Below are 72,089 nucleotides of genomic sequence, written 5' to 3' on the forward strand. Positions count from 1 at the left end.
CCTGATGCTTTAACCTTTTTTTTTTTCCTGCGGTAAACCCATGCGTAAAAAGTTAAAAATACTGTGTGGTATTATTGTAACAAAATTTCACTATGTTTACGCATGGAAAGTCGTGAGAGATAATCGGCTTCGGATCGCCGCAACCAGCTGGACACTTATCATTTGTAGTGATTAGATGTGGACCGTCTACTACTAATAGCCGACGGCTAAGTTTAGGTCTTTATTATTTTTTAGAATAAGGTTAAATTTATTTTTATATTTATTAAAGATGTTTAATTTATTTTATTTTTAATTTAATTTAATTTATAAATTTTAATTTATATTTAAATTAATCTAATTAATAAAAATATTATTTTTTAATATTAAAATATAATATAAAATAATTTATTTAATATTTTAATTATACAAATTATAAAAATAATATTTTTTATCATTTTTAAAAATATTTAATTATTTTTTTCAAATAATATTAAAAAATGATTTTTATTAATATTAAAATATTATTTTTATATTGTATAATTAATTAATTAATTTGTTTATATATCATATAATTTATTTAAATAAATTATTTAATATTTAATTATTTTTTTAATATTAAAATATTATTTTTAATATTATATAATTAATTAAATAAAAATATTATTTTTATTATTAATATTATTAATTGGAATAGTAATAATTTTTAATTTTAATTAATTATATAAAAATATAAAAATATTTTTTTATATTTTTAATTTAATTAATAATATTGAATAATAAAAATAATAAAAATAATAACATTATTCATCCATAACTGCTTATTGATGGCTAAATACTTTAAAAGTTAATAAAAAAAATTCGAAGCATCTCTCATAAATCAAGAGGAAATCTTATCTTGGACAACCAATTTAATATACAATATTATAATAAAATTGTGTTAACACTTAACTAAAAATTAAATCGGGCAATGATAGTTAGCTAAAAATTTAATATACAATGTCATAATAGAATTGTGTTAACATTTGATGGGTTGTCCAATGATTTATTTTATTAGGTGCATTTGGGATCAACAGTAGATTCCTTCCTATGTAATTTGATTAAATCAAAGGTACCAACTAGTGATCTCGGGTCTCAGACCTAAAAGAATTGTGACCGTCGTATCCTAAAAGCCTTCATTTTTTTTATTAAAAAAAAAAACTGAAAATTAAACCTAAGGCATACAAATTAAACCTAAGGTTAATTAAAAATTGCCTTCTTGTTGGCTTCTCTTTATTGCCTTACTTATGCTATGACTTACCTTGACACTTATGCTTGCCTCCACTTCCTCACTATGAGTTAAAACCAACCATGATCAGTACATGGTTTGTTAGATTTGAGGCAATCATCTTTTAGCTCAAGGTGGCGCATTGCTTCCTCCATCATTTTGATGTTCTCATTGTGGGTCAGTGGTTGGGACAACACAACCTATTGCAGAGAGTGAAAAAACAATCAAGGAGTCATCTTCAATTTGAACCCCTAGTTATATTCTCACTTACAGAGTCGTGAATTCCACAATCCTAAATTTAAGGAACAAGTGAATTTTAATTATGGATGAAAATTAATAATTCATGCATAAACAACCCATAATTTCAAATTTGTATCATTGTTTAGAATATTATCATATTAAATATATTAATTCACAGCCTGAATATACTTAAATTATAAAGATATTATTAATATTCACTAATTGCTCTTATCAGTTAATTACATCATTGAAAAAAATAAAATAACGCTAAACTTTTCACATACAACACTGAGATTATTAGATAGGATTTTTGTTATTTAAATTTAATATATTATAAATTTAATATATAAAATATACGATCAAATTTACTTATTAAATATATAAATTTTATATATTTATATTTTAAATTTATAATAAATTAACTCTGAATAAAATTTTTTTATTACATCACGAAAATAAAACAATTGTGAGAGAAATTTTCATTAATAATTATATATAATTTATTTTTTTTATAGCTAACTATATAAGATTTATTCTTTTACTTTATAATTTTTTTTTAGTGAGAAAATACAAGAGTAATATTTTAGAATTTCCGGTTGCAACAGGGGTTGGGGGACCATCAGATGACGTCGTTTTGCCTTTCTACACAACAGGAATTTTGCTTTTTAATGGTTAAAAAAAAAAAAAAAATTCTCTGGTCCTTGCAGTGGATAATATTATAATAACATGAAAAAAAGAAGGATAAATTCACCAACTTGATTGGACCGTTCCATTGTTGCAGCCTTGCACGTTTCTTTTCCTTCTTTAATTTATTTTTTCCACGTTGAACATGAATAAATGATTTCAACGTCTTATTATTTTAAAATAAATGAATTATTTATTTTTTCAATATTTAAATAAATACATACACTTTCTACGAGCTCTTCTCTTACGAAATGATAATCAATTTATATTATAATTCCAAAGAATTAAAAGAAAATAAAATAATTTTGTCAATTTTACTATAAATTAAAAAAATATATAATTTGCATAGAAAATTTTTCTCAATATAAAGTAATTATTATATTATTGTTGAGGTGATTTTTTTTTTTAAATTCTGATCTCGAAAATATAAAGTCTCAGTGATGCGTTATGATCATTACAAAACATATACATATACTCTCGTATAATTTTATTTTCTTCAAACTTTTTCCCAATTTATATATATATATATTATAAAAAATATTTATTTAATATGTAACATATAATAAAATTATGTAAATTTAAAATTTTTAAATAATTTATAATTACATATAAAATGCATAAAATAAATCATATATGATAAAAATATTTAGATAAATAAATATATATTATTTAATAATTGATAATTAATATAATATTTTATGTTTGGAGTTTAATTATAAAATTAATATAAATAATAAAATGATTAGAATTTATAATATTATTTTTTAATTTTAAAATAGTATTTTATTAAAATTTAAAAATATTAAGGGGCATAATATTTTTTTAATATTATAATTTTATCCTAATTTAATAAATACTAAATACTTATAAAAAGAATTATAAATCAAATATAAAATTATTATTTTAATTTAATAAATTTATTTTTAAACATATACATAAATTGATATTTTGAATTAAAAAAGAGTCTAATTTTTATATGAATACAAATATCACATCATTTAATAAATTTTTATTTATTTAAATTAAACAATTTTTTTATTAAAATTTGATATTTACTTTTGAAAAAAATAATTATAAAAATTTAATTTAAAAATATATTATAAGTTAGTTGATAAAGTATTTTACTATAAATTAAATAATTCTTTATATATATTTTATTATTATTATTCTAATTAAAAATAATAACATACTTACATCAGTGTTTTTAATTTTATTAGCATTATTTTTTATTTTTATATAAAAAATTTAATTTTTAATTTAATATTTATTAATAATTTATTAGAATTAATATATTTATCAATATTATTTTTAAAATTTTTCTTCATATCACAATAAAATATAAAATTAAGTAAAATATTATATATAATATTGATACTTATTGATATGTGTGCATTGTTAATTTTATTTAGCAAAATTAGAAAATCGTATAAAAAATAATTACAAGTAAAAAAAATCAACATTACATAAAAATATACTAAATTAAATTATAAACTTTTAATAAGTATTGAAAAAAGTTTAAATTTTCTTAGGGCAATTATATATATTTAGTAAAAATTATAAAAACTAATTAATTTTAATAAATTTAATATTTTATTATTAAAAATATTTAACATGAAAATATATAGTTTATATATTTATAAAACTTATAACTATAAAATTATATTATAATAATAATTTTTTATAATAAAATTTATTTTTATAATTTCTTATTTTTATTGATATAATTTTATTTTTATTAATTTAATTTAAAAATTATATATATATTATAAAAATATTATATTATATAAAAATATTAAATTATGAATATATATAATAAACACGTGTATGTGTGTATATATATATATACACACATATACGTGTGTGTATGTGTGTATATATATATGTGTATATATATACACATACACATATATATACACATATATACACACACATATATATACATATATATGTGTATAAGTGTATATATATGTGTGTGTGTATATATATACACATATATATATACACACATACACACACGTATATATATATACACACATACACATATATGTGTGTGTATATATATACACATATATATATACACACATACACACACGTATATGTGTGTGTATATATATATATATATACACACATACACGTGTTTATTATATATATTTATAATTTAATATTTTTATATAATATAATATTATTATAATATATTAATTATTATTATGATAATAAAAAATTTTTATTTTTATAATATATATATAATTTTTAAATTAAATTAATAAAAATAAAATTATATCAATAAAAATAAGAAATTATAAAAATAAATTTTATTATAAACGAAAAAATGTGGCCACGCGGATCATAACCCATCTTATTTGACGGCAAATTCTTCAAGATTTGCAGGTCGCAACGATCACAAAGTCATATTAGGTTAATTTGTAAATTCACTTTTGAGTAAAAAATTTGACCGTTTCATTATTTGAAAAATGCAATTTTAAAAAGCCAGTCATAAGGCATAATCATATAGTGATAATTTGGATTAAAAAAAAATATCATTTAAATATATTTTACTCGTCATTTAATACTCTTCAAATATCATCCCTTTCAATAAAACAGTTCAAAATCACATTAAAATGTTGAAATACTATAAAAATAATCATAAAAATTTTTTAATATATTAATTTGATATAAAAAATAAACAAAAATTAATTTAAAAATATTTAATCATTAAAAAATTATGATATCAAAAGAGATGAAAATTACGCTGACACTACAAAAGCCTTGATCAGTAGGTTAAAGTCTTTATCCTCGTAACCCAAAATCGAAGATCAAGACGACAGCAACATCTAACAACTAAAACTAGCCAGAAATCCAAATTTCAATGCAAAGCTAGTTAAACACTTCACATGACTCGTTCACATGAGAACACGTCCATCCACGAGTCGTCATCAAATCAAAAGGGAAATTAGAGTGTACAGCCAGGGAAGCGATATGTGGTAAAGGCTCAATGCCATTTGCTTAATTAATGATTTTGCATGATTTGGTATGGCCAGCATTTGTCTGGTTTATGGGGAGGTGTCTTCTCTCTCTTTTCTTGGGTATATAAAATACTATCAACACTTCCAGACTAAGAGGAGATACAGATATTATCTTTTTCTTTTTTTTTACCATATTGAATTTCATTTTCTTATTAAATATATTAATTTCTCAAATAAATAAATAAATATATATATATATATATATATATATATATATATAACTGAAAATATTTTAAAATTTTATAATCAAATGCATTTTAAAAAATGACTTTAGACTTTTTAATTAGTTAATTCATAATAAGTCTGTTCGGTAATAATTTTTAAAATAGTATTTAATATTTTAATTATAGTTAAAATATTATCTTTTTATTTCGTGACATAATATTAAATTAGTATTTAGAAGTCGAGAGAATTATTCTTTCTAACTTTTAGAAGTTGAATATTTTATTTTAAATTACTATATAAATAATTAATTATTAATAATTAATATATAATAAATACTAATTAATTTTTAATAAAATAATTAATAATTACTAAAACAGCTAATATTGTCGGATCTTTTTTTTTCATAGTTTTTGTTGAGCCCAGTAACTAATTGGGCCCAGACCAACTGAAACGCGTTCCTTCTTCGTTAAACCTCTTCTTCAATAGAACAGAAACCCCAGACTACCCATTTGCTCAAAGGTGCTGCAGTTTTGTTCACCTAATCTCAGCTCTCCATCGACGAAGAATATGGAGTACCATAACAAGCTGGTCCTCGCTCCCATGGTTCGAGTCGTAAGTATCAAAAAGAAAAAAAGGAACAAGTATTCTGGTTTTAATTCTCCTCCACGGCATCTAAATTTCAATAATCGGTGTCGTTTTTTGCAGGGGACGTTGCCGTTTAGGTTACTAGCTGCTGAATACGGCGCTGATATTACATACGGGGAAGAGATTATTGATCATAAAATGGTCAAATGTGAACGCAAAGTAAACGGTACTAATTTTCGTTTTAATTCTCCACAATTTTACCTGTAACAGCAGCTAGGAGTTTTATTCCTTTGAAATTTTATTAATAAGCTGTTTTGTAACAATTAAGCATAGTTAATTGCGCGGTTTGTGTTAAGTGCCTATGTAATTAAAGTTATTGTTGATTCTCAGGGTTAGAATTGAAAAGTTGTGTTCATGATATGTACAAAGGATGTTTTGTAGTTGGATGGGGCTTCTGTTGCTTGTTAATTTTTTGAATTGAGAAATGTGGTGTACAATGAAGTTCAAAGAGTTGTCTTGGGAAGCATATTTGTTGGTGTTTGATCTGTAGCATTTGTTGTTTGAAAACAGCTAGCTAGTAGCTGCATCTCAGTTGGTTTTGTTGGCAGGGGATGCTAGAAATCAATTGTTTTATGAAATTGTTTATTTCAGGCCGCTCCAGGTTTAACTCAGGCTTTTATTACTTAATTTCAAGTCTGCTGTGCCCTGTCAACCAACCTAAGAAATCCTACTGCAATATATAGGCATGTTCTAATGTGACCTTCAGGGTGGCTACTAACTGAACAACAACAGTTAATTATTTTATTTTGTGATTTGAGCTGGGCAATACCTTTGGAGTAGGTAAAGGTCAGATATGATTAACTTGGCAAACATAGATTTTAGTAGTGAGGCTAAGCCAGGCTGGCTAATTAATTTTGACAAATCAGTGAAGTGCTTGGTTTTACAATCCAACCTACTGGCTGGATCCATCTTCTTGTTGAGACAGAGTTTGGCACTTAGGTAATAGCGTGATCCTGAATAGACAAGATGTCTAGAATTGAGAACATCTCAAAGTTTTTGCATTTTCAATTGCAAATTATAACAACCTTTTTTTTGCTGATGTTTCACACTATATTTGCTATTTGGAAATAATTTTTTTGGAACATGCACAAAAAATGAATTGGATCTTTTTAATATCCCAAATGCCCCTATTCTTTAAGAGAGTCAGAGTCATTACAGGCATTTATTTATTCTTATCGGATTAAATGCCTAACTTCTTCTCTCCCTGTACACTCATCTCTCTGTCTCCCCCCACACAACACCCCCCCCCCCCCCCCCTCCCCCCTCCCTTCTCTCTCTATGTGATGATCCAATATTCTGGCATTGAACCCTGTTTGGGCTGTTCATACAATGACCTGGTAACCATGGATCAATAATCTGATTTTGTAAAAAAGGGGGTTCCTATGGCCTTGTATGCAAATAATTTATGATCCATAGCCTCTTGCTTGTAAATTTTCATAAAGTGACACTTTGCAGTAATTTGGTATTGGCTCTTCCGTATTGATTGGATTTAGTTGTCATTTTATCGGAAACATTGATGTTAGGTTACCAGCTCCATATGCTGCAAAGTAATTTCAAGGAGGGATCATTGATCTTGAACCCATTGAATGCAACCACAGTTTAAATGGTAATTTCTGTTTCATGCTTAAGATCATTATGACAATTTGCTAGTGCTCTGTGCTTCTCGCATTTTGTAAATAATATTTGGGTTAAGCTTAAAAGAAAATCCCTTTTGTGGTCTGTACGCATGTATGAAGTTTTAGAATTTGTTCTTTAAAATTGCTGTACTAGCAAAGTATGCAATTTCGTTGACCATAGAATTTTGTGGGATTTGGAACTTAACAATGGATTTGGCACTGACTTTGTAGAATTAATTAATTTTTATTTTTCTGCTTATCCATTTTGTTCACCATATAGATAACCCATTTGGGTGATACACAAAAGTAACATTTATCATTAAATAGATCAGAACTATCTTATCTGAAAAGGGAAGATGGAAAAATTAGTGCAAAAGAGTGCCAGACCAAGCTTGACCAAGTTGAAGGTATGAAAAACCTTTTAAAAGTGAAATGGGACTAATAGCATGGGCTTGAGTTGTATCTGGATATGGATTAGGAAAGGTATCAGCAATAAAGATAAAGATCCACCTGAGCTCACTGTGATAAGGGAGATGGTTATTGAGGACTTGGATTGTGTCAGCTCATTTAAAATGATTATGAGAGATACAAAGTGAAGAAGCATGCCTAAGGTTATTGCAGATAGGACCATAACCAATGTCCATTATTGCAAAACAGAAATTACCATTATATAACTTATAAGTATAAAAATAAAACTTGATCAGCTGTATCCAAATGACTGCAAAGGAAAATTTCCTTCTTACCAAAGTGGTTTATTTGTTTGTTTAGGTTCATGGTTTTGACTCTAGGTTTCAGAGTTCGATTTTTCTTATCTAAACAAGCAAGAAATGCACAATTATTCTTTGTTTTCAGTAGCCTAGTCTTTTGCATTAAAAGAAAATAAAAAGAATTAACAAAATACTTTGCTTCTTTTGTATTTTGTCTTTCCTTCTTCTCGTGAAACTTCATACTTTATTTGGGGTATCTATCTCTTATTTGTCCACTTCTTTTCTATTATCAATTGGGGGAAGTTCATATTTACTTTTGCAGAATACGTTGGGTGTACTGATTTTGTGGAGAAAGGAACAGAAAATATTGTCTTCAGAACCTGCAATGAAGAAAGAAACCGGGTTGCATTCCAAATTGGCACTTCTGATGCTGTGAGGGCTCTAACTGCTGCTCAAATAGTGTAAGTACTAAATGTTTTATTTTCTATTGTATTACTTGCAAGGGAAATTTTTACAAGAATGAATATTGCTAGATCTGTTAGTACTAAAATCCTTGGAATATTGTAGCATCATTGACTCAGTTATGATTACTCAGTTCTTTTTCATCCTTTTTTCTTGCAGTCCTATGAGTAAGATCAAATTCCTGATTTGATGATGTCAGAAAGTTAAATATTCTGTTCATTTGGGGGAAATTTGTGTCATGCTTTGAGATGTAAACAAATATCTTGTTGGGTCTCATTTTAGGCTGAGAATAGGGGTTTGGAACTGATTGCTGGACTTTTCTTTGGCTAGTTTTTCTTAAAAGTAAGTTGGACTTCTTCAAGCCGAAAAGGAGGGATAATGAAAATTCTCAAGAAGTTTAACATTCATTTTATGATGGTCATTTCAAATACATCATCTATAAAATTGTATCATTAAGCAAAAAAGAAAATGGGTTGTGTGGAGGCATATTGATTAGAATTAGTGTCATGGCTTTATGGTCTTAAATAAGTGGAGGGTGTTGTCATATTCTTTGTAAAATGAAAGTCCTCCCAATCAAAGTTTAGATGACTGTAACCCAAAGCATATTATCACTGCTGTTAACCTTCCTCTGGTCTAGGTCTCCATCAATCAAAGTTCTGAACCGTGTACTCAGAACATTGAAACTCTTGGCTTATGTAACTAAAGGCAGTGTTAATGAGGTTAGTTATGAATGTTAACTCAAAAAAGTTCTTTTTTCTCAAAGAAAGTTCGTTTCTTTTTTTTTCTTTTTCTTTTATGTTTTATGAACAAAATAAAATCCTTGGTTTAGCAATGCCACTGTGGTTTGATTAGATTGGTTGTTTGCCAAACCAGAACTCATTGGACTGGATAGATTCCCTGTTTGCAACCTTGGTAAAGAAAAGGAACTCAAATCAAACAAGATTTATTTAGTATCTACAAGGTCAAACTGAGTTCTAATGCCTTAAAATCAGCAGAGTGATAGTGACTCTGGGTTATTGGTGCATTAAGAGCATGCTCAATCTAAAAATGTTTCCATTTAAATTCCATCAGCATGATGCTTTTCCCTGCAAATCTCTCTCTCTCTCTCTCTCTATGTATATTTTAAGTTGTAAGAAAATGTAAGGTGCTAAGCTGAAAGTAAGTAGGCATGGCCTAGATGCATGTAAATAGGAGAAGCATCATTACAAGGTTTTGAGCAAATGATTACATGATAGATGATTAGATGGATTTGCTACCTGCTTTAAACTTGCAGATAAATTGGTTATCTACAGTTTCCTTGTTTTGATGTTGCATTTTATTGGAGATTGGTGGGATCAGAATGGAGTGGCAAAAGTTCCTTTGCTTCTGATATGTGGGTCTGGGTTAATTTCCTGAGTAAATCCTAAAATTTGTGCAAGTCTTTGTCTTGAATATTTAGTAAATATTATTGAGAGGGTTTTCTTCTTTTAGGTGTAATGATGTTGCTGCAATAGATGTCAATATGGGTTGCCCTAAATCATTTTCCATAAGTGGGGGCATGGGTGCTGCACTGTTGAATAAACCAGAGCTCATTCACGATGTATGCAAAACATATCCTTGGAAAACTGCTGTTCTTCTTTTTCTATAGAATAGTTTCAGTTTATTCATTATTGTTTACCTTAAATATTTGGACTAGATTTTGACAACATTGAAGAGGAACTTGAGCTGTCCAGTGACATGTAAGATTCGACTTCTAAAGTCTTCCCAGGATACAGTGGAACTGGCGAGGCGAATTGAAAAAACTGGTGTTTCTGCTCTTGCTGTTCATGGAAGGTGATCTCTATTTCACATTTCTTTCCTTTCAGAATCTCTAAATTTTGATCATTTTTCTGCTGCATAGTTGTTCTAGTTTTGATGATTTTAATTGTTATGCTCTATCATGAATCAGGCCAATAATGTAATTTACTGGTGGAAAATTTGTAATGTTATTTTTCTGTTTGTCAAATTTAGGAAATCCTAAAATAGTTTCATGTGCTCTGACAATGCAGCTTATTTGAATGTCAAATTAAAAGCAAAAGTGTTCTGTTCTTTCATGAAATACATATTCCTTGCTTTAGCAAGAAGCTATTCCTAGTAGGTATCACAGGTTAAGAAAGTAAAGCATATTGCATATGAAGAATTTAGCCAAAAAATTGGTCTTCCAGTGTTGTTGATGATGCTTAATAGAGCTTAAAAGGCTAGTCTGATTATGAGATAAATTGAACTAAAAGCAGTGAGGAATAGTTTTATATCCTAGATGCTGCTGCAATTGTGGTTGCGGTTGTATTGCAGAAAAAATTGCACCAAGTCCTAGATTTGCAGGACTTTGATGAAATTTAATTGATGCAACTAATATAGCATTGCGAAATATTCAAACAAATCATAGTTCCAAACTAATTTGAGGTGTTTATGTAGACCTGTTTCTTCTACTCGACTCAATTTAGGCTGCATCTCTAGAAGGATCTAGAACCACTAACTCGTTTCACACTACTTCTCTTCACACCATCTTAGGTCTGCCTTTCCATTTTTTTTATCTTCCACCAATGTGCTCAAATCTTCTATACTGCTGCATTTGCTAGTCTATAATACACTTTGCCTAACTGTCTCAATCTATCATCTCTTAAAGTTAATCCTATGGTTGACAGCCTCTTTGCTTTCTCTTTCTCTTTATATGATGGAATCTAGATAATTAAAATGTGTGCATTGTGGGTCTATGTCATCTAAGCTAACCCCACTTTGATTGTTTCACCTTCCATTGCCAAAATTTAAATACATGTATTCCTTTATACTTAACCTGAAACCCTCGGACTGAGGTGCTCCATAACTCTTTATCTTCTTGTTGCCTCCAATCTAGATTTCATCTGTTAAAACTATGTCATCTTCAAATATGCATCAAGAGAAGGTAAAAATGTTATAGCCATAATTTCCATGATTTATCTGTCAAGTTCAAAACGCAAAACTCAAGTCTATGAAACCTTAATTTCGATCTAGTTTTGTCAGCTGGATCATGTATAGCTAGTACCAAGCCCAAAAAAAGGAGGAGAGTTCCAGTAGGTAACAATTAGCACAAACTTTTGTCCCATTTTATGATATTGATCCAAGTAGGTTCTAACCAAAAGTAAAATAAAATGAATAAAAAAAAAAAGCTTTTCATTCCACCACCAAAAGGCAGGTCATTATTCTGAAAACAATTTACATAAGAAAAAAGAAACTAAATTAAGTAGTAAACATTTTACTTGTATTGCAGAACTAGAACCCGTAAAAGCTTTACTGAACTAAAGTGAGCTATGATTAGCATTTAGCAAGTTTAACAAGTTGGATCATTGAAGTTTTAAGAGATGTATAAGATATTTTATTGTCTTTTGTATAAAACATAGTAGAGAAGCACAAATATATACAAATATACTTGAAGAATTATATAGTTATTATGGCTTAAAAAGCTCCATTATTGGCCATTTTCATCATGTAACAACCATAATAGCTGTTAGCTCTACTTTTTGTTTTTCTCCTGTTAAATAATGACGGTAAGGGCAACAGCCTACAAAATTCCTTTACACAACTGTTGTCTAAAACCCAGCCAAACTTACAAGGAAAGATTGACACATTAAGGAATTTGGTGTACTTGTACCCAGCATGAGTTTTCAAGTTGGATGAGTAAGCAAAACTTCCAGCCTTAGTTTTAGATGGAATTGGATGGCGGAGGAAGAAGAGCTGATGGAGGAGAGGCTGGTAATGTGAAACTATTCAAGTTTGATTGTGCTAAAACCACTGTTTCTTCTGGGAAATTAATGGAGCAAGAAAAGAGAATAAAGGCATGATTTGAATTATAAAAAAATTGGATCATGAGATTCATAACTTTGACAGCCATTGTGCTGCTGTATGACAAACTAAACCACTTAGCAGAAGACCTACTAGTGGAAATTAGCTTGAAGAAAAAACACTCAAAGTAGGTCTCAGCGGGTGACTGATTAATGAGATGTACTGTTGTAGGAGGTGAAAATGATAAATTTGTCGTAATTTAGTTTGTGATATATTGTTTCTCTCAAATTGTCTGATAAATGGTTGCACTTTTTGCTGTTGTCTAATTTGTAGACGAGTTGCAGATAGACCAAAGGATCCAGCCAAGTGGAGTGAGATTGCTGATGTTGTATCAGCATTATCTATTCCAGTCATTGCAAATGGAGATGTCTTTGATTATGGTGATTTCAAACGAATTAGAGCTGCAACAGGTAGCTAAATGACACTCCAATTTGTTATCATATGATGTTTAAGCATATGCTATATATGTGGCTCAGTTTGTGCAACTTTCTTAAAGATTATATTTTCATATGTTTATGATTGAATATGAGCTGAATCTTGATGGTCTGATTGCTTATCAGAATTTGGGCATTCTGATAAGTTGTCATTTGGTCACTTTCATGGGGACAGTTCTTGGTTGTTTATTGTACTTTGTTCCAATTATAATGCATTAAAAGGGATGTGAATTTTGGATCATGGGACTTGAAGATATGGTGGAAAAGGAGCATGGGGAGAAGGAAAAGACTGGAAGGATGAAAATTGAATGGAGATATGTTTACTTCATTTGATTGGAAAAAGATGGATAGGAAAAGGAATGAACATACTTCTACTACTCCTGGTCTTTTTCGAGCCCTCCAAAATGCATGGAATAGAAAGGAGAAGAGGGAAATGCCTTGATTTTTCTTTTTTCACATTTTCAAACAAAGCATGGAGTATGGTTTTCTTTTTTCCCCCTTCCTTTTCATCCAACCAAATGGAGGGAAGTGGAAACTTCCATCTCCCAATCTTTCCCTTCTCTCTTAGCCATTTTGTTCCTCCATAATTTTATGATCTCTGACCAAACACAACATTTATACTGGTTTTCTTTAAGTGTTTCAATTGATATTGATATCTGACATTTGTACTGGTTTTCTTGAAGGTGCCTCTTCTGTGATGGTTGCAAGAGGAGCTCTTTGGAATGCTTCAGTTTTCTCTCCTGAAGACAAAGTGCACTGGGAAAAGGTCAAAAGAGAATATGTCAGAAAGGTCAGCCACTGCCAGTGACTCTCTGAAATAAAATGGGGATACTTATCTTTTATTATATCCTTTCTGAAAGAAGCTGAAATTTCTTTTTGGGCATTCCTTACATTTTGGTCAGTATTGCTATGCATTGCTTCCTGTCATGCAGATTAAGTTTGCAATGAACCAGGAATCTGGGTGAGCTTATAAATTTTTGCAACTTTTGATTTCAGAGTATCTTATGGGAGAATGATGTTAAAAGCACAAAGCACACGTTGAAGGAAATGATTATGCATTATTCTTGCCTTGAACTCCCAGAGGGGAAGAGTGTGATCAAGTCAGAAAATTTGGCAGATATAGCGTAAGTTTGATTTAGATTGTGCATCTTCTTTCAGTTTAAACAGCCTGATGAAGTCAAGTATAGTTAGCCACTGAAGTTGAAATTTCATCTAGTAGTGTATGCCACCAAATCATTTATTTTTAGGGAACTGTGCAGGGATTTGTTGGGGGGCCAATGCTATATGAAAACTTGATGCTATAATAAAGCGACACTTTATATTTTTATGCACCATGTGGCTGGGTTCTGCTTGAGGATAACCAGCAGAATCCTTGTCCAGTATAGAAGCCTATACTAGCCTTGAAAATGCTACACTAGGGTAGATTTGATATTTTTTTTAAATCTCACACTATACAATTGCTGTCTTGCTTGCCTTCCATGGCTATGTTAATTTTGCCCCTGATACACAGATTGGTAGCCTACAGGATTCAATCTTTTGTCTTGTTCTATTGGGAGACTTAATGAAATAGGTCGCCTACTTCTCGCCGTAGTCTCCACTCCACACCTCTTAGCAACTCTTTATCCACGAGGGAGTTGTTGCTTGGGAATAGCCGTCACTTTTACTTAACTGTGGATCAAGATTTATCAATTAGATGCTAGTTATTATTGGATATATATATATTGCACTCTAGTTCTACCTCATGGTTAGTTCTTTGTACTTCTTCATGCTCTGTTTGATTGCCCAAGATTTTTATTTACTTATTTTTCAACTGATCAACTTGGGATAAAGTCTTAGTTGAGTTGAGTTGAGTATTTTTCAACTGATCAAGTGCTTGATTGTGCTCTATTGCTTTGAATTAACCATTCATATTGTTAGTATAAAATACCCCTGAACACACACACACACACACACACACACACACACTCAAACACACAGAGATTAGGAAATGAAGAGAGAAAAGCAAACACAAGGATTTTACATGGTCAGCAAGTTTGGCTACATCCATGGACGCCTTTTTGTGATAACTTAATCCTTGTGCACCCTGGATTCCTAATGCAAATAAGATTTACATAGTTACTCCTAATTACAGAGCTCCTCCCTTTTGCCAGAAGCTTTTAGCAAATGGTAAATTTCCCTCTAATGAATATGAGTCATAACTCAAGATATATAAAGTATGAGTTTGTTTTGATTTACATGGGAGTTTATAATAAGCTTAGATTAACTACTTGAACTTGCAGGCAACTTTATGGGGAGGAAAGGTACTATCAGTTTGTTAATGAAAATCGGTTCTCCGCCTATGGAAGCAGGGATGAACTTTTGTAGTACCAAAAATGAGTTTTACATGAAAAGAAGACTGCCTATTAGCTGTTCATACTCGTACACCTAATTGTAGCCACTGAAATTTTGCGGGTGTATACTAGCTCAGTCTGTCTGGAATTGTGAAATATGATAGCTGTTGAACATCAACTCGAAATGAGCAATGACTGCATAGAGTAGCTATTTTTCTACTATATTTGTAGGAATTCAGGTGTTATACCTTACTCAAATTATTCAAGATACTTTTTTTTTATATATATAAATAGGTTTATTGAAATTAAATCTGTAATTTTCTTATAGATATCATGAATTATTGTGAATATCGCACATGATAAAATGGCTAATAAACAAACAGATACTGAACTATTTCACGCTCTAAAAGAGCTAACACAAGTGAATCTAATCTAATCTGATCATATGGGCGCGCGTGTGCATCCATGCGTGCTTGTGTGAATTCTAAACTTATCTAAAAGAATTTAATTGAATTTTATATAATTATATTTATTTTTTTAAAAATAAATTTTTAATTAAAAAGCTTAAATTTTTAATTTGAAACATGATAATTAAAAAAATTATGAAATTGGGACAAAATCAGATTTAAAATGAAATCCATGGCAGAACTCTCTATTTTAATTAGAGGAATCTCTTTTTGATAAAGATAATTATAGGAATCTCTGAATACATAAAACAACTAAGAGAATAAATTTATGCAAGAATTTACCGTTTACCATTCAATTGTTTATTTGAAACTACCGTCAAGAAAAATAATTTTAATTAAATTTAATATATTTTAATTATAAAAATTTTAAAGTAATTAAATTATATTTAAAATAATTTTTTTTTTAAATTAATCAACAATCTCTAAAACGTGGTTTAACTAAACACTACTATTTTTCTTTAAAAAAAAAAAAAACTATTATTGATCGATTTTAGACTTGAATTCTTGAAAATCGCTAGGTCAATTTAGCCCAACTGCGCTGTGTTTCAATCTTCTACGCTACGCTTTTCTTATGCGAAGCCAACGAACGGCCAGGATTTAACTGTCACAAAAATCCGTACCCACGGTCCTCGTGGTAAAAGCAGCATGATAAAAGCGGAAATAAGAAAAATGTTGAGGCTATTTTAGCAAATATAAATCCAAATCTTCACCTTCCTCCTCCGTAGATCGGCGTTTGCTTACCACCAAGATTTCCGTCGAAATTTCCCTCTCAATCTCTCTCTGGTGAACCTACTACCTCTCTCTCTCTCTCGGTTCAAAATTCTCTAAATCTAGATCATATTTTTTGATGATTTCTCCTTATTTTTATATTTAGAACGGGCATTTTGAATCCCTTGTTTGTTTATGGTATTTATTTTTGTTCAACCTTTGCCTCGTTAATTGTTTTGATTCTGTGATTGATTTGGAATATTTTGTGAATCAAATGACCTGCATAATTTTTCTTTCTCGGTAACTTAGTTATAATATTTTTGGAAAAGAATGTATTTTTGTTAATGATTGATGCACTTGAATATTGGGTTTTATGTGTAATACTATAGTGCATTGCTGTTTTTTCCATCCATTTTAATAAGAATATGTTCATGCTATTATCCGTTTATGCAGTTAAATTAGTTACTGATATTGATCTAATTATCTTGACATGCTGTGGAGTTCCCATCTGACATGGGTACTTCCTTAAAAATAATCATGGTAGATACTGTTTTAGCTTTATCAAGTTTAATGAATCTGTTCTGTGGTTTGTGCTTTTGAGATATGTAGAACAAGTTGGGATGATAAATCAGTTTTCCATCTTTCTGCCTAGTTAGCAAATTAGGTTTTCCTTAAACCTGGCAAATAATTTCTTCTAGCAAATTAGGTCTCATTACATGCATTGCAAGTTCAGTGAAGGCCAAAACTGGTGATAGGGAAGTAGTTAGTTTGAATGGAGTGGTACTGTCCCAAAGTAATCACTTTAAATATCTAGGCTCAGTCCTTCAAGTAGATGGGGGATGTGAGGAGGATGTTAGTCATGGGATTAAAGCCGGATGGTTGAAGTGGAGACGTGCCACGGGAGTTTTATGTGATCGTAAGATTCCCAATAAATTAAAAGGAAAATTTTACCGTACAGCCATACGACCGGCTATGTTATATGGTAGTGAGTGTTGGGCACTGAAAGAGTCGTATGCATCTAAGATAAGAGTTGCAGAGATGAGAATGTTAAGGTGGATGAGTGGCCATACTAGACTAGATATAGTCCGTAATGAGAGTATCAGAGAAAAGGTAGGAGTGGTGTCAATTGAAGATAAGTTGAGAGAAGGGAGATTGAGGTGGTTTGGTCATGTGAAGCGTAGACATACGGAGGCTCCAGTTAGACAAGTAGAGCACATTAGGTTAGAGGATAGAAAGAAAAAAAGGGGTAGACCTAAATTAACTTGGAGGAGAGTAGTTCAACATGACTTAGAAACATTACACATTTCTGAGGATTTAACCCAAAATCGTTCAGAGTGGAAAAAGCGAATCCATATAGCCGACCCCAAATTTTTGGGATAAAGGCTTAGTTGAGTTGAGTTGAGTTGTATTTTGAGGTGCTTGAACTGTAGAAACTGTGTCTCGGTTGCTTAGTTCTAGTAGGGAACATGCTAGTAGTGACCTTTTTTGAGTTTATAGCATTATTGGTTAATTAACAGGCTTCAAGTAATGCAGTGATTTGTTTCACTCTAGTAAGCAGAACTGATTTTTTTTCTTCAATATTAATAATTAACTTCGCACACAATTGTTTGAACTTTGAAGGCATTCTCTCTGCAGTTTTAAGCTTGGTTCAGATGTCTGCATTAAATTTACAGTTACTGCAAACTCCCAGTTCTTGAAGATTGCTTTATATTTTGGGGTGGTGAAGTTGAGAAGTCTTTCTTTGCATGTTTGTAGTTTAGTCGGTTATGCTGTTCTGGTTAGCATTTTGCTTATTGAAATACAATTTTCCAAAGGCATTGGAATTAAATACAAAGCATTTTTATGCTTCTTAGGAAATGCATGCATTTTTGCTTTTCTAGTGATTACATTTAGTCTGTAGATGCATAACGGCTATTTTCTATTGCTTCTTCTTTGTTGTTGCTTTAAAGATGGGTTGCCAGGGACACAATTCAAACTATGCTTGCATTAAGTGCCATTCTTGTACTTTTTAAAAAGGGTAAAAAATACAATATGTATTATAATTTCAAGAAAAATGAGAATTTTAAATTCAAACTAAATTTTAGTACAGGGGAGAGAAATGCTTGAACTCGCATTTTTTTTTTCTTCAAGTTAGAGACATTTGAAGAATACCAAAAGAACTTAATTGAAATAGATATTTGTTATGTGTGCAGTCTCACCATCAACCAGTCTTCACCCCATACATGGATTCTTCAACCATTTCTGAAATTGCAGAAGCATTTTATGAATTTGTAACAGTAAAAACCTCATGAAATTTTGCAAAATGTATACTTGGATCTTTGCTTTTGTCCAAATAAATTAGATGATCTTAACTTTTGAAATTCCTTGATCTTAAATTTCCATTTTAAAATTTCATGGGCTTCAGAGTCTACATTTTTAAATAGAATGATTTTTAGTCCCTGAATTTTTACATAAAATAATCTTTTAATCCTTGAGTTTTCATATATTATACACTCAAGTCCAAACTAAGTGTATAATATATGAAGCTCGAGGATCAAATGGTCTTTTCATTTAAAAGTGAGGGATTAAATTGTAATTAAAGGGTTAATGTGGGTTCTGTAGTAACTTTGTTTTTCATGTTCTTTATTTACACTTTGCTTTTTTGACCATAGGATAGGAGCCTTAGTATTTTATCAACTGTGGAGATTTACAAAGCAAAGTTACTTTGTTAAAAAAAAATATATATATATATATATATATATATATATATATATATATATATATATATAATAGAAAAGGGAGATCCTAGTAAGGATTCAAGTGTATATTTCAGCGAATGTCTGGAGATTTTGTAATTTTCCCACTGTACTCAGTTGGATGTAATTATCTGATGCTTTTTCCCGTACCATAGTTGATATTAAATATTTCTATACTACTATTATTTTTGATGTTGTGTTCTGTAAATTTTTGTTATTCTGGCTCTTGCATTGGGAATGCTTCTAAGCTCATTGAGCTTGTGGTTTATACCTTGCTTTTGTTGTTGCTTTGTTTCTTGATCCACCATATTTTCTAGGATTTCACTCTCTTGTATTTTATTATGTGGGAGCAATGGACCAGGATAGCTGGTTTCTGATGCTGCCATCCTTGAATTTTATTCCTATATTGATGATTTTGTATGGTGCTTATAGTAGACCCAGCCATGGGCCAGTTTAGGATGGGAACCGGATCAGTCAAAACTGGATTGACCAAAACCAATCTTGAATTGGTCAGTCCGGTCCAGTTCCAAGCCAAAATAGGATTTTTTTTTTTTTTTTTAAATTTATTCATTGGATTTGATGAAAACTGGAATTGAACAAGAACTGAGGGGGACAAGTCTAGTTTCAGTCCCTCAGAACCTTGAACCTGAACCACCAGTTCTGGCCTGGTGGCCACCCCTAGCTGGTAGGCCAAATCATGTTGTCTTCGTGTTTGATTCTTGTCTGTGGTTCACTATCTATGAGCAGGTACTATATCTGAATTCTGGGTTAGGGCCTTTTACTTGTTTCTTCTCATTAATAATTTACTATCTTAGTAAAGCAATTATTTTATAGAAGAACGGGTTTCAAATATATATATAAATATAAATATGTATTACTGGCTGGAAAGTGGTAGAAACCAAACATTTTCTCCAGCCATTTGGAAACATTTCTCATTGTAACGCATCATCTACAAGCTTCTATTTGTTCGTTTTCTGATAATGCATTAGGAAGATTCTTTACAGGGGAGGGTGTTGCAGTTTTAGACTAGTGGTATGAAACAACAGAATGATGACCCATTTTTGCCCTTTTAAATATTTCAGTTGTGTGATTGTTTCTTGATATCATGTTAATGATTGTTGATTTGCTTCCCTTGTTTGCTATGGTGTTTGCAATTGCTTTCATTTCTTTATTTCTTGGTAGCTGAAGTTAAACCTAACCTAGCCACTCCCACTAACACACCCACCTACACATATACACACACTTACTGTTCATGCTGTTGCATGAGTTAACTTTTAATAATACCAATTACAGAGTTTGATCTTGTATTCCATGGTAATGGAGTTCGTTCCAATCAAAATTGATGAAAGTTATTCTCTTCTTAATTACTTTCACGCAGGTGCTTTGCATATTGATATAGTGAATAGAAAAGTGAAAATGGATCTGAATCCCATTAAGGATGCATTTGATCGGGTTGCAAAGAAGCAAAAGCTGTCCGGTTCTAAAGCTCAAGAAGTGATTGACCAGATCATGCAAGAAATTGAAAATGCAGTGGAAATAATACGGTCTGAACATTCTGGCTCTGAATTCAACTATACATCTGTTCTTCCTGAGCTTAATAAAAAGCTGCAAGAAATTTCACCTCTCAGTCAGCTGGAAGGCGCACAGAAGGAACTGAATATAGCCCTGAGCAAGTACCCAAAGCAGTTAGAGAAATCTTTCAACCCAGATATTTCCAAGGCTTACAGAAACATTGACTTTGATAACCACACCATCAACCAGATCATTGCAAGCCATTTTTACCGACATGGCTTGTTAAGTATTGGTGACTGCTTTGTAAATGAGGCCGAGGAGCTAGAATCTACTATTGCTATGAGATCCCTGTTCTCCGAAATGTATATGATAGTAGAGGCTATGAAGGATCGAAACCTAGAGCCTGCATTAAGGTGGGCTGCTGCCAACTCTGATAAACTTAAAAAAAATGGTTCAGATCTTCAGCTGAAACTTCATCGCCTGCAGTTTATGGAAATACTGCAAAATGGAAGTAGAAGTGAAGCCCTTGCATATGCAAGAACTAATATTACTCCTTTTGCATCCACCCATTTGGGTGAAATTCAGAAGCTCATGGGTTGTCTCCTATGGGCTGGAAAGCTTGATTGCTCCCCATACTCTGAATTACAGTCCCTGGCTAATTGGAACACAATTGCTGATGAGCTAACCAGGCAATTCTGCAATCTTCTGGGGCTGGCTTTTGAAAGCCCATTGAGTGTGACAATAGCAGCAGGTTTTCAAGGTTTACCACCACTTTTGAAGTTTATGACTGTGATGGCAGGAAAGAAACAGGAGTGGCATTCAATGAAGCAGTTGCCAGTGCCAGTGGAGCTGGATAAAGAGTTTCAGTTCCATTCCATCTTTGTATGCCCAGTGTCGAAGGAGCCATCCACTGATGAGAATCCCCCAATGTTGATGTCTTGTGGTCACGTGCTGTGCAAACAATCCATCAATAAGATGTCAAAGAACAGCTCTAAAATCTTCAAGTGCCCTTACTGTCCATCTGATAGCGATGCAACACAGTGTAGGCAGCTGTATTTCTGATTTGTTCTCTCACGTGTACATTGTCATGTATCAAACTCTCTTACTCTCTTTAAATGTATGAATTGTGTAGAAACTGATGGTGGTGGTGTGTTGTGTAGCCAAGGGCATGCTGACAGTGACAAAGCTGGTCTATTGTGTACTGTTTGTTGATGAATTTCTTGTAAATAGAAATTCTTTTCACATTAATGTTGGGAATGGAAAACTAGTTCCAGGACACTTAGCAAGTTGCTTCTTGAGCGTATATGGTGGTGGGGCAAGACATGCAGGCTGTGAACAAGTCCCTACTACCGTCAAGCGTGCAGTGCTATGGCTTGGAAGAGCTGGGAGGGATGGTGTTTGGCAACGCTAGGGACCTAATTCCAGCTGGTGATTATTGGGCCTAGAGCTCCATACCCATAAGTTTTCTTCCTCCCAAACTTCCTGGTGCCAAGCTAAAAGGATTTGTCAAAAGACTTTTTCCACCTTCTACGGGTTTGTATCTTCTGTCTGATTGGGGTCCCCTAAACATCCATAATGAATTTTCATCATAGCTCTTAGAAGAAAAAGGAGATGATTCATTACAGAGTCCAACTTTTGAGTTGGGAGACTGAAAATAACGAATCATCATAATTCATAATTTCATATGGCCAGAAATTGATGAATCTGAGTTATGGCTGAGGGTGTACAAATGCATGGTCGTACTTGATGGTGAAACATGCATGAGATAGTGGTTGAAGGGCTGCAACTTTATTGGGATTTGGATAATTTGGTGGATAGAATATTTGCAATGGTGTGCTTGTTCTATATGGCAGATGCGACCATTTAAAAAAAGCAACACATAAAAAAGGTAGGCTACTCATCAATGCCACTAAAAAGCTTTGAAGTTGTGCGCAATTTAAGGAAAATCATCAGAGCCCCCCTAAAAAGTGCATGTAAAAAGAGCTCAGCAATAACCCTTTTTATGTCACCCCTTGTCTTCACGCAGTTTCAGGCTTCTTGAAAAGGCTCCTTTTCCCCCATCTCTCACAAACTCTTGTAAATTGTAATCAAACACATCCTGCTAATTAGTAATTCGGTAAAAAAAAAAAAAAAAACTAAACCCAAAAGAGTTCTATGAAATTGGCAAGGGGTTAAAAGTTTGTTCATGAGAAGGTGGTCCTTTTCCTTGCCATGTGATTAGTGATTGATTTAGGATGAGTTGAGATAATAAGCATTAAGCAATGAGGTCTATTTCATATATATATATATTTTTTACTGTGGTCCACTATATTAACCGTGTGTAGTAGGATAGGGATTATGCTGAGATAAGCTACTCATAATTTGTTCATGTTGCTTCCTTGGATCCCCATTTCTTCTTTCTCCCTTTTAATCCCCACTAATTAACCTACCCTGTAAAGGCACTCCTCTTTTCATCATCATCATTACTATTATTATTGTTATTATTATTTAGTCTATTTTACATTTTTAATACATCTTATATATTATATATATATTGGTGTGTATACTATTTTACTCGATCATTCTTTAATACATCATTGCGTCTTTCATTAATGTTACATTGATATATACTAAGAAAAAATATTTCATAAGAAAATATGTAAGAACATAAAAAGAATTATATAATTGATAACCACAGATACAGAAGGTATCTCGGATGAATAACTCATTAATGGTGTGTATTTTGAGTTATAAGGGTTGATCATGTATGGATACTTTCTCTAAAGATACAACCACTTAGGATACTCGTACAATTGCTTGGATCACATCCGACTATTTATCTGCAAGGAAACACAAGGTTAGAGGGCCAAAAAGGAATAAGGGTTTAAAGAATGTTTATTCTTACTATAGTTAATATTTATATACTTACCATCATTTAATGGGATTACATCACGTATAATGAAACATACAAGTGGATTTGTAATATTCAGAATAGGTTCTGGTATGTCATAAAATGTTTCCTATATAGTGTCATCATTGCTCTTAACTCATTTGAAACGATGGTTACCAAGATTCTAACATGTGTAGGATACATACAGCTACGTGAGATAGACTTACCTCGCATTAATGATGGGCAATCATCCAGTGATAATTTAATTGGCTAAACTTCTTATTTCCAATCGCATTAAATAAGTCGTTCCCTTATTCGAGAAACCTCGCCCCATTTACAAGTTAGTACAAGACGACCTCTCGAGGAGAGTTATCAAAAGACGATTTCTTCACAGATGAAGAGCTCCATATCACTAATTGTCCTCAGCTACAGAGTTTGTTCAAGGTAGTCTTATATTCATATCTTAGAGTATTTGTATATAATTATATAGGTTCTCATAATATATGACCTCTCATGTTATATATGGCATTCAAGAGATTGATTATTTTATGTTGTATCAATAATATTTGGGTCTTTCTTACCTAAAATAAACTAAATGATGAATAATATAAACTAAATGATGATTAATAATTTGTAATGACAGTTTGGGAAATTATGATGGTTGATTTTTTAAAAAGAAAAAAAAAAAGGGTAAAACTCTAAATTTTTTTTTTCTCTCTTTTTTAGTGCATATCCTTGTTTAAGATTTTGGGACTGACATGATTATGTCCACGCACTATGGGAACCAACATCTTAGAAGCATATGAGACTTGTTAATTATACTCAATCAATATGCATGAATCTTCTCTCTCTCTCCCAACATTTTCTATGGCAAGAAAATCTTCTGCAGCTCTTTTTTGATAGTGGGTGAATCCATTCCACTGAGCCTATAAATTTTTGGATGAGAGGGACACATTTCTGTATGCAAATGGGTGTGTTTTGTTTCCATTAATTTAGTTATTGACCTATTAATTTGGCCAAATCTTTCACTAGTGCGCAACACATGAGAGAGTGGTGCGAAAAAGCTACAAAATAAATCATTCTCTTTTAAGTGTACATTCCACAATTTCAACACCAACCAAACCCTTCATCAAATGCTTCTTGGCATTTACACAACATTTCATAATATGCATTTTGGGATCTCTTTGTTTTTTTTTTTTTTTGGCACTCTTCATATGCATAACGTATTTTAATTCTAATTAAAATATTGTCTTTCTTGTTCGATGGTATAATATTTATATTAATATTTAAAAATTAAATGAATAGTTCATAAAAAAAATAATCTTCTTTAATTTTTAAAAGTCAAAGGAGTATTTTAATTAAACAATAAGATAATATCACTATTTTTATATTTAACAATTAATTCAATGTCTATTTTTATTAAACATCTCTGTCTTAAATCATTATATAAAAAACTAATAACTAATATTTAATGATTAACGGTAAGTAAAATAATTGACGGCTAATAAAATAGATAACAATTATTAGAATAGTTGATATTGATAAAGCATTTTGTAGAAAAATTTATTTTTTAATGTATTTAATATGTTTTGGTTATTGATAATTGGAGTTTTTGGTTTTTTAGATATTAGAATTATTATTAAAATTATGAGATTTTAAATTCCACTCCAATTAGAGCTAATTAAAATAAAAAAAAAAAATTGAGTGCAAAATAAAATTATGGTGAATAGAGACAAAGCAAAGTAGGACATGGCGACGGGCAACACTACCCTAATCCGCTTTCATCTCGCTATCCTTTCTTTTCGTTGCAGAAAGGGCCTAGCCGCCCAGTACTGCTTGTCGTTATTATGGGCCTGGGTTCACTCAATCATTTTTTTTTTTTTACAAAATTTATTTTTATTTCTTTATATTTCTTTGTATTACAGAATATAGAAAACAACAAAAAAATTCAAAATCTAGCATTTTCAAAGCCGTGCAAATCACTGACCCTGTTCATATGCTTTCTCATAATCGCCACTTTAGCTAACCTCTCTGCGGCTCGCCACGCCGATGTCGGGGTAAGAGGCTCTGGCTTCTCCTCCGCTTGCTGACTACTCTTCTGCTTCTGGCTCTGCACCAATTGCTGCCTACGCCGATGCAGCTCGCCAAGCTCTGCCTCTAAGCTGCGCAAATGCTCGATAGTCGAGCCGTCACTCGACTGCATCACCAAAGCTCGAGCTGAGGATAATAAATGATAAGCTCCAGATAAATCGTTATGATCCGTTAATCGCTGAGATTCAGCTATTGCCCTAGTAGTGATGTGGAGGTCCTTCAGCCGTTGGATATTAGGTACTGATGATCGAACGGTTTGAGGGCGAGGTATTAACAGTGCTTTTTCTTTAGATAAGATTGGCTCCTGCGATGATGGGTCTTTAAACGACGACTGTACGGATAATACATGGTGAGACCCGATAGAGGAAGTGGGCACTTTCATTTCCACGAGTAATTCTCTCTCTTCCTCGGCGTGGAGATCCCCGAGCCAGACCGAACCGGCTCCAAATGCACTGGGCCGACCAGTGAGTGAATAAACCGCTGCTATTTGTGCAGGAGCTGAACCGGAAATAAAGCCGAGTTGAAGTTTCAGATCTTGAACCACAACGCTTAACAATCTACCCGCGCACTTGGCCAATGCATCCGCAGGTGGCGAGTTCTTGCACGCGCTTATGTCTCCCAGGCCAATGGAATGCACAGGAATTTCCAAGTGAGAAAATCGGGTAGATGACACCATCCTTGATGAACGCTTCTGAGCAAAGGAGTTAGCGTAGGACCGGTCATCTTGACCGTTGGATATGATGATGATGCTGGCAACGGGATTCTTCTCTCGGCGATCTTCAATCACTTTCGCGGCCTTTTTAAGCCCGTCGTGAGCACTCATACCTCGACCGATACTCTGCAGCGCCTCCACAATCCGACGAGCAGACCTTCGTCCTTCGGCTGTCATCCTCCTCAACGGCAACAACCGCTTGGACGTGGCTGAAAACACCACAATCGACAACCGATCATTGGAATTCAGAGAAGATATTAGCAGTCGCATCACGCGTTTCATCATTTGTGATTTCACCCTGCATATCATCTCACTCACGTCCAGAACCGTCACCAAATCAATAGGCAGGCGGCGCGCCGCTGAAGGCGGTGGTGCTTTCACCTTCAGCACAACGACTTGCGTCTGGGAACTCCTCCCAACCGTCAGCAACGCAGAGTCCGGCAACAAACTGACCTCCACATTTTTAGCATTTACCTTGACATGATTACTAACTTTAACTGGACGTGGATTCACAAAAAAACCTTGAAACTCTTGAGCTGTGTTCTCGTCATCATCTTCGACGTCGGTTTCTTCCAATTCAGGTATAGGATTGAAGAGAGAACCGGAAGAAGGAGACATGAGAGGCTCATCGTCGTTGTAGATTCTCAAGTTCTTGATTTTTGAAAGTTCTTTGAGCTTTTCGTCTACTTTCTTGATTTCTGGTTTGTGGTGGATAGAGAGCAAAGGTAGTTCTTTCCACGTGGCGCTGCAAACAGGGCAGATAAGGAGCTGCTGCTTCTTCATGTGTGCAGCTACGCAAGAGAAGTGGAACACATGGCTGCATTCCGCTGTGAAAATAGCTGTTCCTTGCCCACTTTTCACGCTCTGCAAGCAGATTCCGCATCCAGTCTGCAAATAAAAAACAGAGTATTTCGGCGATCATTTAAAAGGAAATGTTCCATATATTTTAGGATTGATTGTAATAGAAAGGGATGAATACTTACTTTGGAGAGGCGGAGGCTGGCTTTGAGAAGGGAGAAGCTGGAGGGTGATTTAGGGGAGGAGGAATTGGAGAAGTGGAAGAATCTGGGGCTGATGCATTTTTTGATAGTTGCAGTTTTGCATTGAAGTTTTGGGCTGTCGGGTACTGATGATGTAGGAGTTGTAGCTGTGGTTGTTCGGCACCAGAGACCTGGGCTTGATACCGATTGAGATTTTAAACGGGGTGTTGATGGGTTGGAGAAAAATCCAAACTTGGAGATTATTCTTGGGCTATGGGTACTGGGGGTGGTGGTGGTGGTATTGCTGTTGCCATGTTGTTGCTTTTTTTGTTGCTGCTTCTCTGTGAATACAGTGGTTTCTCGCTCTTTAGGAATGGATGTGCAAAACGCCCTTTTCCAACCAGTCACCATTGTCAAAAAGAAAACTCAACAAGACTGTATCTTTTCTTCTCTGAGTCTCTGGTCTCAATGGGTTGTTTGTGGAAGGATTTGATAAGGGTCAAATGGATTGAGCATGGAGGAGAGAAGAGGTGAGAGTAAGACAAGAGAAGTAGACGCAGAGAGGTTTGTTTTGTTTTTCTCGTTCTTTCTATTTCTCTTGTTCTGTTGCTGTGTTCTTTCTATCTTTCTCTTTCGATGGCTTCCAAAATATCACTGATATGAAAAGCTCTCACTGTAGCTGCCGAAATTTTAAAACCCCTCTCTCTCTCTCTCTCTCTCTCTCTCGAATTGCTAGCCGAATAGGACGTGAAACATCCAATGAAAGAAAACTGGGGGATTTTTTTACAAGAAGAAAAAGGGAATTGCTATATTTAAAGCAAAGTTGGGCATTGGGATTTGCATAGAGACTGGCAGGTGTAGGTTGCTCTTGCAGTAGCAAGTCAAAGGCCACTGTCTACTCCCACGTTACGTTTCACCGACCACTCTTTTCAACCTTCAAGTGCACAGGAATGGATAAATAAAAACCCAAAACTTCCATATCAAGGGCACCTTTGATTCACGCTTTCGCCTCACTCTGTGCCATCTTACCACAATTTCACTGTCAAAATTCATGTCCTCCTCTTCCCTACTGTGAGCCTCTCCCTGCACCTCCCTCCACTGGTGGTGTTTTGTTTGATTGCAAAGAAGGAAATGAGAGAGATCTTCAAGATTTGGTTTCACATGGTTAATGTATATGCGAATGATATCCGTATCCATTTTGAATTTGACCCATAAGGGGAAAAAATTTGTAGAATAGCTGCCATTATTTTGAGCACAGCAATCCCTAGAGAATGAGAAAGCATAAAAAATTGAACCGATGGATGTGAACGAGCTTGCACTTTTTGTTTTAGTTTGTGCTTTTTTTTTAAATTAAATCGAAATTAAATTTTTATACGATTTTAATTCAATTTTTTTTATATATTTTGACTTGATTTTCGAAATTTTAATTTTTAAAATAATTTTATATAATTATTATCATAAAAAATTATACTAAATTGTCATAAAATATATAAATAATTAAGAATTAAACATATAATATACTACTACACTTATAATTATAACTTATAATTAAAATTATTAAAAAATAGGTAAATAAAAATAATATTATATTATATTATATATAATTTATAATTATGATATATATAATAATTACAATCTTAATTGTATATAAATATATAATTATATTAAAAATATATAATATATTTAAAACATCATAAAAAAATTATATAAAATCAATTCTTTAATTAGATCAGTATGAGTTGATATAATTCTAATTTGATTCATTGTGGGAAAGCTAAATTGAATCAAAATAATAAAATGAATTTAATTTTTATGGCTTTCAGCTCAATTTGAGATTCCATGATTACACAAATTCATGTCCATCCTCAAAATTTTGAAAGATCTAGGTTTAGGTGGGAAGACAAAAAATATATATATATTTTTTAGAAAAAAAAATTATCATTTAATATAATTAAAGAAGCGATTTGAAAAAGTCATTTAACTATTTTTGAGTTTTATTATTAAAATATATCAAATTTATACCTAGATCAAATTAATTAGAGATATAATTTAAAAAAAAAAATAAAGATCTAAAATTTATGTAGAGTGAATTTCTAATAAATTAATTCTTCTGTTTAGGATGATATAACTTAAAATATAAAATTTAATTGAATTTCATATAATTTATGTTTGATTTAATTTTAAAATTAGAGTCTTCTTATCCTTATTTTTCAAAATATCCCTAATAAATAAAAAAATTTTATTAAACATTATATTGATAAAACCTTTTCATTCTATAACTTAAAATTAAGTTATCCTTATTTTTAATATGTTCTTAATGTAATAAATTTTTTTGTAAGGAATAATTTTTTTTAATTATGTATAAATGATGTTTAATATTTAATTTTTAAATATTTATTTCAAATATTGTGTTTGTGAGAGAAAATTAGGAGAGAAAGAGTGAGAGTAAGGTATTGTGTGTAAGATAAAGACATGGAAATTTTAGTCTAAAAATTATTATTGTCTTAACTTTATGTAAATTATATAAAATTTTACCTATTTTGATGGAACTTAATTTTTGTTATAATTAAATCTATAGAATTAAAATCTTAAAATTAAAATCTAAATTTTTTTAAAAATTAAAATTTATTTTTTAAAAAAAATACAAAATATAATTGAAATTTAGAAAATTTTATTTTAAAATGGAAAAATATCTCACTATGTAGCACAAAATGTAGCCATGCATTTAATCTCAATAAAAAAAGTTTTTAAAAATAAATATATAAACATAAAATTAAATAAGCAAATTAATGTATAGAATCTTGGCAACAAAAGCATTAATGGAAACTAGTAATTGGATTCTTTATCTAGAATACCAAAAATATATAAAATGGTCTATATTCATGGAATCCTAATCAATGAAAAAACAAAATTAAGTTGTAAATTTATTTCATTGTGATGAAAAAACTTCTATTATAATTGTAAAATAGTGTATATATCTTTTATTTTTTTTAGAAAATACATATTCATCAATTGAGATAACTAGATAATTAGGGACATGCAATTCTAATTCTGATTCGGAGTGTATTTAAAAATTAGAATATAATTAAAATTTTGATATAATTTCGATTTAATTTTTATTATTTCGATTTGGTTTAATTTTTAATTCTATGATTTGATTTAGTTTTAAATTCTTCAATTTTAATTTATTACGATTCTCAGTTCTTAAAATAATTTTATGCATAATTATTTTTATAAAAAATCATATTTAAATTAGTATTAAATTTTGAAATTATTAATACACAATATATCATATAATATATCTTTTAGTTATTTTTAAATTTTATAATTTTTTACTATAAGATACATATAATATATAATATGTATCTTATAATGCAAAATTATATAATTTACGATTGAGTATGTTATATAATATACATTTTAAATATTTATTAATTATATAATTTTTAATTATAAAATATAAATATTATTATAAATTAAGTATATATATAAATTAAAAATTATAAAATAATTTAATATATTTATAACTAAAATTATTAAGAAAAAGACAAAAAAAAAGATAAAATTAGGTTAAAGAAATACAACAAATTTTAAACAATAAATTTAATTATGGAGGATTTTAGATTTTGGAATTAATTATTAAAGTAAATAATCATTTAATAATAAAAATTAAGTAAAAATGACAATATAAAAAATATTTAAAAAATAAAAAAAATAAATGAACAAATATTAAATAATTAACAAAAAAATATAATTATATGATAAGTGCTATATAATAATACAATTAAAAAAATTTATTCATATGATAAAATTATATAAAAATTTATTTATATATATAAATAAATAGATTATAATAAAATTTATTAATCGTCTTTTAAAAAAATGATTAATAAGATCTAATTTTTTAATTTGATAAAATTAATTATTATTAATAAATGATTTTAAATATAATGAACAATCATTTAGGATGAATTTTTTAATATAAAAAAAGAAAATGAAGGCAGCATACGTGGAACATTAGTACAGAGTAATCTGAGATATAAGTACCTTCCCGAGAAAGAATCACTAAGACCGTTGAGTTGACAAATTTGACACCATTTCCCTTGTCTGTCAAAAAACCAACTCACGTGCTAACCCCATAACGCCTTACCTTACCTCCGCCGGACTGTTCGCCGTCTTGAGATTGGAGAATACATTCCATATCAAGTGAACGAACGGCGTTAGTCAACTCCCTCTACTTTTCTCGATACACGGATAGTGTACGGCGTGAATAAACGCCACAGTAAAAATTTATTACTATTATTTTTTTTTTTATGAAAAGTAAAAGATTTATTAAAATTGATGCAGTTAATAGCCAATTATTTTAGTTTAACCTCGTTTACCGCGACCAATATCATTTTTTTACCGCTTCTGCCCTTTTTCTGCTCATGGTTGACAATTTGTTTCTCCATTCACTCTTGGATGTCCGGCTTCACCGGCTACCGGTTGAGGTTAATTACTTATTTTTCATTCTTCTTTTTCTTTCCAACGATGTCCCTTGTGGCACGTGATTCTTCATATTTATGCGGCTCCTTTTTCAAAAGGGCCTATTAAGTATATTTGAAAAAATTATTTTTTGTTATAAAAAAATGTTTTATTAATCAGATAAATTTATAATTCATCAAAATAATTCATATATATAAATATAAAAAATATTAAAATTTTCATATATCAACTATAGCTAATAATTTCTATTTCTATAATGGTAAGCAGTGTTTACCATAAGCAGAAATTTTCTGCTTTTTAATCTCACAATATATATATAAGTTATTAAATTTTATAATTAGAGTAATTAGAATTTTGTATAATTAATATAACTGCTATTATTTGATTATGGCTATGTTCGTTAATATTAGTTGTTCCAGTAACTGTCACTGTTTTAATAACCGATAGCTATTGGTGATTAATTTTTTATATAGTGATTTAAAATAGAAGTTTTCGATAAAAATAATTATTGGATTAACTGTTAAATATAAAAATAATGATATCATCTTATTGACACTAATTAAAATACTTTCTCAAACTTTAAAAGTTAAGAGGATAATTTTTTATAAATCACTCTCTCAACTTCTAAATATTATTTCATCAAACAGTATAAATAAGAGAAGCAGTATTTTAACTATAGTCAAAATACTAAAATACTATCTTAAAAATTATTGTCGAACATAACTTATATTGTATTCTAATGAGTCAATTTTTTATACCAATTATTTTCTCTTAAATTTACATGATAAATATACTTTTATCTACACGTGATTTATTTCATAGATATTGCTTAGCCTAGTTTAATTCAGTAGCTTAAGGTATATTACTCACTTGATAAAATTAAATTCGAGTGTCTACTTTCAATTTTCTTAATTAAAAAAATTACCTTGAAAAATTAAAACAAAAACGTAACCAGTTAATTGAAAAGACAAGAATTCAATTGTAAATTTCAATGAATATTTTATAATTTACCTAAATTTAAAAAAGTAAGAAAATAAAGCAAACGGTAATATATCTTTTAGTTGTTTCAAGTGGGATATTCTTTAAAAGAAAAATGATTAGTGATCAAGCGAGAAAGGCAATGTTGCATTTTATGGTGACATAATGCAATAAGTTTCCAATTAAAATGGGCTAAACGCAATTTTCATGATGAACGTTTCTTTCTTTTGATTACAATAATGGATTATGGCAAACACAATGAGACTCGCCTATACTAAATATTAAAGAGCCGTTCCTCTATTTGACCACCAACTACAAAGCCCAAGCTCATCAAGTATACTCTAAGATTCAAGTTCTCTGAAAAAAAAAAAAAGAAATTAAATTTCTCATATTTCACATCAGGAAATATGGATTTGATTATTAAATTCTGTCCCAGTAATAAAATCAGATGTATATGAACTTTTTCAAATGAGCATTCTATTTTAACTTTATGAAATGGTTTGATACCTTTGGCTAAATTGGAAATTGATACATAAGTCAAAGTGGAAAATTAGAACTTTGTCTAATTTGGCTTGATTCAATAATTAGAAGTATATTATTTAGTAGATTCAGATTCGAATTCCTAATTCCTAATCTCCTATTAAAAAAAAAAGAATTAGAACTCTAAAATGTACACATTTATGTTTAAAAGATCCACATGATCTTATCTTTGAGATTTGACCATATTTGAATGGTGAACACTTGAAATAGGATTTGCCATTAAAATATTGGGAGCAGTACACTTCTTCTAGGAATATCAAGACCTGCCCATCTTCCTTTCGGATTTAGGAGGAATTGAAAATTGTCATTTGTTTTTGGGAGGGCCAAGAAACTAATACCTAAAAGGTTTAGTTTAATCCTTTGGGCATATCCCAACCACTTGATGTGAACTAATTTGATCATAGATGGGCAAGAAATTTGGCTAATTATCTCAAGTTAAATGAAAGGGAAAGGGCACAACTGCCCTTTCTTCCTCTTTGAAAACAATGACTTCAGAGTTATAGTAGTGTCTTTTCAAAAGGAAGGCACATCAAAATCAAACCCATCAAAATGAAAGAGTGCCCTTTCTATTTAAAAAATAGTAAAAGAAGACCTCTAAAGAAAACCACTTTGCACATGATATTGGGATACACACCATATGATAGATCCACATAGATGTTATTAATTGATTTTTTTTGCAAGCAACAAATTGTGATGTCCTTATACAATCTATGCTTAGATCTAAGCGAAGCCTAATCACCATGACTTGCCTTTAGAATGCTTTGTCCACATGAAATAGTCTTCTAATTCTCTGCTTTGGAGAGTATGCAAATCATCAAAAGAACCAGGAATATATGGGAAAAAAAGCTATTATCTTTATTAAGATTTGCAATCTTATTTTACAATAAAAGAAGGGTTTCCTTATTTCCATCAAAACTTAATTCTTCTTGTTTAGCAATTGGCTAAATCTTAAAAGGTTAAGATACCATGAGAGAGCCTTTTGGTTAGAATAAAACATTCCTAAAAGATCAACCCAAGTGCAAGCCAAAGCAAATAAAGAGTAAGAGACCGAATCTTACCATAACGACAGAAACCAATCATGCGGCTGACCAAATTTGCTCGGCCTCAACCTCACATGTCCAAACAAAAATGGCAGAAACTGACACAACAATAACTACTAATGTTTATTAAACAAATAGAGGTGTTAATTTCTTGTTTTGAATTTCTTTTGATGCATGATTAGCCATTAGTTTCATGGAGATTCGATTGAACTACCATGAAAAATAGGTAAAGTCACATGAACAAGCATGAAGAGGAGAGAAGTAACAAGTTCCACAAATAAATAATGGAATATAATAATAATTATATAAGGTGAAATTTGCCTTTGGTTGCTGGTTGAGTGGTTGCCATTATTGGGGCACATGCCATCAACTCATAGCTGCTACCTTAGTTTTATTATTTATACCTTTTAATGAAAACTCACGTTTGATGTATATATAACAAAAACTTAAAAATTGAAGTTGTAATAATTGAATTTAATAAGCAGCATAAATACAGGAGGCTGGCATCCAAGCCAATCAAAGACTAGAGAAAAATCGATCGTCTCATTCCTTTTATATTCTTTTTGGGTCCATGCTCACTTCAATATATCTTACATCTCAAGATTAAATTGAGAATTTCTTAACATGTAATTTGCTTTTCTATCAATTAAATAGAGGCTACATTGTAGAGAGAGAACTTAGTACCTAGAGGACATCCTACAGACAAATTTTCATCTTTTATTGATTCTTTTTGGTCCCACCGCTACACGAAATTATTGAATTGTATTTCAATTTTTTATAGGTCGTACTTCTATGGACTAGTACCCTTAAGGTGGTCGTACTTCTTGGTTTTATTCATTTGGCATGGACCATTAAAGCAAATATATGCTTAACCATTCACTTCAAAATCACTAACTAACGTGAAAGCCCAAACGCAGGGTGATTTTAAAGTTCCTCTACTGTTCACCAGCTCATTTTTCATATCTCATCACATAGGAAATGCTAAAATTGAAGAAAAATTGCAGAAACCTACCTATATCGTCTTTTTTATATCAATTTTGATTAGGATCCAATACCATCCCTATCAGGTCTTCATTAGGTAGCCATCCACCTGTCTTACAGTTCACAACAAACGTAAACTATTGTTTATCGAAATTGCTATCTAGAATTGTACTAAATGCTAAAATGATGCAATAGAGGACCAGTTCCAGTTGGAAGAAATAATGGAGTGTCGACAAGCTTGCTTGGATGAGCCTAAATTTCAACATCAAACTCTTAAGGATCATTAAGTTCTTTGAACTGAAAGATGGGGTGGTGACAAGCAGAAACGCCTGGAGCTATAGGGGAAGAACAAAAGACATTTTTGGTAAAGAATGCGCAACCAATCGGTGTCCTACTCACATTGAATCATAAACAGGAGAAGTGGCAGCATAGGGCACATACGTGATGATCAATGGCATTCATTGCTATCTTTTTTTTTTTCGAAATTAATGAGTGACAGAGTTGAGGGACACCCCCAAACTGTCCACATTTTATTGAGGAATTTTAGTTATGCTTTGTGCAACATTTAGGGCACTAATGTAGCTCTAAACTGAGTCCAACCAGGAAACAGTTTCTTTATTATCACCCCAGCTAGACTGTAATTCTAAAAAGAAAATTGAGTTAAGATACTATTTTTCATCTTTGCTCTTGTGTGGTTAGTGCATAGTGCACAGAAAGCATCTACCATCTCACTTACCATAGTGAGCACATGGGAAGAAGCCACTGAAGCAGACAAGACGACGCAGTCTAGTCACCGAAAACGTGTTTCGCAAAATGTTGATAATGCTTATCTATACCTTTTCCTATCCTGTATCAGAAATTCAATTTTTCAATCAAGAGATGATCCCAGAATTGGTAAGTAAATTCAGAGTCACATCTCACGATCAGACAAAGGAAATGAACATCCAGTAAAAGATAAGTACAAGTTGGAGGACACAATAATACAATGTTGAAATGTCATATCAAGCACTTACAAATGAATTGTTGCCTAGTAGATGCTCGAAAATGACTTATATGGCTGCTAGCAAGTAGCAATTCCAGAGGTCTATGTTAAAAGCCTATATTTCTAATAGAATTAGGAAAGTGATGGCCATGATTGTGAATAGATATGTGTGTGTGTGTTTTTTAAAGCTCTACTCAAGTGTCTAAGGGTTGCTTTAGTATAATGGTAAAGTTATTCCATTTGTTACTTGGAGATTAAGGGTTAAATGGCATTCATTGCTATCTTTTGTTTCCTGAATTATGAGTGACAGAGTCAAGCCATTGAAACAACCTCTCTACAAAGCAGATTTAAGGATATGTTTATCAACCATCCCCAGAATCCCTAAGTGTAGGATGATTTATGCACTGGGTCACCCTTTTTTTTTTCTATTCACATGTCAAGGAAACATTTAGTGAGATTTCACGGCCAAACATATGACATGGTAATTCAATACATGAAGTCACGGAAACATAAATTTTCTACATGTTTTTCTTCGCCATTTAAAATTGTTGCTTCATCATTTGCGAGAGTGCATCTGTCTACACTGTGCCGGTGTGTGCACATGATAGACGGAGTGAAGCCATGAAAAAAAATCCAATAATTCACAGAAAATCAATATTGAGGCTGGGTATAGCCTATTCTATTGCTTGGAAGTTTGTCCCAAAAGTCAGTATACAGTCCCAAATTCTCAATGTGAACTAATATTTTAGCTTTAGTGAAGTTAATGGGTAACAAATCTTTGGCTTTAAAGTGATTTATGCTACAAATTACATGCCTATGGCAATGAATCAAGTAACTGCTGCAAATCATAGCTGACCAAGAATATTGTTTAGAAAGAAAGAAATTTATATGGAATCCATCATGACAAAAGAATTCATTAACTGTTACAGCTTTTCTCCACCAATTAATTAATAATTACAACCAACCTCATTAACTACTCCACTTTTCCAATAACTCAAATCCAATTAATATTTGATTTCAAGTCCAACTTTCTCAAAGAAAACAATATCCAAACCTTAAAGTGAAAGCTATCAACATCATAGAAATAAAAGCCATTAAAAGCAGAAAAATGAAAGGCAAAAAGTAGAAAAGAATTTCTCTTCCATCAGCAGTTATCCAATTAACAGAACAGACAAAAGCTTACAGAACATACCATGCCAATGACATATTTACCACAACATGGTCCCTAAATGAGGAAATGAAATAAAATTTCAAACTTGTTAATTCTTGCCTTCTCTCAACCCTACGCAGTACGAGATAAAGATACACATCCAACAGTTGTGAAGCAGAAAACTATGAGGAAAGAAAACTACAAAGAACTAGCAAACCACAAAGTAAATTTTGAAAGCAATGAAACCTTAATGAGAGCTCACAATAAGTATGTAATATCAGCATTCCAAAATGCCCAAAAACCTAGATAGCAGTTATGTTTAACCAAACACTAGAATTTGGTGAATGACCTAAAAAGAGTGAAGTCTGTCTGCTTTGGAAAAGGGGAACGCAAAAATACAGTTTTAGCATACCTATTCCCAGCGTAAATTTAAAATGATCTACCAAGATGGTTACTTGAAACATGACTATATGATTGTGGGGAAATAAAAGATGATGCTTGCTTCTTGCAAGTGTCATCAAGGCCCCACACCCCCAGTTACAATCTGATTATATAAATATTCTGAAATGATCCAAAATGATTATGTGTAACTATTCTCAGGGTAAAACTAAAATGATCTACCAACTATTAAGATGGTTATTTGAAACATAGTCATCTGATAGTGGGGAAATAAAGGATGATACTTGCTTCTTGCAAGAGTCATCAAGGCCCCACACACTCCCCATTACAACTTTTTTGTCATTATTTAGTATTTTCTGTAGGATGCTACTCTAGTCTGAAAAATGAGAATAAGCCAAAAATTTCAAAGTGGGGGAAAAGGCGGGGAGGGGGGGCTACTCATGGATGGAGATTCTGCTTCCTTGGGCGGCAGCAACATCATATGACATCCAACTTTACATGATTTATATAAACAAAACATTATAATCCATATAATCAGAACCATAATGACATTGGAAATTTGATTTTATGAATATATAATGGCAATATTCATAATTAAGCTTGCACTATTTAAGCATCAACTAAAGCAACAATGGGCCAATGAGGTTAATAATAATGGCTTGCAATGTCTACAGGGCATAACACTACTACTAATGGCTTGCAAAAGTGTACAGGTCATATCACAGGGATAATAGTATTGCCAATGAAAGAGGTTAATTGTGTGTTAAAAGTCAAAAGGCACTATAATCAAATTCAGATAATTGTCACATCAAGCATAATAATTTGATGAATTGCAGAGAGAATTCTTGAGATAGAGTAGTAATGTGCAAGTATAACAAATAATGGTTTGACAGGCAACATAAAGGAAAGCTGCAATGTTGACATACTGCAAGGGTACTGACAAATCTGAGATTATGACTTGCACTTTCTAAATTCAACATTAAAAATGAAATTTCGACCGAAGTATTCAGCACAAGAGAGTGCACTATCCACTGCATCTTTATTCTTAAAAGTCAGTTAGTGTACAGAATGATAATAGGATATCCTGTTAACTGGATAACTCTTAGCATAAACTGGAAAATATATGGGTTTTGGAACAAGGAAATAATCACGCCATTTGATTGTACTGAAAACAGTAATTTCTACTGGATATATCAACTCACTTTAATTCCACTGATCAAAAGAATGACATGAATCTATTATCTGCTTCACCTTTCCCATATGTAAATACAACCCTAATAGAGATATTATCAACTGAAAATAGTTAGTTATGATAAGACTGTCCCATTGGTCTCTAGAATCAAGGATCTCAGTTTACCTAATAAGATAGATCAATCAACTGACTGACATCAAACAATGGTTGGTGATAGTTTTAAAGTAAATTGATTTCCACACTCAGAATAACAAACATTTGACTTTAACCCCTCTTCTACTGTAAAAATTTAAATGCAACATCTGCAGTGATTTGCTCTAAAATTTATAAAAAGATCTTAACTAAACTTACCAGTTACCAGTTACCACATTATGAACTCAATTCAATTCTCAATATCAACTTATAGTAAAATAGTTTTGACACATCAAAACACAAGTCGACAATACCAGTTCAGATAACATTTAGATTTAGTAAAGCAGCGACTACTCTTAAATTCTATAAAAGAAACTGGACAGACAGGCACCACATATTCTTGGTACATTACTTGCAACCTTAATCCCCCAATGAGATAACCTGTTGGGTAAGTTACTTCATACCTTAATTGCAATAATAGAGTAAAATTAATCTTTCCAACACATGTACAACAAAAAATTTTTGCAATCATCTAAGGAGAGAACATACAACTCAACTCAACTCAACTCAACTAAGCCTTTATCCCAAAAATTTGGGGTCGGCTATATGGATTCGCTTTTTCCACTCTGAACGATTTTGGGTTAAATCCTCAGAAATGTGTAATGCTTCTAAGTCATGCTGTACTACTCTCCTCCAAGTCAATTTAGGTCTACCCCTTTTTTTCTTTCTATCCTCTAGCCTAATGTGCTCTACTTGTCTAACTGGAGCCTCCGTATGTCTACGCTTCACATGACCAAACCACCTCAATCTCCCTTCTCTCAACTTATCTTCAATTGGCACCACTCCTACCTTTTCTCTAATACTTTCATTACGGACTTTATCTAGTCTAGTATGGCCACTCATCCACCTTAACATTCTCATCTCTGCAACTCTTATCTTAGATGCGTAGGACTCTTTCAGTGCCCAACACTCACTACCATATAGCATAGCCGGTCGTATGGCTGTACGGTAAAATTTTCCTTTTAATTTATTGGGAATCTTACGATCACATAAAACTCCCGTGGCACGTCTCCACTTCAACCATCCGGCTTTAATCCTATGACTAACATCCTCCTCACATCCCCCATCTACTTGAAGGACTGAGCCTAGATATTTAAAGTGATTACTTTTGGGACAGTGCCACTCCATTCAAACTAACTCCTTCCCTATCACCAGTTTGGCCTTCACTGAACTTGCAATGCATGTATTCTGTCTTCGTTCTACTTAACTTAAAGCCCTTTGACTCTAGAGTACTTCTCCAAAGTTCTAGCTTCCTATTGACTCCTTCTCGTGTCTCATCTATCAGAACAATATCATCCGCAAACATCATTCACCAAGGAATACTCTCTTGTATATGTTTCGTCAATTCATCTAAAACTAATGTAAAAAGGTAAGGGCTTATGGCTGATCCTTGGTGTAATCCAATTGAGATCGGAAAATCTCTTGTGTCCCCTCCCACTGTGCGCACAATAGTAGTTGCTCCTTCATACATATCTTTCAATACTTGTATATACCTAATAGATACCCTCTTTTGTTCTAACGCATTCCATAAGACCTCTCTTGGAACACTATCATAAGCCTTCTCCAAATCAATAAAAACCATGTGTAGATCTTTCTTCCCATCTCTATATTTCTCCATCAAGCTTCTAATGAGAAAGATCGCTTCCATAGTTGAACGACCAGGCATGAAACCAAATTGATTGAGAGAGATAGAAGTATCATGACATAGTCGATGCTCCACAACTCTCTCCCACAACTTCATAGTATGGCTCATGAGTTTAATTCCCCTATAGTTTGAGCAACTCTGTATGTCTCTCTTATTTTTAAAAATAGGTACTAAAATACTCTTCCTCCATTCATCAGGCATTTTCTTTGAGTTTAGAATCTTATTAAATAATTTAGTTAACCATGCCACTCCCATATCTCCCAAATACTTCCACACTTCAATTGGTATTTCATCGGGTCCACAGGCTTTACCTACTTTCATTCTCTTAAGTGCTTCCTTTACTTCTAAAGATCTAATCCTTCTAGTATAATTTACATTCTTTTCTATTGTTCTATAATCTATATTCACGCTATTTCCATTTTGACTATTATTAAAGAGATCATTAAAATAATTTCTCCATCTTTCTTTAATGTCCTCATCTTTCACCAACACTTTTCCTTCTTTATCCTTAATGCACCTAACTTGATTGAGATCTTGACATTTCCTTTCTCTACTCCTTGCTAATCTATAAATATCTTTCTCCCCTTCTTTAGTTCCAAGTTTCTCATATAACTTTTCAAAGGCCTGTGCTCTTGCTTGGCTAACTGCCTTTTTTGCCTCTTTCTTTGCTATCTTGTACTGTTCATATGCCTCATTATTATCACATTTAGGTAATTTCTTATACCATTCCCTTTTTCTCTTCACTGCCTTTTGTACTTCCTCATTCCACCACCATCTCTCTTTTGAGGGTGGTCCATGTCCTTTAGACTCCCCAAGTACTTTTCTAGCTACTTCTCTAATCTTTGATGCCATCTGTATCCACATATCATTGGCCTCCATATCTAGCTTCCATACTTCGGACTCAAGAAGCTCATTTTGAACTTCACTTGCTTTACTCCTTTGAACTCCCACCACTTTGTTCGAGCTACACTATTTCTTCTGACCTTACTTGAATTGTTCCTAAACTTGACATCCAAGACCACCAACCTATGTTGACTTGTTAAAGCTTCTCCTCGAATGACCTTGCAATCCTTGCATAGAGCTCTATTTGTCTTCCTGGTTAAGAGGAAGTCGATTTGGCTTCTATGTTGCCCACTTTTGAAAGTCACTAAATGTGACTCTCTTTTTATAAAGTAGGTATTTGCTAGTATTAGGTCGTATGCCATAGCAAAATCCATGATGCTTTTTCCCTCCTCATTTCGACTGCCAAAACCAAAACCTCCATGCACATTCTCATAATCTTGCCTATCACTTCCTACATGTCCATTCAAATCTCCACCAATGAAAACATTCTCTTCATTCGGTATGCTTTGCATTAAATCATCCATATCTTCCCAAAACCTTTGTTTACTCTCACTGTCTAGTCCTATTTGTGGGGCATAAACACTAACTATATTTATTGTTTCTCCGTCTAGTACTAGCTTTACTAGTATAATTCTATCTCCTACTCTTTTCACATTACTCTGCGTCTTTCAATGTCCTGTCTATGATTATACCCACTCCGTTCTTGTTTCTCTCCTTTCCGGTAAACCACAATTTGTACCATAAATTACCCACTTCCTTACTTTTCTCTCCTACCCATTTAGTCTCTTGAATGCAAGCAATATTCACCATTCTCCTTTCCAAGGTATCCACAAGCTCCATTAATTTTCCTGTAAGTGATCCAACATTCCAAGTACCAACCCTGATCCTCCTCCTATCCTGCTCCTTCCTAATTGGTCTCCTTCTATGATATCTTCTATTATTTTCTATGTCTATCTTGTGTTCTGTTCCATTATTTGTTCTATTATCTGTCTTATGGACTAACTTCTTTACCCACACCCGTCCATGATGTGGGAACCCTTGCTCACTTAACACCACACCCGGGCGCCGGCATGGCGCGTCGCTTTCGGTGAACGCCCTACACCCTTGCATATTTATCACTACACCCGGGCTCCGATGTAGCGCGTCGTTAGTAGAAGACGCCCCAACGTTTATATCATTTGAATCCATATCATAGGGTGTGACGAAATTTTTACGCTGGTTGTCACCTACCGCAACCCTCCTCCTTTATCCGGGCTTGGGACCGGCTAAGCGCAAACTACTTAGGCGGAGTTTAAGGAGAGAACATACAAACAAGAAAAATCAAATATGTGAAGGTCCCTTAAATAGCATTTAGGAGACTTGAAAGAGACATTTAGGCTCTATCTAAAGTGCAATAGAAGATTGAATCTAGTCATGATCAAAGGCTTGAAGTGTCATGCTGCTGCTTCGGAAGACATAGATGAAGAACAAAACATAATATAAAAATAAAGCAAGAACTTCCCAGATTTGTTTGTGCTTGGGGTAGACTGTGGAGGGTCTGAAAATCAGAAAAGAAAATTTCAGTTAATGAACAAGATCATACAGCCTCAGTATCAAAGAGATCACTGTGAGGTGTAATAACAATAAACATACTTCCCAGATTCTCTGTACACTTTACCAACAAAATTAACAATCATAATATATATGCCTGAATATGTCAAAGTTTTTAATGAGCCAAACAGATTGTTTTCCCATAAAAAGCGGCTACCACTTGGTTTCTTTCAAACTGCTTCGCTTTCCTATCTAATATCTTCTTTCTAATTATTTGCTTTTATACGGCCTTGCCCATGCTTTACATAACAACAGGAGCATCAATCTAAATATAAACCCAAATAATCTTCAACTATCTCTCTTTAACTCAACTCTACTATTTTGACTGGTATTTTAGAAAAGCACTAGCTCCCAAATCATACTTAAGTCTTCAAAGCGAGCTTGAAATATTAAGTCTTACCCAGTACTAGTGACACCATGTTATTGCCTTCTACTAAATTGTCTACCCTTCTGTAAATTCTCTGTTCCTTCGTCTTGATCTTCACTATTCATTATAGTCATTGTACTTGACCCATATCTGTCTAACTACTCATCTAGGTATGTGGATTTATATATGGACTATATGCTATATCTTATCATACTAACAAGCAGAAATCATTACAGGTTTTTTACTATACAATGGCCCCAAAAGACTAGAGTGCTAAAAGCTAACTGGCAATAATTTATAGTCGTGGTTGTTGTGAGTCTATGGCTTTTTTTTTTCAGGCGCAAACAATCACACCCACCATAAAATAGTGAATGGCCTCCTATCAATGACACCAAGAATCAATGCTTCATCCCAAATAAACGTTTTCCCCTCATTCTTCTGGAACCTTAAATCACATAGGCCACCCAATTGCCTATGTTTTATCATGCAATTGGTGTTAACTTTAAAACATAATGATTGCTTCCAAATCCAATCTACTTTGCCTTGCAATTCATCCATCTCATCAGGTTAAAGGCTTAAAACCTCATTGATTAGGCCTAAAGGTTCATCCTCTTTTCAAGCAATGGATTAACAAGAATGTGTCCAAAGAAATGACTAATTTTGCTTAAAAAATGAATAATTTATTTGCACATGGATAAAATAAATTACCATCAGTTCAGCTTCAAAATCATAATTAGAAGACCTAAAATTCAGTTGCCATTTAGTCACTGTTTTTGAAGACCGCAATCCAATCATCTACAATGAGGATCAAACTGTAATAAAAGACAGATTGATTGAGCAAACAGAAGCGAATAAGGCATATCAATTGCGTGTATGGAAGAGGAAATTGTGTGAACTGAGCTATACAAGAAACTGGATAGCGATACAGTGGACCTGTGAGACTAAGTTCTCCTGCATTGGCTTACCTGCTAGATTGAGTGACGACTGAACACGAAGCGAAGGGAAGAAGTCTGTAGCTCGCTGTTACACGTTGTCTACCTCTTTGCCTTAGAATCCAAACAAATTTGATTGGTCATTGGCCAAGAAAATTGAGATAAATCGAAATTTTTTTCTTCGTTTTAAAAATTATGAATTTTAATATCTGAAAATGTTTATTTATTCAATTAACAAAATTTTGTTTTAAAAATTATATAATTTTAATTTTTAATTTAAAATCTTGCCCGAATGTTTATTCTCTTTCGTATTAAATTAATAAAATTTTTTTATACATTTAATTTAAATTTGAGTTTACCGTAACAATAAATTTAAGATCTGTTAAATTAAATATTTAATATATTCTATAATTACTCATTTTATTATAAAATAAAATTATTTTATTAGAAAAAATAAAATATTTAATAAAATTTAACAATTCATTTCATAAATTTTTATATGTAAACATACACATATAATAATTTTTTAAAAAAATTTAATAAATAAATTACTCATTAATTATAGTAAATTATATTAACTTAAATTAATAATTTTTTTTTGTAATTAACTGCTTTATGAAAAAAATATATCAATTTACAAAAATTATACAAAGATTAATTATAAAATTTTATTAAAAATCGCATTATTTTCCATAAGAAAATAAATTTACCACAAAAAATATATCCAAATATTAATATCGAGATTAGCATAAAATTAATTAAAATATATATAATAAATATTCATATTTAATATTTAATTTAATAATTAATACTCATTTTATTACTGCAGCCAATTTCTTTTATCCTATTGCTATCTCTAAATCATTACTACATCAATACTTCATTAACGGATTTAAAGATAATGTAAGAATGTAAAAGCTCAATATATAGAAAAACAAAATTTTTTGTTAAAAAAAAATGAAAATAAAAATTTTATTTTTTAAATAACAAAGCCCTAAATCAAATAATATATTTACAAAATTATCCTAAAAAAATTATATAATATTAATTTTTTATTTTAAATTGTGATCATATTTTTTAAATATTTATTTATATCTATTTATAATAAAACTGGTGTACAAAATAACTTCATTTACATATGATAAATGACACTCTTAGTTTTATTCCATTTGTTAATTTTATCCATATTTTATTATTATCACTATTTAATATGTGATTTTTTTAATTTCTTAACACTTAATATTTGTGTCCATTTTTATTATTAATAATAATTATTATGTATTATATTAAATCAAATTTATTAGTCATGGTAACATGACTTTATAGGAGAATGAGTTCTTAATTCCTTAGCATGTACTCGCTCACACACACACACATATATATATAATTCATTAATTTTATTAATAACGCTAATTAATATGTAACTTTTTAGTTTATTTAAAATATTATAAAATTAAATTATGATAAGAAAATAAATAGATTAAAAAAAATAAAATAATTAATAAACATAACAATAACGAATAAAAAGCTTAGTTAAAAGTATATATTAATGAATAAATACAGTATAAAATTACTATTTTAATATAAATTTAAAATCATTATAAATCTCCTTCAAATCTTAAATTTATATTTTTTTCTTTTAATTAGGAATCAAAATACACTTTTTTTTGGTAAAAAAAAAATAGGTCATTTTTTAATTAAGGATGTACAACAAATATATTTTAGAAAGAAATTTCGTAGAGGTTTGGATAATTATCGTTTTAAATTTTTATCCCATGAGACGTCCATCTCACCACTACGGGCCACTTCATACTCATTTGATGTGATAATTACCACACACGAATTTTATTAAATATTTTTATAAAAATTATTAAATTTTAATTTAATTTATTAAAAATATTAAGACAAAAAAAATTTTAATTAATTTATTAATTTTTTAACTATTACTGATTAAAAACAAATTTGACAATGGATAAAGTAACTGAACATATTTCATATATATTATATAAATAAAATAATATTATTTATAAAATAATTAATAAATTAATCTAATAAATTAAATATTAAATTAAAAAATTAAAAGTTAATAAATTTTATAAAAAAAATTAAAGCTTAAGATAGCTTTATCAATTACCTTCTAATTCCATCCCAGAGACGTGGATTCAGCTGAACTCAAAAACGTGCACACGCCAGAAGAGCAGATGCCCAATTCCATTCCCATTCCTGAAGGAAACAACGTGCCTGTAACCTCTAAATAAATCATCATTAACGCTTCTTTCCCCCACATGAACAAGATGAACACAATCAGATGCATTCAAAATGGAAGTACACATAAAGACTCAAGTCTCAGTCGGTCAATCAGATCCATCACTGTAGCTCAGTTCTGCTAACATTGAAATAGACACCCCAGAAACTCAGCTACGCGGCTATCCAGCTACGTGGCCCGACAGGATTCAGTATCCCAAAGCTTTCAATGAAGCAAACAAATAACATCACAATAAAATCCATGAAAACAGCAGTTGAATCACAATACTCGAGTCATCTTTGATTCATCAGTCATCAGATACACAACACTTCAAGAAAACTTAACTCCTATATAGATATATTAACTCCGTAACCTTTTCTTTTAATAACATAAAGCAGTTTTTATACCAATCAGGCTTGAAACAAGCATAAACTAACATCCACTTCTTCATGCAATCAAAACATAAATCAGGCGTTGCATCTGAACCACATCAACCACCACATTTCTTCAATCGATAAAAGCATTCCTCTTTGAGCATAACCAGAGTCCCTTTCTAGGCCTTGACCTTGGATTTCTCCACCACCCGGGGAGCTGTGTATCAGACCGAAAAATGAAGCTAAGAAGAGTAGGAACACCAACCCTTAAAAAAATAATGACAACAATAGTAGAAACATACTAAGGATAACCAAATGAAAAAGAAATGCAACCAAGTTACTCTTCAAACCAATAGCAAAACATTGAAAACAATGGTGTCAGCTGTCCAGTGCTGCCATTTTACCAGGCGTATGACAATCTAAAGACCTAGAAAGCTAGAACTCTTATCCACCATTACCATTCACATTACTCTTCGCACACAATTATGTCAGCACAAGCCATTCACACAAATGTTGTCATAACCATAAAAATTGTTTCCTTCCCAACAATAAAACAGACCCATTTTCTTCATTTTGGGGGAAACAACTGGGTAATAAATCCATTAACCCCAACTGGAATTAACATTTCTACTTATGTTAATTCATTAGATAAAGAAGTCATACCTAACCCAATCGCATCAGAGCTCTTCATAATCTTTAGTCTCTTGCATGTGTCAATAAACATCCTGTGGCAAAATTAAAAAGAAGAGTTGGAGCAGGAACAAATTTATCAAGCACATCTAATAGCTTATGATCATAAAATGTAATTCATTCCAGGAAGCAAGGTTACTACTTGTTTCATCTTTTATAAGCAACACAATATCATGTTTACACCAAGTAAATTTTGCACATATTTTGATATAATGCGCTCTTTCAAATCAGTCATTATTCACATGTTATTGTATAAAATATGCAAACACATTTGATCATTATCATGAATTCATGTGCTTGATGACAAAACACCAGTATGAAGTAATTTGATTTAGCCTGGAATACTAACAAACAAGGCCAAAATAAATGTCTTGACTCAGATCAAAAGCACCCTCCAAAAAAAAAATCATTATATAAATGCCTGATGATGTGAACCCACCTCTAGAAGGACAGGAAAAATAATATATATTGATTTCATGAGTTCAATAAATCTATTGAAAATGAAAAACACCTTTTTTTAATCATGATTTTGGCTGAAAAACATGCAAGTGAATGGAACTACTCAATAGAAAATACTACTAAATTGGGCATTCCCTATACCTAAAATTCTTATCTATTACAAATTTACTAACCCTTTGTTTGTTTTGAGGGCAGTGCGCAGAAAAGAAAAGAAAAATCATTTCCCTACTTTCTTTTGTTTGAAAAGTTATTAGAGAAAGGAAAAGAGGAGAAAACAATGGAAATTAGATTTCTTAATTTCCTTCCAATTCTCCAAAACAATTTTCACCAATTTGGAGTGAAAAGAGGGTAACTGAAGAAGAAAAAAAAAGATAGGGAGGCTGAAATTACGAATATACCCTTGATACCATATAAATAGCAAAGGTTTCGTAATGTCGATATAATAGAAAAATAGACTTTATAAATTTATTTATTTTCTTTTCTACCAACTTCCTCACAAAAGGCAACCAAACAATATAATGTAAACTAGTTTTTTTTTTTCCTTCACTCTCTTTTCATTTCCATTGCATAACTAAGAAACCAAACAAAGGCTAAATGCATCCTCTTTATCTTGTAGTGGAATAAGAATCGTGCAAACAGGAAGTCCGACAGATTGAAGAATAAATAAATAGAAAATTGTTTATTTCTACCAAACAATGAGTTCTATTGAAAACTATGTTCACTTGATTCAAAAAGTGGCTGTTTTCTCTCACTCTGGAAAATGGTACAAGTTTCTCAATATTTGCACAACTTAGATACAAACTTACACCATAAATTCTTTTTGAGGGCATGAAAGAGAGCTTGATGATGATTTGAAACTTATAGATATATGATTGCCTCATGACTCATCTACATTTTTATGGAAAAACAAACAAGTAAAGGAATTACATTACCCCATTCATCAAGGATTAGGTTTGCATTTGTCATTCTTGTCTATGGGATTTCGGGGAAAATCCATAATACCACAATATTGAAACCAAATTTTGAAGGGGCAAAATGCTAACAGTCAAACACCATTTATTAGTTATTACTGCATCTATTCTAACCTGAACACAATTTCTACTACCTTACTTGTTCTTTGAGCTTCTACCTATTTTTGAGATTTCTTTATATGCAACTTTTAAAAAATAATAATAAATCAACAAACAAGGAATCACATCTTTGACTAAAGTCTTTAGTTTTTATACAATTAAATATTATCCATAACAATGAATTAAGCCTCTATTATCTAGCATACAAACAACATCATATATATTAAAATTAAAAATCCTTCATTCAATTATTCATTTTTATCTAAAAACAATGGTAGGATCAGCTTGCTACATCACTTCAAATTTCACTAATAAGGAAAAGAAGAAAAAACAATATATAGACAACTTACTCCCATGGTACATCCCCTACAAGCATCCAGTCACCATCCTTATCCTCATATGTAAGCATGTATTCTGATCCATTCAAAAGATCTCTCAAGCTACTCTCACTCAGCTTTTCCTTCCCTTGAGGAACTCCATGAGATCCACATTGACCTGAAATTAAAATGAAAACTGTAGTAACCATGTCCGCACAAAAATGGATTCTTTTGTTATTCCATAACTTGGACCAATAGACTCCTATAGAGACCAGGCCACCAGGCCAGGAACCAGCAGTTCAGAATTTATTAAGGGGTTGAACCGGAACCACACCAACTAGGTGATATAGTCTAGCTCCAAAATCCAAACTCTATGGGTCGGGTCAACCGTACCCATGCCCAAGATGACATGTATTGGATTCAAGTAACAGAACGGGGCGGAGGCAATCTGCAACAGTCAAATTATCTCAGATTATCTGATCTCTATAAGATCTGAATATGATAAAACAGTAGCATGGGAGATCGGTTCCCTTGATATATGATCGAATGACTAGGAATAATGTTGTTCCGAAAAATGCGGCTGGGATCAAATAAGGAAAGAAATCAAGGACACAGCCGTGATTTATAGTGATAGTTTTTTGCGAAGGTGTGTCTTTCACATTCTTTGATAACTTTAGCGTCGGAGTAGTTATCAAATAGTCACATCTTGTTCTTTGATTTCAGGCAATCCAGGAACCCTCTATCCATTATTCCAGGACCCAGGTGATCATGACAACATCACTAGGCTATTCTAGAAAGTTCAGGGCTAAGTTCAGTCCAGTTCATTGGTGATTATGGTTTGAGACGGCTTAGGATTGAATCAGCTAGATTTTTAGGAGGGGAAAATATCAAAAATTAGGCACCAAAAAATTAGGTTATTAGATAGTGGAAAATATTAGAGAGTTGAGAGAGATGAGAAAATGGAAGGAGATATGAATCTGTTAAATATATGGTATATATTGGAAATAAGAAATTTTCATATTCCTAAAATGCCTTCAAAAACAATTAATTTTTTTTTTAACATTTATAAGAGGCAAAATTGTCTTTTCCCCACCATTAAAAAAAAAAAACAAAAGAAAAATAGGAGAGAGAGAGAGAGAGAAAGAGAGAAAAGGGGAGGCAACGTCTACCTCAACAGTCAAATGACCATGGAGAGAAGGAATTTAAAGAAGGAAGCACTGCTGACTGGAGCAGAAAGGCACCATGTGGCACCTCCTGTGCAAGCCACATGCACACGGAGGTTGGCCACAAGGTGCCTCTTTCCTCTGCCACAATACAATCTTTTAAATCGGTTTAAACCTGACCGGAATTGCTGATTCCGATTCAAGGTTAGGTGGGAGGGACCAAAACCGGCCCCCTATATAGATTCAAGGCCAATCTAGGCCACAATCTATTGACCTAAGCCAGTCCCAAGTTTAACTCGGTCCATTCTCAGTCTGGTTCAAGGCGTGAACCAGCCCCTGGCTGGTTCTGCTCCGGTTCAGGGCTTTAGCCAGGGCTTTAACCAGCCCCCTAACCGAGTCTACTCTTATATATCAAATTGTTAAACATAATTTACCATTCCGTTGAACATGCTTACCTATAGTAAAACAGCTGAACATCTTCTCAAGAGCACAAGAGAGTTCTTGATAAGTGGAGTAGGTTCTAAGATCTACCTTCCTCAAATAAGGAGCACCATCCATGCTGACCTTGACAAAAAGAGCACCAGGACCAGGTTTTCCATCAACTTCATCATTGTTCTTTGAAGAGGTGACTAATGTGTTCTTCCTAAATGACTTAATTGGAGGCCAGCCAACAACCTGTGCCCTGTAATAAACATAAAATCAAAACCAGTCATCATTATTTTGTCCTGTTTTCTCCCAAAGTGCTAGTTATTTGCACTTACTTGGCAGCAGGGTCACTGCTGCTGTTGTTAGAAGTACCAGTTTGGTTCAGGTTGGTTCCATTGGCAGCATGAGACCGGTCCTGTAACCCTCTCTGTGACACCTCTTTTATCATGGCTGATTGAGCACCAGAAGGTCTAGGTGATAGCATTGCATTTATCCCAGAACTACCAGGGAACTTCCCTTGACCGACAGATTGTGGAGAATCAGACTCTGTACCAGCAGAGTGAAACAGCCAGTTCTTTTCTGAATACAAAGAACCCTTAACCTCTGAGAATCCATCCATGGTGTCAGAAAATCCTCTTTTGTTGCCCGAAACAACATGCTTCTGTGATGATGAGCAGATTCCATCCTTTAAAGGAAGCATCGGAAACAGCAGCTTCTCATCAAGTTTCCCTCTAATCAGCAAGGAAACATCTGCTTCTCTTTCAGGAGATTGGGATCCAGGAAGACCAAGCCTTAACTCAGTAGCCTTCAAATTTAGATTGTTTTTATTCTCCTCTGACAAGCTTGGGACTGCAGAGCTGTCAACTGAAGAACAATCTGACAAACCCAGATAGTTACGTTCTTTCAAACCGCAGCCATTCTGGGAGATACAATCAATGGATGTCGAAGAGGCCACTAAAGAGACATTGCTCTTACCTTCCTCCTCAACACCCAGCAGAGGTGGAGACATCGCACCCTTCACAAATTAGTGTCTTTACGTTTTACCTGCTTAGAATGAATCAAATCCAAAGTCAAAATTTATTCCTTCATTCCCCAGATACAAAATTTAAACAGAGAAAAAAAGAAAGCTAAGCCCATAAAATTAAAATGAAAAAGAAACTAAAAAATGAAACGTCTGAATTTTTTGACACCAGAAAATTAAGTTCATCCAAAAAGCATCAATTATCAGCCATTTTGGAGCACGGAAAATGTAGAGCAGTGACCAAAAGAGAAAACAGGGAGACAAAAAATTGACGTGTCGTTTCTTTAGCCATTAGAGCCAAAACGACCTCAATGCAAAGTACTACCCCCCCGCGTTACTGACTTGGTCCAAATCCCCGGATTCACTCAGTGCTCGAGTTGTGGCGGGTTACGGTTAAGAGGAGTAGGTCAAGTACTGGGGATTAATAATCCGGGCCATTGAGTCAGCCGGTCAGGTGGGTTTCGCTAATAAATACATTGGTATGTCGTAGAAACGGAGGTCAACTGCGTTTTATGCATTTTTTCTACCTTCCAAAATGAGAAGAGATTTTTCTTTTTTGTTTTTTTCCTGCTTTCTATGCATGAAATTTCAGGTTCATTTTTACTTCAGTTTTCCAGCAACCAAAAACCAAACAGATTAAACAGAAACATAGAGACTAAGAAGGAAAAAAAAAATCAAATAATAAAAATCTTAAATTCAAGCGATCTTCGTTTAAAAATAATTAAAAAAATAAAAATAAATACAAAAAGCGTAACACATTAAGACACCAAGCTTCCTCTCAAAACAAAAATTTAAAAAGACTAAACATACATTTACCAGAGAAATAACACAGAAACAAGATCTCAGTAGAGAAGAACTAAATTTAGAAGCAAAACCAACTTGAAAATGAAAAATAAATAATTAAACAAACAAGGATGAAGAAAACAAAGCAGGTCCTGGAGTTTCAAAAACACGTACCTGAAGAACTAAGAAATCAGAGAAAGAAAAAGAGGAAAATCAGCAAACGCTTTCAAATTTCAACAGAAAATGCAGGAATCGCAGGCGACGAACAACAGAGAAAGAAAGAGAGCTAAGGCATAGGCTCAAGGTCCTTCCATTAAGCAGAAAGCAACAAAGACTACGGCTGAGGAACTTGGAGCTTAAAAAAAATATAAAAGGACAAAAGGGCAAAAAGGAAATTAGACCTCAAAAGTCTGTGCTATTTTCTCGAAAGTCTCCCTGAACTGGGACCCGATCGTTCTTACGTGCGCCGATCTTGGTGAGGTACTGGATCGAACGGCTGGCATCTGTTTTCACAATAGACATCTGAACCGTTGATCTTGTTTAACGGGGGAATATTTTATCCGTCGCTGTCATTTGTCCTTCTTTATTTTTTATTTTTTTTGCTTTTTGAATTTCTCCTTTTTTTGAGACAAAATACCTGAAAGAGTTAAAAGATGGTTTCTGGCTTCAGATTCCTGCTTTTTGGCGCAAGCGTGGTTTGGAAGTTAAATGTCGATTTTACCCTTTTTTCCCTTAAATGACTAATATGTCCTTGTGCTGTCACATTTCTTAATTATACGAATGATTTATTAAAAATCTTTAAACCTATCCCACAACAGACATTAATCAAACACTAGTTCTTTATTTATATTATTTAATATTATAATATTTATATTATTTTTAAAAATTAAAAAAAATATTCATAAAAAATTATTAAAAAAATATTTTAATTAAGATTAACAAAATTATATTATTATTTTTATATTTAATAATTAATATAATAATTAATTTTATTAAACATTTTTACTTTAAATTTTATATAAATAATTAATCAGCTAATATTTATTAATTAAAAAAATAATTATAACTATCAAAATAAATAATAATTATTATAATAATTAATATTGCCTAACAATACTTTAATTTAAAAATTCATTTAGTATTAAAATAATTATTTTATAGTAGCATAATATTTTATACTAATATTTAAAAATTTAAAAAATAATTAATAAAAAGTTATTTTTTTCTAAAATTAAGAGTATTTTAATTATGATTAATAAAATTATATTATTATGTTTATATTTAATGATTAATTTAATAACTATTTTTTTACGAAATTTTTTTATTTTAAATTATTATATAAATAATTAATCATTAATAGCTAATATCTAACACTTAATAAAATAACTAACAGTTATTAAAATATAAAATCAACCATATTGAATTTTATCGAAGATCATAAATTTTTGAATTTGAACATTATTTGAAATAATTTTATAAAATATTAAATTTAATTTTAAATTAATTCTTTTTTATATTTTTTGATTAATATATTTTGAAAAAAATAATTTTTTTCCTAAGAAACTTCAGTTAATCTTAAGTTAATTTTAAAAAGTAAAATTGCTATTACTATAATAATTATTATAAATAATAAAAAGAAATGGCAAATAATTCAAATAGCCAATGGGAAAAAAGCTAGAATAAGTAGTAGTGCGGATGACAATTATAATGCCGGCGTTATTTGGAATAATGTGGTTAAATCGGTAAAGCCAAAGAAAATGACAAAGACAAAGACATTCATTAGAATTCATTAACAATCTCCTGCCACTTGTAGTTGTCTCTGCAAGTTATATAATTACCTATAAAGGTTTAGATTTCAAAATTCAACCCTTTTAAAGAAAATTTTATATTATTTTTTTATTATTTTTATTATTTAAAAAATAATATATGAAAAAGTCATAAATATTTTTTACGAGAAATTCATTAAAGACTGCATATTTAATAATAGATAAATGTAACAAAAATATTTTTGGATGAAATGTTGTTCATTAGAACCAACACCAACAAAGTTTTGTTTTTCCATTAAGTGGGAGACTTGATGAGTTTTAATATATTAAAACATCCAAGAGTTTATCTATAATTGATTGAAGAATTTGACTCTATAAATTTAAATTTAAATTAAATACAATAAATAAAAAATGAATTTAAATTTAATTCAATAATAAAGAGTATTAATATAAGAATTAGGGGAAGATATTGAGTGGTAATTTGGTAATTTTAGAGGTGGATTGCCTTTCCTTAAACGGGAGTTTTGGTTAATCGGCACAAGGACCATAGAGAAAGACAAAGGAAGGCAGAAGAGATGTGGAATTTACATAAACGATGATTACAAGCAGGAAATAAACCAATGGTTTTGTCTCCCCAAATTTATCACATTCAACCACTCCACTCATTGCTTCCCACGTCACTACTATCTCCCTTCTTTCCCTAATTTACCATATGCCCCTTGTTTCTCATGCTTTGACTTATGCCTCTGCCTCCATATAATAGGAAAAAAATTAAAAAAATATATTTTTTCTTTTAATTATATTATATTTTTTAATTTATTTTCAATAAAAAAATTAAATAAATTTTTATAATTTTAATATTCCAATCGTATTAGTAAAATAAAGATATTTAATTAAAGAGATCGAAAATTATGTAGCAGCATAGAGAAAGAAGGGTAAGAAAGGGAATAAGGAGAAGAGAATAGAATAAAGGAAGAGAAGAGGGATTAGGATTAAAGAGGGGACAAGGGAAAACAGGGGGAAGCAGTACGATGGGGAGACAAGAAAGCGGCAATTGAAGTCCGTTTGCCGGATGGTGAATCTCTCATCTTCTCTCTCTACTTAAACACATGTATAATTAATAATAAATTATAATTAATTAAAAATTTAATGGGCCCCGTCTAAGCATCATTAACTGCTTTCTTTATTCTTTGCATGCTGGGGCACAGCGCCCCATGGCTTACGGTACATGCCCATTTAGCCCATGTATGCATTGCCTACCATACCCATCATCATCACGTCATCCCACGTCACTCCCACTCAGCCTTTTTTTTTTCCTTTTTATTTTCCTTACTACTACTATTTTAATTTCAATTATCTTGAGCAAATTTCGTCTTCTCATTTAATAATAATTTCTTCTAATATTTTGCTTCAAAAATTATATAAAACTTCATTAAAAATATAATCGAATTAAACAAGAAATAAGGTTAATTTTAAGAGAAAAATTTTATTTAAATTTTAATGTGAGATAATATAATTCTCTTATATTTATTTATAAAAAAAAATATATAAATTTATAAGTAAATATATCTCTAAATAACAGGTGCTCGATATTAAAGCTTGATAAATTTTAATATTATAAAAAAAATAAATTAAATAATTTTTATTATAAAAATTAAAAAAAACTTAAATTTTAAATATAATATAAATATTTTATCTCAAATTAATATGAAACAATCAGTAACAGACACTTTAAAGTTTTAAAAATATTCCGTAATAATTTAATTTTTTTGAAGTATTTTATTTCCATTTTATTATTATACTTATAAAATAAAAATTCACTATTATTTAAAAATAATTTTTAATAAATTAAAATATATTCTAATTTTAAATAAAAGAAAAAATTAAATATTATTAAAAATTCACTTATTTATAATAATTTTTAATATTTATTATCTCTATAATGAACTTTAATTTAGTAATAATGAAATTGTATCCAAATAATCAGCATTAAATTAATTTAAAAAAATTCTTTATATATTACAATGAATTTTTTTTATAAATTTTATGTTTTTATTAATTGAATCTTTGTAGTTTCATTAGATAAATCTCAATTTTTTTATATTAAATTCCTTAATAATTATTTTCAACATTACATCTTTTTTAACTTAATTAATTTAATATCTTTGAGTTTTTATCAATAAAAAAGAAATTAATTGACCAACAATATATAAAAAATAAAAAAAATCAATTTCCTTGTCTTTGTTTCCCTCCCTCAGCAATGCAAATTTTCTTCCTTTTTTACTTTCCACAAATCAACAAAATCACAAAAATAGAACAATATAATAAACACAATAAATTAGGGATTTGTGGAAGAAACCCACAAAAACGCATACTCCATCAATGTTGGTCCTTTTTTCTTGGTGATTTCCTCCATTATCCAGTAATTCTCAATTGATTCCCATTTCAATTCGAATAAAGGTGGTTATTTAGGCTGCAATCATGGAGTTTCCAAAAATCACTGTACACTGAATGCTTCAATGAAAATGTGTGCTTGCTCACACTATTGAACCTACTCCTGGCTTTCGCGCCGCCACCATCGCCGTAGCAAACAGCTAATTCAAGGTATGCTTTTAATAAAGCTCATATCTAATTAATCTTAATTATATTAAAATATTATATACTAGTTTTTATGACAGGTGCATTGCACATAAATTTTATCATTTTTAATATATTTTTAAATTATAATATTTTATCTAAAAAATTATTTTTAATCTATTCAAATTTATGATTTTATTGTAAAAATAACAAATAATAATAAAATTTAAATAATTAATTATAGACAAACTTAGAATGGGAAATTTTATATCAAAAATTATATGTTAATAAATTATATTCATGAGAAAACATATGGAGTTAATAAAAAAGATAGCATAAAAATAATGTAAAATATTTTATTTTAAAATAAATAAAATATAGCACTTAATTGAATTAAGAATTTTAACTAATAGGACAAGACAAACTCTCTCTTTGTGTATATAAATAAATGTGATTAGATAAATAAAAATTATATAGACAGAATTTATAAAAACACTACGTAGTTTATTGCTTGATTATTAAAAAAAAAATTATTTTCATTAAATTAATATCATGAAAATTCATGTAAGCATATTATTTTTGTATCAATTAACATAATGCTAACATGAAATTTTTTTTTTCCAATTAGTGTTACTACTCTATTAAAAATATATGAATAATATTGTCACGACTCAATATATGGGTCGGACCAGTACTAGAACCTGGGCCAATCTAAAGCCTCCCGAGACCGGTAGTAAGCCTAACTATTCCTCAACCCAACTTTAAGGTCCATTTGGGCTCAATTTCAAAAATTTAACCGGATAAAGTCCGGCCATAACATGGGCCATTTAACGGAGAGTTTTTGACTCACTTGACCTGTAAACACAATAAATAATCAATTGGGGAGTTCAGCTCATCCTCCAAATACTCATAATAACACATGCATGTGTATAATAAGTTTACAGATCCAACATGGTAAATTATATTACAGATCCAAATCAAATAAATATTTATAACACATACAGAAATTCTATGAATTAACAGAATTATACAAACGTGAATAGACGACCTGTGAAGGAGAAAAACAGGTTAACCACAACAATAATCTTTCTGTAACGTAGAAAAATATTGAACAGGAGTGAGCATTCGACTCAGAGAGTAAAATATCAATTTTAACCATAATCTCTATAGCTATCTAAAACTAATGCACCATGTTAAGTGAAATGCAACACCGTCATAAATTTCATATAAATCACATAAAAAGGCAATTTGGAGCACTCACACACCCAACACTGTCAAATAATATATATACGGGAGCTGATCCCCTATACAGCCCTCTTAATCCAATCTTTGCCAGCGAAGATCTCAAGTCGGACTTTCGCTTAATAAACCAAATACGGGGTCTCAGCGAAGAACTCAAGCCGTGTCTACCCCGAAGGACTGGGTCCCAACGAAGATCTCAAGCTGTGTCTACCTGTCCTGTCCATATCTAACACTATACCACATGCACGCCAACGCACGCACACTGCTCCAAATTACCACAAATAACATCCATGACACTTTAACAGCAGTGAATGTAACATAAAACATGCATAGAGTTTAACTACATAGATATATACATATAAGTGATGCATGGGCATGCTTGAACATATAATAATATCGAAATTAAAATTAAAATTAATATTTTACTCACAGACTTAACCGAAGTCACTGTGGCAGCTGGGCGGAGGAAGAAGGCTGTCCCGGCTCACCTGATAATTTTTATTATAATTATTTAGTATATTTGACTCAATACAAACTAAGAAAAAATCAAAGATGTCCTAAGTCGTACCGAAAATCTAGTAAAGTCTCCCCTATACCTAGGACCTACCCAACCTACAGAAGGGCTCAAAATGCACTTCTATATCCACAAATCATACACTCACAACTCAATCACATCACACAGCCCCTCATGGGCCCATCCAAATAGTCATTAATCACAATATGTAAAATTACAGTTTAGTCCTCATAATTTAACTCTTTTGCAAAAACTACCCAAATGAGTTCTAAAAATTCTAAAACTTTGCCCCGCGGTCCTTAGCATCATTACTAAACTAATGCAAAAGGAATTATAATTTTCTGAGTTATCACGAATATTTTATGAATTTTTAATCCAATTCAAGCACTAAAAAATTATGAAAAAGCAATGTTTGGGTTTACCTATGCCGATTCTGACTCTGGGAACGCGCTCGGGACGTCTAACAATGATGAGGTAGCCAAAAGCTCGAACTAATTCCAAGACTTTTTCTGTAGCCTTGTTGACCCTGTCGACACCATATTTTGGCCGATCCCCAAAATCAATAAAACTTTGAAACTGACCTCAGTATTAAGTGTCCTTTTGACAGCTAATCACATTCCCGATCTCTCTTTGACAGACAGTCACATTTCCGATCTCTCCCCACAAAGAATTAAATCAATGCTAAGTCCTCACATCAGTCAAAGCCTTACCAGTCTATTAAATCGCTCACCGATCTCTCGAACCCATTGTCGAACCTCCGGACCAGACAAGTATATTCCTGATCTCTGTTAACAGACGAAATGAACTGACGCTAGATCTTTTCTTACTAGTTTTATTGCTGATCTCCCTTTCAAAAGTTTAAGAGCTAAGGTTTTGGTCCGGTTTAATGAGGATTCCGATCTTAAGTGTTCAAGTCAAATTTCCAATTTTAATCAAGTCCTGCTCAAAGATTTCTTCCCTACCGATCTCATGCTCATTGTGTTTTCCGATCTCTCACACTTAGGTTAATAATCATCTTCAGTTATTTCAACATACTCAGACAATCAAGTGTTTAATAATTTAGAAATTTTCCGATCATAACCATTCATCGAACAAAAAGGGCATTCCACTTCATTTCATTTCAAAAAATTTGTACAAGTCATTCGGCTGGGGGATCACCCCCAGCCTGATCTACATTTTGCTCATTTTCTCTTTCACCCTCGGCCTCCTCTTCGCTTTCCTCCTCGCCTTCGAGAGCCAGGTCGGCCATCCAAGAGAAGTCCTCCTCTGGGTAACGCTTCTGGAGCTCGGCCAAGAGATCCTTGTGAGCGTTCACATAGGCACTGGCTATTCCTGTCACCATCTCTTCATCTTTTGCCTTAAGCTCCTCAAAGAAGATGAGCGACTGAGCAGCCATGGCCCGAAGTGCCTGGACTTCTCTAAGAGCATGATCCCTTTCAGCCAGAACATGAGTTTGTTCGGCCATCTTATCCTCATAGTACTTCATCCGCCCCTCAATTTGAGATATGTAATCCTGAGCGGATGAGAGTTGGGATCGGAGGGATGCCACCTCTTGACTCTTCTTCTCGACCTCCTTACCTAGGTGGTGCACCTTTTCCCGGACTATGTGCTGGTTCACCAAGCACTCTACATTCAGACTCATGGATCGGGTTAGGATGTCGTCAAGATTGTCCGGAGACAGTCTGTCCCGATCCTCCCGAAGGCAGATGGAAGACCCCAAAACTTTGGCAAAATCGGGGTTCTCCTGAACGGTCCGGTTGTTCTCTAGGGAAGTAATCAGTACTTGGGCGCCACGAGAAGGGGGCCTCGTAGGAGGTCGAGAACGACCCCCTTCTGTGCTTGGAGCAACTGGAGGAGGTGGAGGCGGCTCTTCCTATTGAGGAGGAGATCGGACAGCTTCAATGATCGGCGGCCCCAAAGGTCGGGGCGGGCCTCCTTGCGTCTCCCCAGGTTCATGGCCCGGTGTTTGAAGTAGGGCCGAACGCTTCATCTCCTTTATTTTCCGGGAAATCTCTCTCCTTCTTCCGCTCGAACCTTCACCACCCGCCATACCTACACAAAAAAGAGGTCATTGAGATCGCTAAGGTCCAAAGATCTGAGAAATAGAAAATACCGATGCCAAGATCAGAGAGCTGAAGCCCGCGCTTTTCGCCCGTGATCAACTCCATCGTCCAATGATGCAGCTCGGCAGTCACCGCATCTAAACAGGAGTACTTTTGAGTGGCGGCAGATTCTTCAGCTCCATCACGATTAGGCTTTCCTCCTTGTTCAGGGTAATACGCGTCGGAATCAAGGGCCCCTAGTGCCACCAAACACGGAAGTCCTCGAAGCAGGTCGGATTTTTGCTCCTCAGAATGAAGAAGCGGTTCTTCCAATTCTTAAGGGAGGAGGGCAGATCGGTGAAGAGCCCGCAATGAGGCTTCGCCTGAAAGAACCAATGCTCGTCGTCCTTTCGGCGAGTTAGCCTGTGCAGTTCGGCGAACACCTTAGCCGTAGGTCTGATTCCCTTAGCTCGGCACAGGCCTCGGAAGGCTACCAAGATCCGCCACGAGTTAGGGTGAATTTGGGCGATGCACACTCGGTGGAATTTTAGGACCTCCTTGAAGAAGTCGTCCAGAGGGAACCGAAGACCGGCCTTTAACTGTTCCTCGTATACCATCACCATGTCATTCTCTTCAAAGGAGTGATCGGCTCGGTGATCGCCGTGACACCGGATAAGTTCATATGAATTGGGCTCTATGTTGTACTCCTGGCTAAACGATTGCAGATCGGATTCTTGCAAGATCGATGGCAGCTCGTCCATAGGAAGATTCTCCCTCCCTGAGGAAGGTACAAGCCTCGATGGTGCGGTTCGCCCCCGAGCTGGAACGGAGACCCTAGAAGGTTCTGGTTGTGCGCTCGGCCCGACCACCTCTTCTTCATCAGACGACCATGAAACATGGACGGAAAGTGGGCTTGCCGCTCTCTGACCTTCGGCGCCACTCATTTTTAAGGAAAACAAAGAACTTAAAGCTAAAAGAAGGATTAAAACCCTTACCGGAGCTTGAACGGAGTCGGAAGAGCTTGAAAATCGGCAGAGTTTTGGAATTGCTTGCGAGAGACAGAAAATGGCATAAGTAAGAAACTGGCTAACCCCTACCCCTATTTATACTCATTCGAGCATTTAATGCTCACGATGTCCCAGGCAATGCATCGGTTAACGGGATTCACCAGCTGTTCTGACACGTCTCTCAAATTCCATAAAGAGAATGGCTAATTAGAGATCGGCATATTAAGATAAATGTTTCGAATTGCGGATCAGTTAAGGGTTGTTCAGTTAGGAACCAGATCGGATAAACACATCAGAGATCGGAAAATAATCAGTGCAATAATAATAAGATGATAATTGACTTTTATTTCCAAAAGATCGGATTACATCGTTTGGGCGATCTCTAGGGATCGAAATAATAGAGATCGGAAGATGGGAGATCAGCATGAGAGATCGGAATAGGAGCGTGGGAGGGGTCGGAAGGCAAAAAGAATAAGACAAATCCCAAATAACCATCGTCAGAATCAGAGCCGAGGTAGTTAAAGCGTGGCAGACGAGATCTCCACCGCACGCCTAAGAATCGCCCGCAATGCTGACAGGTGCTAAGGTATGTCATGACAGTCCTGTACATCCCAATCTCCACCGTTGATCTCACTTGTAAAGACAAACCCGGAACCCTTGGATCAAGAGACAAGACGACAAGACCAGCGTCTTTCGCTCTTAGCCCTCAGATCACTCCTGACACCAGGATTTGAGACCGTCCGATTGAAAGAAGAAAAGGACGAATATCCTGAAGAATAATCTCAGCCGTTCATTTTGGTTCTCTTTAATTCTCAAGCATCCGATCATGTCCTTCAAAATCCAGACCCTCCATCTCCCTCAAAATAAATCCTGACCCTTCATGGGGAGCACCCGATTCCTATAAATACCTGCCTGAAAACTGTTCAAAGGGAACGAAAAAAATATAAACAAGAGGCAGTAACTATAGTGGAAGAACTCTGAAATTTAATTCAGTTTGTTACTCTGCTATTTTTTGGAGTTTTCGTAGAAAAGACTTTTGAAACTAGTTTTCTGAAGTATTTTCTTGCAAAAGGGATTCTTGAATACTGAAATTTTTTCATTTTCAGTTCGTTCATTATCCTGTGGCACTCTCACTTTCTGTCTCCGTTATCCTCTATTTCCATTCATACTGTCTAAGCTCAACTCCACTCAAGCTTGGTTATTTTGACCTGTTTACATTTTAACAAAGAATACTTCATTTTGAGGCAAATCATAGTCCTCCGGCTGCCAACCTGCAATCTCGCTACTTTTGTGATTCTGTAGTTAGTTCAATAAACTCGACTCCCTACAGGTCAGTGTTAATATCGCCATTTTATTAAGTCTAGTTCTCGTTTCACGTATTTCCTTTGTTCTTTTTCTTATGCCTGTTGTTTTCTTTAAGTTCATGTCACGCTAAAAAATACAAAGAAAAGATATGCTTTAGTTTACTCCCGTGCTGGCTAACCCACACTTTTGTTAATCATTATTATTTCTGAACGCAAGTCATCTAGCCCCGAGTACGTAGAAGCAGCTAGACAAAATGTAGGTAACTATGTTTAAAGTGTCTCTTTGAAAAAAGAGGGTCTAAATAACACGTCAGGGAAATAGCAAAATTGAACCACTAGGCTGACATGGGAGGCGATCCAGTATAATGCCATAAGGCGGAATAAAAAATCAAAACCCAGATAAATAAAAGGGTACAGATAGGATACTGGTAAAATGACCTTAGGGGAATTCAGTCCGTCTTCCCTTATTTAGTCACAAAATACCAATTAGTTAAAAGAAGCCTTATCCCCAGCACCTTTGAACGCCAGAATCCTTAGCTTTAGGTCCTTATGACATGTAGCTGAAATTAAAATTCGGGAGATCGGAAAGATCCCATTCAGGTTCCTGTTAATTTAAAAGAGATCGGAGGAGAGTTCTTATCCGATTCTCAACTCAAAATTTTAATTAAATAGAGATCGGAGGAGAGTTCTTATCCGATCTCAAATCAAAATTTTAAATAAATACTTAATAGAGATTGGAAGAGAGTTCTTATCCGGTCTCAACTCAAAATTTTAAATAAATACTTAATAGAGATCGGAAGAGAGTTCTTATCCGGTCTCAACTCAAAATTTTAAAATAAATACTTAATAGAGATCGGAGGAGAGTTCTTATCCGGTCTCAACTCAAAATTTTAAAATAAATACTTAATAGAGATCGGATGAGAGTTCTTATCCGGTCTCAACTCAAAATTTTAAAATAAATACTTAATAGAGATCGGAAGAGAGTTCTTATCCGGTCTCAACTCAAAATTTTAAATAAATACTTAATAGAGATCAGAAGAGAGTTCTTATCCGGTCTCAACTCAAAATTTTAAAATAAATACTTAATAGAGATCGGAAGAGAGTTCTTATCTGGTCTCAACTCAAAATTTTAATAAATATTAAATAGAGATCGGAGGAGAGTTCTTATCCGGTCTCAACTCAGAATTTTAATAAATATTAAAGAGTTCGGAGTAGAGTTCTTATCCGATTCTTGAATTAAATTTTAATAAAATATTCCTTTCAAATAAAATTAACATACAACAGTAACTCACTAAGGTTGTCTCATTTACTTATGTATCTGGGTGATCCAAATTTAGTGAAAAATCAAACGTTCCTTTAGTTAAAAGGATTAACATGTCTATTCAAGCCCTCCTAACTAATGCAAAATTAAATCTACTTACCCTTATTAAGGGACGAGGTGGGGTGCCTAACACCTTCCCCACCCGTTTACAGACCCCGAACCTAGAATCTCTGTCTTGAAGTGGTTTCATTTCAATCTATTTTCACAAATGGTTTTCTTTCATTCCCTTCAAAATTAAAGTGGCGACTCCTCACTCTTTCCCACTTCGGTGAGGGTTCGTTTAGGCGACCGCAAAACCCCTTGCGACAGACCCCACAAGCTCAAAGGAGCATAGATTTTGATGATACCAAAACTCAACTAGAATCAAACTAACATTGTTTTAAGTGTTATGCTTCTCAAAGAAAAAGATAAAAGGATTTCATGATGGATTCGTGCTTTTGAAGAAAGGATGACATTCTAAGGATAACACAGGACGAATCAAAGGAGATAAAAGAAGAAAAGATTACCTTCAAAGCCTGCATTGAAAATCAGAATTGAAGGTACATATAGTATAGAAGTTAAGTTTTATTTTTAGAATTACTTGTGAAAAGAATTGAGGAGTAAAAGTCAATGATACTTATTTTCAATCTCTCAAAAGATTTTTCTTTTAAATATCATTATTGGCCTAAAAAGTGTTTGACTATGATTTGGTGTAAAGTTTTATAGCTTTGAAAGTTATGCAAAAAAGTTTTTCTGGTATGCTAATTTAGTATGCTAACTGGTTTGCTATTTTCTCCAATATGCTAACTGTCTCAATTCTGCACAACATCGCAGAAAACGACAAAATAACGGCTATTTTCTTGAAATTCGTAACTGTAACGTTCAAATGAGTTTCCAAACGGTAAAAAACGTTCCAAAGCTATAAATACATCTACCTTTGGCCATTTTGCACTAAATGAAAGTCTCTCCACTGTTCAAAATCATAAAAGCTTTCATTCAAAGTGCTCAAAAGTGTTTTATTGCTCTTCATTGGCTTATTTACTCAACTCTTCTTTATAGATTCTGTTGTATTGAGTGAGAGTGAGTTCTAAACACATTATAATCATTTATGAGAGGTCATTCAAGCACCTATTAAAGCTTGATTGTGAAAAGTGTTTGGGATAACACTTGGTAGAAGTGTGAAGCTACTTGTAAAAGCTTTGGTGAGAAGATTTGTAAAGGGCTTTTGTCTCTTGCCTTTAAAAGAGAAGAATAGTGAAGTGAAGACTCAAAGTGGGATCTTTGAGAGAGTGGATGTAGGCTAGTTGAAGCCGAACCACTATAAAAATTTCAGTGTTCATTTTCTCAACCCTTGCTCTTTACATTTATGCAATTTAACTTTATGATTGATATGATTTTGCTGATATGAAAGTTGAGGCCATTTGCTAGTAATCTTGCTGCAATCTGAGAAAATCAGTTTACTGCTAAATCTGCTTTTACTGTTAAATCTGCTGATATCTGATTTAATCTGCTTGTTGTTTGATCTGCTGTCAGTTAGTATATCCGGTATACTGCTCTGGTTGCTGTGTTAAAAACTTATCCAGATTACTGATATCTCTGCTGAATGTTGATATAATTTGTTAGATCAGTATATTGATTGCATATAGCCTAACTTTGAATCAACTTATCAATAGAGCTGTATTGTTCATATTTCTCATTAGTCAATTGAGTTGAACTTAACTGCAATTTTCAAAGGTTTTGAGCAAGAACCGAAAATTGTTTTTAAAGTCCAATTCACCCCCCTCTTGGACATATTTTGGGACATCAATTTGGTATCAGAGCTTGTCTCTCTTGCTTAAGGATTAAACCCTTTAGAGTGATCCATACACATGGTTAGTTCATCTAGAAACTCAGCTGGTATACCTGCCCCCTTAGCTGAAGGTTATTCCATCACTAGACCACCACTTTTTAATGGCACAAATTACTCCTTTGGAAAACTAGAATGAGAAACTTTATACAATCTGTTGACATTGATGCTTGGAGAATAATTAAATATGGTTCTTATATTCCTTATAAAACCAGTGAAGGAACTGTACAAATTCCTAAAGCTGAAGTTGAATTTGATGATAATGATTGGAAGAAAATTTCTACAAATACCAAGGCTATTAACATTCTTCATTGTGCTCTTGATATTAATGAGTATAATCGTATTTCAGGATGTCAAACTACAAAAGAAATATGGGACAAACTAGAAGTCACATATGAAGGAACTGATGTTGTGAAAGAGTCAAAGGCAAACCTCCTCATCCATGATTATGAGTTATTTGAGATGAATCCTGGTAAAACTATTGCTGAAATGAGTACCAGATTTACTGATCTTGTCAATCTTCTTAAAGCTCTTAGAAAGAGATTTGAGGAATAAGAACTTGTAAAGAAAATTCTGAGGTCTCTTTCAAAGTCATGGGAAGCAAAGACTACTGTTATTCAAGACACCAAGGATTTCAGAAAATACACATATGATGAGCTAATTGGTTCTCTCATTGCACATGAGATGATCTATAAGAAAGATGAGAAAGAAGGTGATCAAAAGAAAAAGAAAGGTATACCCTTCATATCCGAAAAAGTAGATGAGAAAAAGAAAAGTGTTACTTTTAAAGCTAGTTCAAGTGATGATTCAAGTGCTTCAAGTGATGATGATGAAGATATGACTATGATAGTCAAAAGATTCAAAAGAGCATTTAGAAAAGGTGGAAGCAAATACAAGAAGTTCACAAAGAAATATGCTCCAAAGACTCCAAATCATCCAAGTGAAATAGTTTGTTATGAGTGTAACAAACCAGGCCACATTAAGCCAAAGTGTCCTACATTGAAGAAGAAAAACAAGTTTAGAAAGGATAAAAGCAAAAAGGCAATGGCCGCAACATGGAGTGATAGTGACTCTACATCAAATGATGAAACAAGTGACAAAGAAGTTGCAAACACTTGTATGATGGCAATTGAAGAAAAAGGTGAAAGCTCACACATCGAAGATAGTGAAAATGAGGTAAATCTTGAACTTTCTAATGTTGATGAATTAGAACTTGCATTTGTGAAGACATATGATAAATATAGAACTTTTAAAAAGAAATGGAAAATTTTAGTTCATGAAAATTGTGCTTTAAGATCAGAAAATATATCCTTGAGTATGGCTTCAAAGGAAAATGAATTTTACAAATCTCAAATGAAATTATTTAAGGAAGTTAATGATGAGCTTCAAAGATCAAAAGAAGTGTGTGAACAACTTCTTGAGAAAAACAGAATTCTTGAGGCAAAAGTTAAGTCTTTGACAAGAGATTTAACTAAATTTACAAAAGGAAAAGAAACACTTGATATACTTTTTGGGAATCAAAGATCCACAAATGAAAAATCTGGAATTGGTTATGATGGATTTGTGAAGTATGGAAAATACAAACAATTTTTTGTTAAAGCTACTTCCTTTTCTCAACCAAGTATTACATGCTTTTATTGTAATCATAAAGGTTATATGATTAATGCTTGTCCTATTAGGAAATGAACCTTTAAGGCAAAGAAAATATGGGTGCCTAAAGGAACTTTACCTAATATTACTAACACACAAGGACCCAAAGTTGCTTGGGTACCTAAGAATAGTTAACTGATTTCAGGTCTGCCTAAGGAGTATGCTGGAAACAGAACATTGGTACATTGATAGTGGCTGCTCTAGGCACATGACAGGAAATAAAGGCAAGTTTTCCTCTCTTACTTTGAAAGAAGAAGGTTATGTCAAATTTGGTGATAAAAGTAAAGCTAAAATTATTGGATGTGGAACTATTGGTAAAAATCCTTGCATTGAGAATGTTGCATTAGTTCAAGGATTAAAGTATAATCTTTTAAGTGTTAGTCAACTTTGTGATAATGGTTTTAAAGTCATTTTTACTTCTACATATTGTGAGATTCATGGAAACAATGTTATGTTTGCTGGTGCTAGAATAGATAATATTTACCTACTTGATTTAACAAGTCTTGAAGAAAATTGTGAAACATGCTTTATGACTTCAGATGATAGTGCATGGTTATGGCATAGAAAATTAGGACATGCTAGCATGAGTACACTTACTAAACTCTCTAGAAGAAACCTTGTTAGAGGACTTCCAAAGCTAAGATTTGAAAAAGAATTTCAATGCAAAGCTTCTGCACTTGGTAAGCATACAAAATCATCTTTTAAATCCAAAAATGTTGTAACTACGTCTAGACCATTGGAATTACTACATATTGATCTTTTTGGCCCAATCAAACCTAGAAGTCTAGGAGGCAAGGCATATACATTTGTAATTGTTGATGATTTTTCAAGATTCACATGGACTTTCTTTCTTGCTCATAAAGATGAAACCTTTGATATATTTGAAGCTTTTTGCAAAAGAACTCAAAATGAAAAAGGATATTGCATTACATCTTTGAGGAGTGATCATGGAAAAGAATTTGAAAATAATTTGTTTGAAAATTTCTGCTCTCAAAATGGTATTTATCATACATTTTCAGCTCCTAGAACTCCACAACAAAATGGAGTTGTTGAAAGGAAAAACAAATTTTTGCAAGAAATGACAAGAACAATGCTGAATGAAAACAGTTTGCCAAAATATTTCTAGGCAGAAGTTGTAAATACAGCATGCTACATTTTGAACAGAGTTTCCATTAGAGCTATTTTAAAGAAAACTCCTTATGAACTATGGAAAGAAAGAAAACCCAATATTGCATATTTTCATGTCTTTGGTTGCAAATGTTACATTTTGAATAACAAAGACAGCAATCTCAAGAAATTTGATGCTAAATCTTGTGAAGGAATATTTCTAGGCTATTCAACAAATAGCAAAGCATATAGGATTTTCAATAGAAAAACATTGACCATGGAAGAATCAATGCATATACTTTTTTATGATGCTAACACTTCCTTGCAAAGGAAAGATTCTTGTGATGATGAAATTGAGCAGATTCTAAATTCAAAGAATTCGAATAATGATGAGCTTGAATCAAAAGAACTAGTGGAGGATGATCAAAATGACAAAGAAGAAGAAATCCCTTGCTCCACAAATATTGAAATTCAAGAAGACTCCCAACCAAATGTGGAAGAACTACAAATTGAGGAACCTCAACATCAAGATATTCCACAAGAATGGAGGTACCATAGAAATCATTCTAAAGATGACATTCTTGATAGTCCATCACAAAGAATGATGACAAGAGCTCAACTTAGAAGATATTTTGGTAATGTTGCTTTTGTTTCTCAATTTGAACCCAAAACATATGATGATGCTCAAAATGATGAAAATTGGCTTTTTGCTATGCAAGAGGAATTAAATCAATTTGAAAGAAATAAAGTGTGGACACTTGTTCCTAAACCTAAAAAGCATTCTATTATTGGAGCTAAATGGGTATTTAGGAATAAGATGGATGAAAAAGGACATGTAGTTAGAAATAAAGCTAGACTAGTAGCTCAAGGATACAACCAAGAGGAATATATTGATTTTGATGAAACCTTTGCTCCGGTTGCTAGAATTGAAGCTATTAGAATGTTGTGTGCATTTGCATGTTTTAAGAATTTCATGCTTTATCAAATGGATGTTAAAAGTGCATTCTTAAATGGATATATTGATGAAGAAGTTTATGTAGCTCAACCTCCTGGTTTTGAAGACCCTCACTTTCCAAATCATGTTTATAAGCTTACTAAAGCTCTCTATGGTTTAAAGCAAGCTCCTAGAGCATGGTATGAGAGACTTAGTAAATTTCTGCTTCAAAATGATTTTAAAAGAGGAAAAGTGGATACTACTCTTTTCATTAAGAAACTAAGAAAAGACATGCTTATTGTGCAAATCTATGTAGATGATATTATTTTTGGTGCTATTAACTATTCTCTTTGTAGAAAATTTTCAAATATGATGAAAAGTGAATTTGAAATGAGTATGATGGGTGAACTTACTTTCTTCCTTGGATTGCAAATTAAGCAAATGAAAGATGGAATTTTTATAAATCAGTCCAAGTATATAAAGGATATGCTAAAGAAGTTCAAAATGGAGGATGTGAAAAGTATCGGAACTCCCATGAGCTCAACAATTAAATTGGAGAAAGATGAAAAAGGTAAAGAGGTAGATAACAAACTTTATAGAGGTATGATCGGTTCTTTACTTTACTTGATAGCATCTAGACCAGATATTCATTTTAGTGTATGTTTATGTGCAAGATTTCAATCATGTCCAAAAGAATCTCATCTTGTAGCAGTTAAGAGAATTTTTAAGTACCTCATTGGCACTCACAACATTGGCTTATGGTATCCAAAATGTGAATCATTTGATCTTATTGGTTATAGTAATTCAGATATTGCTGGTAGTAGACTGGACAGAAAAAGTGCTTCTGGAACTTATCAATTTCTAGGTCATGCATTAGTTTCATGGCACAGTAAAAAACAAACTTCTGTTGCACTTTCTACTGCGGAAGCTGAATATATTGCAGCTGGAAGTTGTGTTGCACAGATTTTGTGGATGAAACAACAGCTTGAAGATTTTGAAATTAAATTTGATCACATTCCCATAAGATGTGACAATACTAGTGCTATAAACCTATCAAAAAATCCTGTTTAACACTCTAGAACCAAGCATATTGAAATTAGACATCATTTTATTAGGGATCATGTTCAAAATGGTGATATTCAAATTGAATTTGTTCATTCTGAAAAACAGCTTGCTGACATTTTTACAAAGCCACTTAATGAGGAAATTTTCTGCAAAATAAGAAGAGAACTTGGTATGATTGACGCTCTTGATTAAGTTTTGATGCATTCTCATGTTTCTATATGAAAATGAAGTGATAAATGTTGATTTGTAGTGTTAAAAATGCATTCTGATATTTCTGGTGCAATTTGAAAAATTATGGGTCTTATCAGATATGAACAGTATTCTGCAGAATTTGATCACAGTGGCATACTAATCTGTTTGCTAATTTTCGTGATTGCTAAGTGCTTTACCACTGCTCCTAACTTTTCGTTG

General features: G+C 32.5%; 4 protein-coding genes and 1 long non-coding RNA gene across 9 annotated transcripts; 2 read left to right on the plus strand and 3 right to left on the minus strand.

Moving 5' to 3' along the window:
• The first annotated feature begins 5,808 nt into the window (after positions 1–5,808).
• Positions 5,809–15,660, plus strand: LOC110646015 (uncharacterized). Of its 3 annotated transcripts, XM_021799297.2 has the most exons (9): positions 5,809–5,967; positions 6,061–6,166; positions 8,646–8,784; positions 10,256–10,364; positions 10,461–10,597; positions 12,896–13,032; positions 13,740–13,846; positions 14,053–14,180; positions 15,336–15,660. In XM_021799297.2, the coding sequence occupies exons 1-9, from the start codon at positions 5,923–5,925 to the stop codon at positions 15,418–15,420; spliced, it is 993 nt and encodes a 330-aa protein (XP_021654989.2). In that variant the 5' UTR covers positions 5,809–5,922; the 3' UTR covers positions 15,421–15,660. The 3 variants fall into 3 exon arrangements, 2 of the variants coding, with proteins under 2 accessions (XP_021654989.2, XP_021654996.2); XR_002493081.2 differs by lacking the exon at positions 15,336–15,660 and having other exon boundaries at positions 13,740–13,953; XM_021799304.2 differs by lacking the exon at positions 15,336–15,660 and having other exon boundaries at positions 14,053–14,309.
• LOC110646014 (protein RMD5 homolog) lies at positions 14,065–22,056 on the plus strand. 3 transcript variants are annotated; one of them, XM_058150256.1, is made up of 2 exons: positions 14,065–14,180; positions 20,675–22,056. In XM_058150256.1, exon 2 carries the CDS (start codon positions 20,713–20,715, stop codon positions 21,868–21,870), a length of 1,158 nt encoding a protein of 385 aa, XP_058006239.1. In that variant the 5' UTR covers positions 14,065–14,180; positions 20,675–20,712; the 3' UTR covers positions 21,871–22,056. The 3 variants fall into 3 exon arrangements, with proteins under 3 accessions (XP_058006239.1, XP_021654988.1, XP_058006238.1); XM_021799296.2 differs by lacking the exon at positions 14,065–14,180 and adding an exon at positions 16,483–16,636; XM_058150255.1 differs by lacking the exon at positions 14,065–14,180 and adding an exon at positions 16,736–16,759.
• A 3,321-nt stretch (positions 22,057–25,377) lies between these two features.
• Positions 25,378–28,644, minus strand: LOC110646016 (probable E3 ubiquitin-protein ligase EDA40). Its single transcript, XM_021799305.2, has 2 exons — positions 27,464–28,644; positions 25,378–27,368 (listed from the first exon to the last, which is right to left on the minus strand). Exons 1-2 carry the CDS (start codon positions 27,869–27,871, stop codon positions 25,626–25,628), a joined length of 2,151 nt encoding a protein of 716 aa, XP_021654997.2. The 5' UTR covers positions 27,872–28,644; the 3' UTR covers positions 25,378–25,625.
• A 14,647-nt stretch (positions 28,645–43,291) lies between these two features.
• LOC110646006 (uncharacterized) lies at positions 43,292–44,945 on the minus strand. Its single transcript, XR_002493076.2, has 3 exons — positions 44,810–44,945; positions 44,553–44,656; positions 43,292–43,424 (listed from the first exon to the last, which is right to left on the minus strand). It is a non-coding gene; the product is annotated as an uncharacterized LOC110646006 (long non-coding RNA).
• A 2,350-nt stretch (positions 44,946–47,295) lies between these two features.
• On the minus strand, positions 47,296–53,665 carry LOC110646010 (auxin-responsive protein IAA9). Its single transcript, XM_021799293.2, has 6 exons — positions 53,499–53,665; positions 51,856–52,564; positions 51,550–51,776; positions 49,965–50,109; positions 48,059–48,120; positions 47,296–47,612 (listed from the first exon to the last, which is right to left on the minus strand). Exons 2-6 carry the CDS (start codon positions 52,527–52,529, stop codon positions 47,575–47,577), a joined length of 1,146 nt encoding a protein of 381 aa, XP_021654985.2. The 5' UTR covers positions 52,530–52,564; positions 53,499–53,665; the 3' UTR covers positions 47,296–47,574.
• Positions 53,666–72,089: the final 18,424 nt, after the last annotated feature.

This window comes from Hevea brasiliensis, chromosome 7, assembly GCF_030052815.1.
Source record: "Hevea brasiliensis isolate MT/VB/25A 57/8 chromosome 7, ASM3005281v1, whole genome shotgun sequence".
NCBI classification, from domain to species: Eukaryota; Viridiplantae; Streptophyta; class Magnoliopsida; order Malpighiales; family Euphorbiaceae; genus Hevea; species Hevea brasiliensis.

Excerpts from the sequence above, each read along its gene's own strand:
- LOC110646010 (XM_021799293.2), bottom strand. The coding sequence starts at position 52,529 with ATGTCTCCACCTCTGCTGGGTGTTGAGGAGGAAGGTAAGAGCAATGTC. Across the intron at positions 51,777-51,855 it reads AGCAGTGACCCTGCTGCCAA|GGCACAGGTTGTTGGCTGGC; the intron begins GTAAGTGCAAAT and ends TGTTTATTACAG. Across the intron at positions 47,613-48,058 it reads CTCTGATGCGATTGGGTTAG|CTCCCCGGGTGGTGGAGAAA; the intron begins GTATGACTTCTT and ends TCTGATACACAG.
- LOC110646014 (XM_058150256.1), top strand. The coding sequence starts at position 20,713 with ATGGATCTGAATCCCATTAAGGATGCATTTGATCGGGTTGCAAAGAAG.
- LOC110646015 (XM_021799297.2), top strand. The coding sequence starts at position 5,923 with ATGGAGTACCATAACAAGCTGGTCCTCGCTCCCATGGTTCGAGTC. Across the intron at positions 13,033-13,739 it reads ACGAATTAGAGCTGCAACAG|GTGCCTCTTCTGTGATGGTT; the intron begins GTAGCTAAATGA and ends GTTTTCTTGAAG. Across the intron at positions 14,181-15,335 it reads GAAAATTTGGCAGATATAGC|GCAACTTTATGGGGAGGAAA; the intron begins GTAAGTTTGATT and ends TTGAACTTGCAG.
- LOC110646016 (XM_021799305.2), bottom strand. The coding sequence starts at position 27,871 with ATGGTGACTGGTTGGAAAAGGGCGTTTTGCACATCCATTCCTAAAGAG. Across the intron at positions 27,369-27,463 it reads CCAGCCTCCGCCTCTCCAAA|ACTGGATGCGGAATCTGCTT; the intron begins GTAAGTATTCAT and ends TTTTATTTGCAG.